The sequence below is a fragment of the Pleurodeles waltl genome, chromosome 8 (genome assembly GCF_031143425.1).
Source record: "Pleurodeles waltl isolate 20211129_DDA chromosome 8, aPleWal1.hap1.20221129, whole genome shotgun sequence".
NCBI lineage: Eukaryota > Metazoa > Chordata > Amphibia > Caudata > Salamandridae > Pleurodeles > Pleurodeles waltl.
The window spans coordinates 60,700,860-60,772,948 of NC_090447.1; the positions used below are offsets into that span (position 1 = coordinate 60,700,860).

General features: G+C 44.1%; 1 pseudogene; it reads right to left on the reverse strand.

Moving 5' to 3' along the window:
* Window positions 1-14,162: 14,162 nt before the first annotated feature.
* Window positions 14,163-38,764, reverse strand: LOC138249429 (olfactory receptor 51G2-like; annotated as a pseudogene).
* Window positions 38,765-72,089: the final 33,325 nt, after the last annotated feature.

The window sequence follows — 72,089 nt, forward strand, 5'->3', positions numbered from 1 at the left end:
TGGGCACTGCAGGGGCCCCCCAGGGGCCCCGCGACCCCCCCTACCGCCATCCGGTTCCCGGCGGGCGGACCGCCGGGAACTGGATGGCGGTAGGGGGGGTCGGAATCCCCTCGGCGGCGCAGCTAGCTGCGCCGCCTTGGAGGATTCCAAAGGGCGGCGGTACACTGGCGGGAGACCGCCAGTGTTGCCGGTCCGACCGCGGCTTTACCGCCGCGGTCGGAATGCCCTTGGGAGCACCGCCGGCCTGTCGGCGGTGCTCCCGCGGTCATTCGCCCTGGCGGTTTTTACCGCCAGGGTTAGAATGACCACCATGATGGTTACATGGCAGTTGACAATCTCCACAGTTGACATATACTACACTTTGGGGCAGATTTACTATGAATTTACATTGTGGTTGTGATATTTGGTACCAGAGCCTCGATGCAAAATCAATTTAGAGATTCATTAAGCCATGCAAAGCCACTTTGTTTTTCTTTGCGTGGTTCAGTAAAAACAAAGTAATACAAGGCAGCGCATAGCAATGCCTTGTATTACTTTGTGCCAGGGAGGAGTTCTATGGGTGAAACATGGTCGTTTCTATTCATTCACCCACGGATTTTGACACAATCCCAGATTTACTAGGGTAAATAAATATGGGATTGCACCAAAATGCTACAAATCTCTGACCCAGGCATAAGGACGAGAAATATCTTAATTTCTCCTTGTAACTTCCTCCTAGTAGACATGCTGTAAGAGAGTCAGCATGACAATAGGCAACATACAGCACAAGGAGACAGCAGAAATGCTCAATATCTTTAGCAATATGGAGCATTTTTTTTTTTTTTTCACACAATGCTCTGCAGCAACTTTGCTTGCTGTCCTGCATGAAATGTAGGAAAACATTCCCCCAAATCTATCAAAAACATATCGTTCAGCTAAAACTACAGAGCTTGGTTGACCAAATTTTGGGGCACTATATCTGGGTCTTAAGATGTTCGACAGGGGTAGTAAGAGCTATCAAATAAAAGGAGAAGGCCCCACCCACAGGCACCAGTGAGCAGAGAGCTACGAAACAATCATGGTTGTCCATGTGCCTTTATACACCTCGCTACTGCCTGCGCACTGCAGCACTACAGAGAATTTATTGTCAATAATGCTCACATTTGAAATGACAGATCATTTTGTGATATGCCCTTCGACATCAATGACTACCATTCTCATGATTCCTCCTTTTCTGGGAAAGGATTAAGGTTCATAACCTGATGACAACCACCATAGAAATGACAGCACCATCTGGAATACTGCGCAGATGCTGAGGATACCAACATGATGAAGAGTAGATAATTTATTGAGGTAATTCGGTAGAACTTCCCTGACAACTTTAAATTATCACATGTGAGGCAGCATTGAATTTAGATTCTGATAACCCTGAGTATCACTATTAGAATATTTCCGTTAGCATTTATGTCTGCTCATCATCTGTAAACAGCACCCACCTCATTCAGAACCATCTTGTTTTAGCATCTTCATCACATCATAACATGTGAACACAGAGGGTCGCTAAACCACTGCATACAGACTATTCTGGTTGCTTTTACTAGGAGTGGGCAGAACTCATAGAGGTTCACTCTGGAATTACAGAAAAGCTCCACTAGATTCTGTAGAATTCTGCCAACGGGTGAAAATATGAGGCCATGAGTGTATAGGAGGTGGCAAAATCAAGGTTCCCACCTTCATCAACATCCACTCAGGTTACCACACGTACTCATTAGATGTACGGCACTCCAAAAAACATAAGAGCTCTCCTGTTTTGCAAGGTTATGATCCACGCTGATGACTGCTGTTACTCGCATGAAGAGATACCACATGATAAAGCATTCTATCGTAGGGTGGGTGAGGGTTACCATCCTAAAAAGGAAGTATTGCTTTGCATAATCTTATACTGCAATACCCCTATTTATCCACTCCACTATTTCATATATCCACAATGTGCTCATGTTTATGGTACACAACGGACACAACAGAGCATGTACCCTACAGGTCAACTGGATAAAACCATCTATCTCAAAGGCAGATGCGGTTTCACCCTAACAGTCAATACTCCAACACTGGCATTATAATTGACCATCTATCATACCTCAAAGCAATCATTAAGTGAACTCAATTGTTGACACAGTTATCGTAAATATAGCTAAATTGCAGGATCCTTGTAGCACACCTCTACATCCCACACTATCCCTTGTGACATCTCAGCTGTAGTGTGTGATTTAAGAAAAGACACTGATGCAGTTTGAATTGGCCCAACAATATCTAAGTGAATGGCCATCTAATATCAGGTGTTGCAGTTAATCAGTGCAAAGAATCAACATTATGGCCCTCATTACGACTTCGGCGGTCTTTTGCACAGACTGTGAAAGCCGCAGGAGCCGAAGGCTGCCAGTGCTGGCGATCTTACAACCGCCATATCATGAGTACTGAGGGATTTTCGGCACAATTTGGGTGGAACTCCACCAGTAGTCGTGCTGGCGGTTGGCCCCCCCCACCAAAAGTACTCCACCAGCCGTATTGCGAGCAGCAATATGGCCTGGTGGTGTCCTGATGGCGGGGCGCTGATGGAGGGGCGCTGATGGCGGGGCGCTGATGGCGGGGCGCTGCCGGCGGTGGAATCGCCTTTCCCTTACGGATGACCTCCTCACCGGACAAGGTGAGTCAATTGTCCGACAGGGGAGGTTGGTGGGAGGGTGGTAGGTGTTGTGTGTGTGTGTGTACATGTGTGTGCATGGGTGTATGTATGTTTGTAAGCGTGTTTGAATGGGTCTTTGTGTATGCATGTGTGTGTGCATGGGTGTTTGTATGCATGCTTGTAAGCGTGTTTGAATGAGTGTATGATTGCTTGTAAGTGATTGCATGTATGGATGCTTGTAAGTGAATGTGTGTATGGATACTTGTAAGTGAATGCGTGTATGTAACTGTTGGTGAATGAGTGTAAGCGGGATGCATGAATGAGTGTATGCGGGGTGCGTGTGGGTGTCTGTGTGCAGATGCGTGTATGCGGGGAGGAGGGTGGGTGGTAGAGAGTTCTATACTGGTAGTAGAGGGGAAAGGGGAGGGGGTGCTGTTCTTGTAGGGGTGGGGGTTCTGGTATGGAGGTGGGTGGGAGTTCTGCTATGGAAGGGGGGGTGGGGAGCTCTAGTATGGAAAGGAGGGTGTGGGTATTGGGCTTGCAGGGGGGGGTGGGTGAGTCGTCTGCCGGTGACAAGAAATTTCTTTCCTGTAACCGGTAGCCTTTCTGCCAGGGTAACACTGCCAAGGAAACCCTGGTGGAAAGCCGACTCCTAATACCGATGGCACACTTCATTGGACGGCTGAGTCAGAGATGCTAATCTGTGGCCCGGGGTGTCCAACCAGGTGGTAGGAACAGGTAAGTGGCAGTTTGGTACAGGACAAACCGCCAGACTCATAATCTGGCGGTCTTCACCGGCGGCCCATTGACAGCCTTATTGTGCTCCCTCATAGTATGTTTGAGGACTCTGAATATGTCATATAACCTCTTTTTTGACATGGGACTAAGAAATCTACTTTTGAGAAATATGATAACTGTTAGATATGGTGCCCCCCCAAACCATATGACCAAAACTCGGTTAATACTAGCAAGAAAGATCCATAAACAAATGTGCGTGGACAATCAGAACTTGTTCAATAAATCATTCTGACCAAAGCAAAGGTTTATATCACTACAATGTATAATAGGGCTTTTTTATGATGCCTTCTCTGTCAGACTTCAATCTCAGAAGAGTTTTGATAACAATACTCCCATATTGGTGCTTTTAGCAGGGCCAGATGCTCAGTGACATTTACCAGTACTTTGGTCTCATGGGGAATTCATTTTGGTTGACACAATTAGTTTCCTCAAGCGGTCTAAGTGTAGGCCTCAATGAAAATGTACTTACACAATTTACTTACACTCGCAAGACTCACAGAAGTTTCAAATTGTGTCTAAAGCTAAATTAATTTAGCATACTGAAATTTCCCATTAGGCGATCTTACATAACGTTTTACAAGAGCACACTCTTCATGTATAAAAGTCTTGCGAGACACCAGACGGAGGCTGTCTCACACAGAAAAGGACTCTCCAAGAGATATTTATAGATCGAAATAACCTCCTGCTAACATTTTGTGAAACATTTTTTACAGAAGGTGTGCACTTGGATTAAAAAAGTGAGGTAAGACACCCACAAAAACACATTTGCCTACATGGGCCAAGTATTTCACAAATTTTGCACAGCCCTTATTTTTGACTGTAGAACTCATCAGCCATCAGTTTGGTGGGTGAGATTAGCCTATACAATTACTGGGTACTAGGAGCTGGGTTGATTTATTCATAACTGTCATCAGTGGTGTAGCATTAGCCCGCGCAGCACACACGATGCAGGGGAGCCCCAAGCTCCAGGGGGCTCCCCCAGCAGCATGCAGTCATGCACCACGCACTGGCCAGCACTGTGCACAGGTGGCGGGCGCCTGCCCTGAGAGCTCCTGACTGGATCTGGGGGGTCTCTCCATGAACGTTGCAGGGAGGCCCCCTCAAGATTCGTTATGCCACTGACTGTCATTTTAGAAATGTCAAAGTGTAATGAGACTCATTCTAGTGCCAAAAAATGCATATATATCATTGATAATATCACCAACACATGCAACTCAACAAATAATGCAGAATACACAATAATGTGTAAATTAGGAGTGGATCCTCTTGCAAGCTAATGCATCTCTACTGACAACAAGATATTCAATCATATGAGAATTAGGCTCTACAAGGGCAGGAAAGGAATCTCCCAGCATACTTCCAGAGAGTAAGTACTACTAAACAGATTTGAGCCTGAACTCAAACTCCATCATAGGGGAGATAGTGAGTCAGGTAAGCATCCCTCTTCCAAAGTGTACAAAGAGCAAGGGGGTGTACCACAATGGTTGGTCTTATGGGTCAAAGCTCTTTAATACCATAGGTCACCACAAGCCCTGCCTAACGGAAGGTACTGTGATGTATAAATGATCTTCAACCTATCACACCTGTTCATCAATTAACCATTCCTCCAAGTAGAAGGGAGAGAAGAAACAACACTCTTTGTGTCATTAGGTAATGCTAGTTTTGCTACCTCATCATGTTTACATTGAGTCAAAGCATTTCCACCAGAGACAAACACTGTAACTGTATATCAGATAAGAAGCAAGTGATCTTTTGTCACTATTGGAAAAACTCTTCACTGTTGCTATTTGTTAATGGAAAAGACCCACTTTTCTAAAACAACGAATTAGTTTCCAAGTCTCCCGATAAGAATGGTACCTCGCTTGTGTGGGTAGGCCTAGTGCTCGTGACAGGAAATGCCCCAAACACAACGTGGACACATCACATTTTCCCAAAGAAAACAGAGTGCCTAGCTGTGGATTTTGACCTTTAGCTCAGCCGGTACCTAGGGAAACCTACCAAAGCTGTGTATTTTTGAAAATAGACACCTTGGAGAATCCAAGATGCTACCTCACTTGTGTGGGTAGGCCTAGTGCCCACGAAAGGAAATGCCTCAAAACACTATGGGCCTGATTCTGAACAGGCTGGCGGTGCTCCTCAGGACATTCTGACCGCGGCGGTTCAGCCGCGGTCAGAAGAGGAAAACCGCCGGTCTCCCGCCGGTTTTCCGCCGTCCTGCAGAATCCTCCATGGCGGCGCAGCTTGCTGCGCCGCCATGGGGATTCTGACACCCCATACCGCCATCCTGTTCCTGGCGGGTCACCCGCCAGGAACAGGATGGCGGTATGGGGTGTCGTGGGGCCCCCGTAAGAGGGCCCCACAAAGAATTTCAGTGTCTGCTTTGCAGACACTGAAATTCGCGAAGGGTACAACTGCACCCGTCGCACCTTCCCACTCCGCCGGCTCCATTCGGAGCCGGCTTCCTCGTGGGAAGGGTGTTTCCCACTGGGCTGGCGGGCGGCCTTTTGGCGGTCGCCCGCCAGCCCAGTGGGAAACCCAGAATAACCGCAGCGGTCTTCTGACCGCGGTGCGGTATTCTGGAGGGGGGAACTCTGACGGGCGGCCTCCGCCGCCCGCCAGAGTTAGAATGTCCCCCTATGTGTACACATCAAAATTACCTGTTTTTACTGGGGGGGGGGCAACTGCGTTTTTGGTCCAGGGCTCAGCAGCCATATAGGGAAATCTTCCAAACCCAAACATAGACATCCGAGGGAGTTTAGGGAGCTGTGACTTGTATGGATCCCCCAGTGTTTTTTTACCCATAATCCTCAGCAAACCTCAAATTTAGGTAAAAAAAACATTTTTTTTCCACATTTCTGAATGGGATCACAACATTCACCCAACGTCCCCCTCAGCCTCCTGATAAAAATTATACCTCACTTGTGTAGGTGGGCCAAGTGCCTGTGACAGGGAAGAGGCAAAAACATGTCGAAATTGAGAGGGAACCAAAATGGGTCCAAAAGAGCAGTTTGAAAAAATAAATATTTAGGCTGACAAGTGGGGCAGAATTTTTATCAGTATAGATGTGACAATGCTGGGTGGTAGGAATTCTGTGGATTCCTGCAGAGTCCAGAAGGTTCCATCACAAATGTGTGGGAAAAATGTGCGATTTCGAGCAAAGTTGGAGGTTTGCAGGGCATTGTGGGTAAGAAAATGGTGCGGGGTGCATGTGGAGCACACCACCCTGGACTCACCCAGAAGTTTAGTTTTCAGATGTGTCTAGGTCTCGTAGATTTTTCTACATGGCAGCATCCCAATGTCCAAAAAGTGCAGCCCTCACCATTCCAAGTGGGATGATTTAGAAGAGTTAGACAATCTCTCATGGCCCAAATGTAAAACCAAAACCAAAATAATCAAATGTCCTCTTGCTTGCTGTGGGATAAGATGTTTTAGTGTGCGGGGGAGAGCTGGAAGACTGTTACCCACTTCAGCTGGGGTGGGGGCATAACAATGCCCTTACTGGTTAATAGCCGCTAGCCCACTATTTTTTTTATTTATTTATTTTTAATTCCATGGCATCTAGGAGGCTTTCTGCCCCCTGGGCAGTGCATCAGGGGTGATTGCCCCATCTGGGCAGAACAACTTTACCACCCTTTATTTGAGATAGGGATATGGCCATACCCCCACCCACTTTTTTTTTAAATAAAGTCTTTCCTGGTCCCTGGTTGTCTTTCTGCCCCCTTTGGGGGCAGATGGGCCATCCACAAATAGGCCTATCTGTCCCCAAGGGGGGCAGATATGGCCAACAGTAATGTGACCCCATTGGAAGCGACCCTTGCCCAAGGGGCTAACCCCCCAAACAAAACACACACATACACACACACCAATTCATGGTGCCTAAGTAGTTTCTGCCCCCCCCCGGGCAGATTGGCCTAATAGAAATAAGGGGGCAGAAATGGCCTAAACAAATTTGCCCCCCGGGGGAGCTCCCCTTGCCTAAGGGGCCACTCCCCTTGACTGAAATTGGTGCAAAAGAACAATCCCTAGTGCCTAGTGGTTTCTTCCCCCCTTGGAAGCAGATCAGCCTAAAAAAGAATTGTTCCCAGGAGAATGACCCTTGCCTAAGGGGTCGCTCCCCTTGCATGAAATTGACACAAAAAATAAAAATCCTCAGTGTCTAGTGGTTTCTGCCCCTCTTGGGGGCAGATTGGCCTAATAGAAATAGGCTGATCTACCCCCAAGGGGGCAGAAATGGCCTAAATAGATTTTTCCCCTTGTTTAAAAAAATAAAACAAAACAATAACAAAAAGATCCCTGGTGCCTAGAGGTTTCTGCCCCCCCATCCGGTGGGCATATAGGCCTAATTACAATAGGACGATCTGCCCCCCCAAAGGGGCCAGAAATGGCCTAAAACAAATTTGCCCCCCCAGGGGAGCGACCCTTGCCTAAGGGGTCACTCCCCTTGCGTGAAATTGACCACCAAAAAAAATCCCTGGTCTAGTGGTTTCTGCCACCCTTTGGGGGCAGATTGGCCTAATAAAAATAGGCCGATCTGCCTCCAGGGGGGCAGAAATGGCCTAAAGTAAAAAGAAATTGCCCACAGGGGAGCGACCCTTACCTAAGGGGTCACTCCCCACATCTAAAAATATATTTTTTTTAAATCCCCAGTGTCTAGCGATTTTTGCTCCCCCCCCCCCCCACCGTGGGCAGATCGGGCTATTTGGAAAAGGCCTAAAAAAGAATTTGTCCCCCTGGGAATTGGCCCTTTCCCAGGGGAGCGTTGCACTTACGCATACACATATAAAAAAAACCTCCCTGGTGTCTAGTGGGCATTTCTGCCGCCCAGTTGCACGCTGATGTGATCAAATTCCCCTTCCATCCCTGCCCACCGGAAGGGAGTGTGAGCCCCTCAGCGCTTCCCCTGAGGGCCCACACCAGGACATCACATCCTGGGAACCCAATGGGTTAAAAGTGCCAAAAAAATACACTAAGAAATCTATTAGAATGCCCCCTTTTCATAGATTATGCCTGGCCTGGCGCAGGCATAATGTAGTGCAAAGGGTTACAAAGTGGGGCAAATCATGCATTGCGTCACTTTGTAAATTTGGAGCAGCGATTTGACCTTGTTGGGCAAACTTAGCATTAAAAAATGATGCTAAACCAGCCCCTAAATGCCCATTTTCTAAAAGTGGTAATTTAAAATCCAACTATTCCATAAGAGAGTATTTCTCATTTCATTTCCAAAGGCACCCAACGTGAACTGGTTACCTGTTCCCATATGGAAATTACAGCTTATTATATATGATAAAGTAGAACTAATTTAAGATTTTTATTTTACTACCAGGACATGTAAAACTTAAAACTTCATATCCAACCTTTCAAATACACTGCATGAGCCTTTTGGGCTGTCCAGGGCCTAACCTTGGGTTAACACATGAATTAAAAAGGAAGGTTTGGGCCTTTCAAACGGTTTCTTTTACCAGGTTGAAATGACAGCTTAAAACTGCATATATAGGGTGCAAGGTTAGACCTGAGACAAGTGTAAAGGGGAAAAAATACTTACAATGCAGTCATTACCATGCAATGCCTTTACCACACATCCATTTCCATCAGTATGCCTTTACCACTCATTGCCTCTACTAAGCAAATCATTACCATGAGTATGCCTTTGCCACGCAAATATCATTAGCACACATACCTTTGCAACAAAATGGTAAATGTATATACAGGGTTGAGGGTGGGTAAGGGTATCTGGGTGGAAAAGTTATTTTTAGGGCTTAGGGTGGGTAAAGGTATAAGGATAAAAGGGCTATTTTTAGGGAGTATGGTGGGTAAGGACATTTAGGTGGTAAGGGTATTTTCCTGGTTTAGAATGGGTTAGGGTATTTAGGTAGTAAGTGTGTTTTTAAGGTTTAGGAAAGGTATGGGTATTTGGGTGGTCAGAGTGTTTTTAGGGTTTGGGTGGCATAGGTATGTTTAGGGTTTATGGTAGGTGAGGACATTTGGGTGGTAAGAATATCTGTAGGGATTAGAGGTGGGTAAAGTTATTTGAGTGGTAAGCATGTCTTAGGGTGGATAAGGAAAATTGGGTGGTAACTTTGTTTTAGGATATAGGGTGGTAAGGGTATTTGGGTGGTAAGGGTATTTTTAGGGTTTACGGTGAGTTAGGGCATTTGGGTGACAAAGCTCTTTTTAGGGTTTAGGGTGGGTAAGGGCATTTGGGTAGTACAGGTATTTTGACATTTAGTGTCAATATGGGTATTAGGGCATTAAGGGTGTTAGAAACTGGGATTTCTGGTTGGGAGAGGTATACACCCTGTCCAAGCAGGAACAATAATTATTGTTATGATAAGTCAGATATACACCATAAGTTAACCTGTGGTCACCCTCTGGTAGCTTGACACAGAGCAACCAGGCTTAAGTTAAGAGACGATGGGGGTTATTCTAATTTTGGAGGAGGTGTTAATCCGTCCCAAAAGTGACGGAAAAGTGACGGATTTACCACCAGCCGTATTACGAGTCCATTATATCCTATGGAACTCGTAATACGGCTGATGGTATATCCGTCGCTTTACTGTCACTTTTGGGACGGATTAACACTCCTCCAAAGTTAGAATAACCCCCGATATGTGAAGTATTCGTGCTACTCTTCAAACAGTAACACATTCAAAGTGCCACACAAAGGTTAAACAATAGTTTAGAAAAATAGATGTATCAACAAAATAAGACCAAAACAACAAACATCCAATAAGTAGAACCTGAGATATGATTTTCTAGAGACTGAATCACTTATAGTGCTTTAAAGCTTAAAGTGCCTACAGCGGCTATCTTGTTGCAATAGACTCGGGTAAATCCAAAAGTTCAGGCTGACTGCGATGGAGCATGAGTCGGATACAGAGACCAATCTTGGCCCACTGAAAAAGTACCTTGGTTTTTGGAAGCGTTGAAGTCAAAGCCTGGAGGAGACGAAGCATTGTCGTTGATCCTTCAGATCTAGGCAATGCAATGGTTCCAAGCCGCGCAAAGTTGGAGATGCATCAGAAACTGGAGCTGATCCACTGCACATTCGGCAATGTGGAGCATGCGATCCTCATGGTTGAGTGAGATTCACCGGTTCCAATTGGCACAGCAGTGATGATGGCAGGTTATTGTAGTTGCAGCAATTTAAACCAACTTCCAATGGCCCATGACTGGATTGGCACCACTTGGCAAGGCAAGACTTGCAGCAAGCAAAGTGCTGTTGCAGGATGATAAGAAGTCTTTGATGTTCCTGAAACTTAGAACAGGGGGCAATCCATTGTGCCCTTGGAGTGACTCTGGATTCAAGTGAGCTGGGTACAGTCCATCCTCAGCAGGGCAGAGGGTAACGGGGCAGCACAGCAGAAAGCAGTTCTTCCAAAACAGCAGTCTAGAGTGGCAGTCCTTATAGAAGCACAGCAGTCCTTCCACCTGGCAGAGTTCTTCATAGGTCCAGCAGAGTACAGAGCTGGTAGGTTCACAGGTCCAGTACTTATACACAGCTGTGCCTTCGAAGTGAGGGTGACTCCAAAGAAGGGTCCTTGAAGTGCACCGAGGTTTTTTTCTTCCTGCCTGGCTCCAGACTCACTACATTTACTATGCAGCCCCTTGTGTTGAGAGAGGACACTGCTGGTGTAAGTGTGAGGGTGTGCCCAGCTCCCCCTTTCCACCCCGCCCCAGATGGCCCATGAGGATGTTGATGGCTTATCATTCACACGTAAGCTCCCTTTGTGTGTTGCTTACTGGAGGTAATGCAGAAGCCAACTTTGCCATTAAAGAGGATTTCTTATTACAGTTGCATATGTATTAAACATGAGATATCTACTCCTTCTCAATTAGGAATTATAGCTTATTCAATGTAATAAGGAATCCCCAATGTTAACCTATAAGAGGGGTAGGCCTCACAGTACTGAAAAATGAATTTGGGTGTTTTTCACTGTCAGGACATGTAAAAACTTAAAAGTATAGTTCCTGCCTTTTAATTGCATAGCACCCTGTATTCTGGGCTACTTATGGCCTAGTTTAGGGGTGACTTAAATGTAATAAAAGGGTAGCTTAAGGCTCGGCAAGATGTTTTAAATTGCAAGTTGACATGGCAGTGTAAACTGCACATATAGGTTCTGCACTGACAGGCCTGAGACATGTTTAAGGGCTGCTTGAGTGGGTGATACAAGCAGTGCTGTAGTCCCACTAGTAGCATTTGATTTACAGGTCCTGTGCACATGTAGTGCACTTTAATAGGGACTGATGTACCAATCAAACCATGTTTTGGGGAGAGATCACATGCACATTAGCACTAGTCAGCAGTGCTAAAGTGTTCCCAGTCTTAAGGCCAACAAAAAGAAATCAGCAAAATGTGAAATGAACAGGCAAAAATTGGGGGGGAACCACCCTCATGCTGCCAAGTCTAACATAGGGTTTAGGGTGAGTAAGGGTATTTGGATGGTAATGGTTTTTTTAAGGGTTTAGGGGACGTAAGGGTATTTTGGTGGTAAGGGTATTTTCAGAGTTTAAGTTGAGCAAGGGCATTTGGGTGTTAAGGGTATTTTTAAGATAGAGGGGTAGGTAAGCGTATTTGAGTGGTAATGATGCTTTATGGATTAGGGTGGGTAAGGGTATTTGGGTGGTAAGTATGTTTTAGTGTATATGTTAGATAAGGTTATTTGGGTGGTAAGGGTGGTTAACGGTTGAAGGCGGGTAAGGGCATTTTGGTGGTAAGGATATTTTTAAATGCAGGTTTGGGCAAGGGTATTGGGGTTGTAAGATTGTTTTTACGGTTTATGGGTGGGTTCATGGGTTCGGGGTCAATCAGCATAACGGATTTAAATATATATATATGTGTGTGTGTGTATACTGTATATATATATATGTATATATATATATATATATATACACAAATGTGCATGCACACACACACACATATTTTTTTAAATTAAATTCTCACAATTTCTTTGTATAGGCATGCATTGTCACGGCATATGCGTGGTCTGGTCAGTGAGATCTGCTACCTGAAAGCTTGTGTGGAAGCCCAAGGCAACGGTCAATAAATCAGTCTTGAATGCTTCCCATTTAATTTTATGAATCAGTGACTGTATGTTAGTCCATAGTGGTTTGACCATCTTACATGCGAAGAACATTTGCTTTAGTTCCCTCAACTCTCCCCCACATATCCAACAAGCATCTGATGTACTTAAGCCAATCTTAGTCTTGATGGGCACTAAGATGATACTGATACTTTCAGACTGAAAATGTACTTTATTGAGCTCCTTTGAAAAAAATGGTAGAATTTACTGTGCTCCATTGGTGCACATAACATCCTTCATGCTAAATTGCACAGTGCTTTTAGTTCCAGATATCTTTGGGACTCCTTTGATAAATATCTACAGAAAGCAAACCACCATATGTGCTTTCTTGAACAACAGATTCCTAATTATATGGTACGATTATTGTTTATTATAAACTACTGCTCCTGCCAAGGTCAACAACAATAGCTGATGATGGCCCTATCAAATTAGTATTGTGTAGCATCTTCTTTCTCCTTAATTATCTTTCTATCCTGCACATTCTGGGGCTTCTTTTCTCCCTCCCATTTATTTTTCATTTTACCATAATATGATTTGCGGATTCCACTGAATGCTTCTGTCCTATAGTACTGGTCGTCTCGGTGTCACAGACACCTGCATCAAGCCTGCCCTTCCAATATGTACACTGTCCCCTTTACCACAACACCTACTTAATCTAATAAATTTCATCTGGTCGGGTTGTGATCTGCATGTACGTGCTTCCAATGCTAGGTATTATTGTGGTCTTTATAAGCACTCTCTCCATTCCATGTATCGTAACAGAAGTGTAACCTAGATTCTTTAGCAGGGCTTTTTAAAAAATGAAACTTATCTGAAATGAAAGGCATATACGTGGTATAGCCTTGCGTGGTAAAGGCATTGCATGTTAATGGACACGTGGTAACGGCAACTTGTAGCATTTATTTTACAGGGCCTGGACACAGGTAGTGCACATTTACTAGTGGTTTATGACTAAATTAAATATGCCAAGTGGGTAGTAGCTAGTCCTACCATGTTTTAGGGAGAGACCACAATCACGTTAGCACTTGTTAGCAGTGTTAAGTTGTGCAGAATCCTAAGGCTAGCAAAAAAAAGTCAGAAAAACAGAAGGGTTGAAGGCAAAAACTGACGGGTAGTTGTTTGCACACCAACTCACTTGGTTATATGGATGCACTGATCTTCACCCTGACTGCACTGTTTTAGAAGATTTGTTGTAGGACCTGAGGCATGCCCAGTACATCTGCTAAATAACCTGGAATGTGCCTGTGTTTGCAGATGTCTTTAAATGACACCCCTCACCATTCACCAATCTCTTGATCATTCAGTGGTGTTCTACTGCATTCCTTTAAATTCCTGCTGCTTTTATGCATATTCTTGAAAAAGGAACCCCCTTAGCACAGTACACTGACCAGGCACTGTCTGGCACTGTGCAGAAGAGGCGGTCTGCTGTCTGATTCCGGGGGTGGGTGAGAGCTCCTCTATGTACTTTGCAGGGGGTCCACACAAATTTCGCTATGCCACTGCTTCCGTCATTGCTTTTCAGATTCTATTCAGTCCAGTTTAACTAGAGAAGTTGTGAGTTACCTCGCACATCCCTCTCCAAGTCTACGAAGTCACTCACATAGTTCTACCTGAGTGCCAGCTTAGTGGGGTTCTTGCTCTCCCTCCTTTTCCCCACACAACCTTTTACAAATGGCATTACGGATTTGTTTGGTTTTGATGCTGTAAACTATTGGGTTCAGAGCTGGCGGTACCACAAGAAAGACTCCGACCATGAGGATGAGCAGCAGTCTTCACCCCTTCTGCACGTACCTGTGGGCCAAGGTCAAACAGATCACTGGGATATAAAATAGAAGGACCACGCAGAGGGGGCTCGCGCAGTTGTTTAGAGCCTTCAGGTGTCCAGCTTCATGTACTCGACTCAAGACATTCCTTAGGATCATCATGTAGGAAAACAGGATGAAAACCGAGTCCAGTGGCTAGGTGCCCAGTATTACCACCAAGCCATATTTATTGTTGATGGTGGTATCTGCACAAGCAAGCCTGATCACATCCGGGTGGTAGCAGAAGGCGTGGGAGAGAGCAGTGTTGTCACAATAAGAAAGCCTTTTCAGCAAACAGGTCGCAGGTAAAACAATGAGCCCTCCTCGGATTACAGAAACAAGTCCTATTTTTGATTTTAGTGGGTGCAATATTGATGTATATCGCAGAGGGTTACACATGGCAACATAGCGGTCAAAAGCCATGGGCAGTAAAATGGAAGATTCCATGACACATAGTGTATGAATGAAGAACAATTGGATCAGGCAGGCATTAAAATGTATTCTTCTGTAGTCAAAGCAGAACACGCTAAGCACTGTGGGTAATGTAGAGAGAGCCAGACACAGATCTGTGGCTGCAAGCATTGAAAGTAAAAGATGCATAGGCTCTCTGAGCTGGCTATCTGTTTGCATGATGATCAAAATTAGGCCATTTCCCATGATAGAGACCAGATACACTGGGATAAGGAGGAGAGAAATCCAACTGTTTATAAGATGTTTCCCAGGAAAGCCGATCAGGGAGACTGATATTGCTGATGTTGATGGTGGCCATGATGGACTTGTAAGTTACAATAAGGTGGCCTATAATTGAAAAAATAAAGGTATAGTGAGTCAAAGCAATCTGTAACTTCAAATATACAAATATAGCAAAAGTCATGGAAAGTCTTGCTGTGGCTGCTATTTCTATACAGTTGACCAAGCAAATATTCTGGTAACTGGGTCTAACTTCAGAGGGTTGCGAAGTAGGGCCCAACAAGGGCTAGAGGAGGCAAGAACTCCAAACATTTACAGGCATCAAATGCAATATGCATAATTTAATTGTGTTTAGTTAATTATGTTAGTGCTGAAAGCTATTTTTGACAAATTAATATTAAAGTAGGTGGTTTATAGCTTTCAATTTAGGCCTGTTCCATGACAGATGACCCACTTCTGCTGAGTTTGCCGCTTCTATGTTACTCTTAGTCCATGTTGCATTTCCCTTCTGGACAATGCTCTACTCCCTCAACTCTTAACTTCTAAAACGTATAGGCACCAGGGCCCAAAGTGTCTGTAAAGTGCATCTATAAGGATGCAACTGCAGCTTGCACAAACTGCTGCCACTGCTGCAAAATTTCCGGACCTATGGCCTGTGGATACACAGCTATTATACTTTTTATTTAATTTGCATTGCTAAACTAATGCGTTCTGCTGAAAATATGCAAAGAGTGTGAACATTTCGTAAACTGTCATAAAAAAATTCTGGTGTTAAGAATTAGGCATCAGTGCACAGGAATGACGGGTACCGGCACAAATCAAGGTCTGTTGTCACTGCTCCACCTCTTTTTTTCCATGACCCTGCTACATGCTACTGTCATTTTAAAAGATTTTAAAGAATCCATACTCAACTTAACATGTGATTTTGTGGATGTTTTCCAGTTTTAATTCATACCATTCCATATTGGCAAAATATCTGCTGTGCTCTGTACTTTTTTGAGGTAGAGTGAACCTTGGTAGCCAAAGTAAGCCTTAGGGGGTAGATGTACTAGTACATCATTCAATGCAGCACGTGAAAGGGACGCAGCAGGGCAGCACCAGATCTACAAAAATATTGTGCTGCTGCTCTCTTCCCTAGCCAGGTTGCAAAATCAGGCTGCCTAACATCACACACCCACACGTGCATAATAGTGCAAAGGTGTCTGTGTGATATCTAGCATAGGTTGTGTAATGGAAGGGTAATACTCCAGTCCAAAATACAAGGCCAAGACCGGCTTTAAATTTTCCCACTTTGTATGTGTGCTGTACAGTGCAGCATATATGAAGCCAGAGAGGCATAGAGAAATAGAAAAAAAATCTAATTTTAAAAAGATGCCTGAAAGAGGTAATATTATTTAGTGCAAAGTCCTGTCTACTATTTTACTAGATAGGTTTTTGAGTCAGAATCAATGAATGGTTGTATGAAACATGTAGCAATGTCATACACAAATCATAGTTTAGTTCCAAGATGCTTATTACTTGCATACAGAACACCCATGTACCACCCATTGGTTAATCAGTTAAGGTTAAAACAACACAAAACAGCACAAGCACTACTTTGCATTCCTTTTGGGCTACTTTCCAGCACACATGAAGTTTTGCACTGGAAAGTAAATCGCAAATCAAAACTGTGCTCTTTTTTGCATAATTTTGTGTGATACTAATATTGTACTAGTCCTAAATCATTATGACACTGCTTTTGCAATGCTTTGCTACAACACTTGGTGATTCTAGCCACATTTGTAAGACCATGTGTTTTATTCTTGTAATCGTAGAAAGAGGCAGGACCCAAAAGTGGTAGGGACAAAAGATGTCATCACCAACACAAACCGCACACTCTCTCTCCATCTCTCTGTGGTGAAAGTCTTTAAAAATGTTGGGTATTTTACAAAAATATTATGTTTTATCTCACTTCCACATTCCACTCCCTTTCCTCTGCCACTTAAGCCCCCCAGTCATAATATGGCACTCAGCCCGTGACATTAGCGGCGGTCCGATCACCACCGTGAACCTGTCAGTCATCAGACTGCAAGGTTTAGGTGACAGCGTGATTGTTGGGGAACTTGAGGCTCACACCACCCAATCTTACTGACCAAGCTACACCCCAGTTAGAATGTATGCTGGAATAGTTTGGAAAGATCCACTTTTTTGCTCAAAAAGACAATTTATTGTCATTGATTACATATTAATTTATTACAGGGTTTTATTACCTCAGTGACTTTAAGGTTGCCTGTAAAGATAAGATTTACCACAGTAAGCATACAGGGCACAAGGAAATCCTCCCAAGTTTACTTGTAGCACCTCAGACTTTGAGAGCTAGGCTCTTAATCTCCATTATTTGAAGAGGTGTCCATGAAACTGTGGCACATCAGCACAGACATCATTCAAACTGAGATTAAAATCTCATTTTGAGTTAGAATGTATTTACAAATCGTGAGAATGAGACTGTCTTGGAAATGTTTCAAGACAGTAACATGCTAAGGCCAAGACAATAGACCATATGATAGATGAAGTGGTTTAGAGAAACTAGGTGGAGATGTAAGAACTCTCTATCCAGTATATGAAACACATTTTTCCTCAAATAGAAATACAGCAATATATGAGTGTCAAATGTAATGCTGATTCGACTCCTGAGCTGCCACTACCTCTGATTTCATCCATATGTGCACTTTTTAGAATAGTTGGTCCTATTTGAACAACCCTGATACTTTTGGAAACTTATTGAATATATCAGGGCAACCCTTATATACCTTACTGAACCTTGTGGATACCGTAAATCCCATGACACGCATACAGTAATATAAATTATATGAAACAAGAGAATTCCTATTGTTAATTCACAAAACAATTTAAGTTTAAAAATCTGTCAATCTTCTACTAAAGTCTGTGAGGCAATGTCTAAACAAACCTTTCAAGAGATCAGTTCTCTGATATGCCTAGCTCAATGTTTATTTTCCAAGCATTTAAACTTCCAGAATACTCTTTACATTTGGTTGTCTTCAGCAATTCACAGGAGGATGAATTCCACTACTATGAATCATGAATACATCAATGATCCTGCCATCATCAACATAGCATCTTGATTGCTTAGCAAGGATGCCATGTAACATGAGGGAAATTAAACCCAGTAAGCCAGGCCATAATCAAACAAGCACAGGATTTTTTTAACTTTTAGTTCCCCGGCAGAATGTCATTGCACATCACACATTTGCAGTCTTCTGCCAGACAGTGCCTGCCCTCTGCAAACACTGCCAGCCTACCCTCAATTATATCAGATTTGGAGCATGCACCTGGTGAAATGCCACACTGTCTCTGAGCCCCTTTGGTGAACGAACAATTGGGACTACTTGCTCGCAGTAGCAATGTGGGGGCAGCGTGGGAAGGGAGTGAGAGAGAAACATCAAACTGGAGTTCAGTCTTTGTTTTCTTTTGTAAAGCTGGCAGGGAAACAGATAAAATTATTGCTCCAACATGCAGGGAGAAGCATTTCTTGCTGGTCCTGGCATGTAGAGGCAATAATAATTCCAAGGTGGAATTTCAGATCCTCCCATGATCTTTAAGAGTCACAAAATTGTGGCCTCTTCTTGCATAAATAAGCAGGTGAGGATCCAGTCCGGCACAGATGCTTATGCATCATTTCTAGATTAGAGCCCAAACTCTTCTGTGCTGACTGTGATGAGCGGGATCTTTCCAGTGCTCTCCTGATGAGACCAGAACCCAGCCTTTGAATTACTATGAGTATGCAGATGTGCAACATGACCTCAAACCTCCGGCCATTTGGCTCACCTCCCATAGGCTAGTGGTATGCATCAGTTGTACCATCTTTTTTCAACTTGATGGATTGCTTACCAAAAAGCCCCTCAAGCGCTCCTAATGCATCGGAATATGAGCACATCTCCAAAAAACAAAGAAGCACTTACTTCATATAATTAAGAGGAAGTACCTTTGTTTAGTGGAGATCAACTTAATGTTGTCTCGCTGTCTTCTGTATGTAAGGATTCATGTTATCATATATTTGAGTAGGAAAATGCACAAGGAACATTCATATTGCCAAAATTACACCAGACACAGTCAATGGAGGCATTACCTTGTGGCCCTTTACTCAGTGGTAGAGTAGATGTGCACTGTATATTTATCCAACAAGGTAGCACTTACTAATTAGCCAGTAGAACGTACTCCAGTTGGGTAGACATTTTGCGCAAAGCAGATGAGGATCCATTCTGGCACCAATGCTCATTTGACAAAAATTAAACTTCTACTGGAAGTACTTACAAATATAAACATAGCAAGTGCTTGTCACTATACGGGCGATGAGGAATTACCTGATCTTTTCCCCAGAACTGAAAATGGTAGAAAATGCACCCTTTACAACCAAAACAGGAAGTCAGATGTGTTTGGATGAGACACAAGCCTCTCTGAGCATGTGCGAGTGGGAGAGGTGAGAGGCGGGGCCCAAGAACAAGAGGGAAGCAATCTGAAAGGAAAAAGCGAGCACGTGTCTCTCATCAATTTCAAATGACAGTCTGAAGAATACCAGCAGAGTCGAGCCTGAAAGGGATGCTGTTTGCCGAGGGTCCCAACCACGTCGAGGAGGCCATGGAGTGAAGTGCTTAAGAAGATCCTGCTAGGAAGCAGACCGAAATGCAAACACACACCATCAGAGTCTTTAATCCTGTCAGTCTCCTGGAGGAGCGTGGCTTTGTCAGGTTTGTTATTGCCTCCCGAATTGGAAAGGGAGGCAGGCAGAGAATGCTAAAGTCAGCAAACTAACCACGAGAAAAAGGAACAGTGTTTAACCATCTGCAGACTCTATAAAACACAGCCCTTGACATTTTCTTCTTATGTACTTTCATTGTTCTTTGCTTTTGGTTGGTTAATCGTGGTTGAACAACCTTTTATTGGAGAAGTGTGGCACAATAGTTAGAGCGGCAGACCCTGAAGCAGAGATCTGGCTTAAGACCAGCGTTCAAATCCTGCTTTGGCAGGTCTTGGGCTCAATTCCCTTGGACCAGATAATTCTCGCCTCGGTGCCTAATCTAATTAATGGGTCCCACTCTGCAACTCTGGGCAATATCTTGCTTAATCTCCACAACGGCCCCATCAGCGCTTGGATGCCTGGCTTCACCCTGGGGGTGCCCAGGAGTGGGCACCTCACAGGAAAAAGCCAGAAGGGGTTCCATAGCGGTATGAGTACAGCGCCTTGAGACCCTAACGGGTGAGTAGTGCGCTATACAAGTGCAAAATTTACATTTTTTTATCTACAAAGGGATTTGCACCCAACCCAATGACATCCACTTTTTGGGTATATTTCTTTTTTCTGCCAAGATCACATACTCACTATTAATTTCAAGATAGGTGATATAGGTGAACACAATAATATTAAAATTACCATACTGGGCGTTAATAGTGAAACATTACAGTCACTTACCTGACATATCTTTTTTGTTGAGGGTGCTGGTGAACGGGAGACCTGGAAGACCTAGAAGGAAAGAAGAAGAGGAAGAAAGATTTGCAATAAAGGAAACATAAAACAATGTCACCTTTTTGGTAAGAAAATAAAACATTTACACATTTCAATAACAAGTCCAGTATTTAATTTGTACAGTGTGCAACATGTAGTGGAGAAGGTGGGAAGCTGGACATTGATACAAATTGGACACCTTACTTTCACACTTGATACAAAAACAGCACAAACTAGAGTGGGCTATAGGATAGCAGAAGTTGTCAGCTATAGCTGACAACTGTTCTGGGATGCCCTATGAATACAATCCCAAATCTTACTGAATTAGTCCAAGAGGAATTATAAGTGACCACTGGATTAGCTACTCATAGGGGCACTACTACTGTGGGCCCTATGGTGAGGCTACAAAAACTTGCAACTAGGATAGGATTTGGATTAAGTTTTACCGAATTTTGATCAGAATAGTAGGGCTAGTTCATGGCCTCTGGAGCGTTGGCACTTTTATTTAGCCCCTTTGTTAACAGGTGAAGCTCAAGCTACCTATCAAATAGCCAACCCTAGGGGCAAAGCTACATATGAAGAAATAAAAAGCTCATTTAGGACAGAGTAGGATTGGATGAAAAGGCCTACAGATTAAGATTTCGAGAAGAGAGAGGAAAACCTGGAGATACCCCTAAGACTCTCTATTTTAAGTTGAAATCAGCTGCTGAAAATTCTGTAAGGCCTCAGGAACATAGTAAGGAGCAACGTATGCACAAAATCTGCTTAGAGCAGTTCTTAGAGGCATGACCTACTCCTACCTAAAAGTGGTTGCACCAGCATTCTGAACTCACCAGAGATTGAAAAGGGACCAAAATCCCCAATAAAGCAAGGAACTTATCATGGTGAAAATAAATCTTTCAAAACTGTGACTGAAACAAAATGAATCCCACAATCCAAACTTGAAAATAAACCCACTCTAGATCCACAATGTTTTGAATATTGGGAATGGGGCCACATAGCCAGTTTATGGAAGAATAAAAAACCTGCCGAAGAACCAATTGAAATATATTACGTCCGGGCTTCAACTTATTTCACTTAGGAAATCGGCCCATGTTTTTATATAAGTGTCCAAATTATTTAGAAATTGATTTCTCCCCTATTAAATTCACGGTGTAAACAATCTGTAGTATAGGATAGATTAATACTCCCTTCCCAGATAATCCCAAATAAATTTGTCAATATCCATAGGGGTTGTTAAGAGCTATCCAGTAGCTCGCCTTATTATCACCATAACAGCTCGTCAGGCGATAAAAGTAGAGGCAGGGGTTCTTCACTGTTTACTCGAGGCAACTATATTGGGGACTGCTAACCCTTACTTTCTAAATCTATTTAGAGAAATTAAAAAAGGAGACAATAAATAAAAAAGAAGAACAACCTATATCTCCCCAAGATGCATTATTAACTTCAGAGCCCTGAGTGATAGATCATCATTTTTTAGCCACCCAAATGAATGACAGCCTTCTCCAACCCATTTGGTAAAAGGCTAAATAGAATTAGACTTATCTGTATCAACATTTTCAGATTAGAAATGGATTTTTGTATTGCATAGCGGGACCTTCAGAACTACCCCAATTACTAGCTTCCAACAAATTTCAGAATCAAATCATGTTTTATGCCCATACCCAATTGTTGGCTATTGGCAGGACATTCAGGAGCAGAAGAAACAACCTGGGAAATTATTTTTAATTTTTGTTGGCCAGGCATTTGTGTTCATATAAAGAAATACTGTCAAGAATGTGAAATCTGTCAGCAAAAGGACCCTTATCGCCCACCTAAGGCTCCATTACAACCACTGCCGATCATAGATACCCCATTCAAAAGAACTGGTATGGACCTTAATGTTCCCCTTCCAAAACCAAGGTCATCAATACTCGCTTGTATTGGTTGATTATGCAATGAGATACCCTGAGGCATTTTCCATATGTAATCCAGATACTAAAACCATTGCACAACATCTAGTCAGAGTGTGTTCCAGAATAGTATTTTTAAAAGAAATACTCACTGATCAGGTCACTTTGTCTCAAAATTGATATGCCAAGTCTAAAAACAGTTAAACATCCGACATAGTGAAACACCAATGTATCATCCTCAAATGGATGGATTAGTGGAACAATATAATAGTTCTCTTAAACTTAAATTGAAAAAGATGTTGTCTGGTTAAGGGAAGAACTGGGACCAAATGCTTCCTTTAGCCCTTTTTGTTTTAAGGAGTCAAGTACAAATTATTTTAGGTTGTTCCCCTTTTGAGTTATTGTATGGAAGAAAACTTTGAACCCTTTAGAAATAACCTGGGTGGCGTGGGAAAAAGATTCCGAACAGGAAGCAGGTCATCAATTAGAATATACACAACAGTTAGAGACCTATATAGGGAAATTATGGGAGTTAGCCTGTAAGAATTTAGATAAAGATCACAAGAGGCAGGAATAAAACTATGAGAAGAGAAAGAAATGGAGACTATACCAGACCAGTGATTGGCTACTAGTTCTATTACCTACAACGGGATATAAAAAGAAATCCCATCCTGAGGCTCTATAAGCTTTAAGGGCCACAACCTCCCTAAAGCTAAAGAAACAGTAATAGAGGGGCTGTGCGGACCCCCTCTAAGCCCCAGGAACATCCACTTCCCTAGGGCTAAGTTAAAAATGAAGCAGGGGTCCACACGAACCTCCCCCACCCCCTAGGGCCCATCACCTACATGGATCTTTCTCTTTTTTTTTAGAAAAAATAGGAGGGGGGCTGGGTGGCCCCCCTCCCAGGAAGTTCTGAGCCCCAGAGACAACCACTTCTCTGGGGCGGCCTTTACAAATAGAAGGAGGGGTCCACTTCCTGTAGTCATACATGGCCCTGGGGCCCACCACCCCCCCAGGACTGGTTCCTGCTCTGTTCCGGGGAGCCCATCTCTGGGACAGAGCTGTTTGCTTTTGTTTTGCAGGAGCTTTGACAACTGGAAGCAGAGTTTTCAAATCTTTCCCTGCCTGCAGTGATGCGGGCAGGGATAGAGATGAAACTATTGCTCTTGCACACAGGGGGCTTCATTTCCAGCAGCTCCTTGTGTGACATAGCAATGCTGTCTCCTGTGAGAGTGGAGAGCTGACTCGGACCCCAGGGGCCTTGTTGCTCCCTCTGTGATCCCGATCATGCGCACTGGGTGCCAAAAGGCACCCAGTAGACACGGCAAGGCCAGGTGAATGGGGTCACTGGGGAGGGGGTCCACACAGCTTTCCTTCCTGATTGAGTGTGTTTTCTCGGCCATTTAATTTAGAAAAATGATCTGAAATTCTTTGTGGAGGTGAATGCATTGTTGATCTGTTGAAGCACCATCTGTATGTGACTGTGACGAACGTGTTCTTTCTTGTCCTCTCCTGGTGAGAGCAGAGTCCATGGGCCTCCTTTTAGATTGTTATGCATGTGCAAATGTGCAAATCAGCTGGATGATCCACCCAATTGGCCATGCACCATCCACCTTTGTAGTAGGCAAACGTCTTCCAACCTTTGCCAGGAGAATGGACAGCTTACCAAAGGGCCTCTCCAGTGCATTTCCTGATGATTTTGGCGGTACGTTCTTAGATCTGAGGAACATGAGGACACCTCCACAAAACAAAGAAGCACTTACATCATATATATAACAGGAAGGACCCTGGTTTGGTGGAGATTTACATCTTTGTAATCTCATTGGCCTCTCTATAGGAGGATTCATTTTATCACATATTTCTGGATAAAGATGCACCAAGAACAATCATATTGCCACAACGCAGACCAGGTCACTGGTGATATTTTCTTGTGCTCCATTACGCGGCTGTAGTGTAGAATACATACTGGACATTTACCGAAGGATGCAGAAAGAGCTCCACTTGTGTAGATTTTGTGTGCAAAACTGAAGACTCTTGTTGGATAAAAAGGCAGGTGAGTTTCCTTTGAGGCCGAAACACTCATACAGCTACTGACACACCTACACAAACATTCACACAGCCACTCACAGACACTCTCAGACACTCACTCAGACAATCATGCACCCATTCACAGAACCACTCAGACATTCACGCACCCCCTCACTTACCCACGCAGAGAATCATGCACCCACTCAAAAGAATGTGGTGCTCACTCTAAAGCACAATCAGAAACTCTTGCACTTACTCACAGATTTACTCAGTGACTCATGCACCCACTAATGGACACATTAAGAGACTCACGCACATACTTACTTACACACTCATCTGCCCAATCACAAGCCCACTCAGACAATCACATACCTACTCACAGACCCAATAAGATGGTTATGCATCAACTCACAGACCTAATCAAGGAGTTGTGCATTGACTTACACATCAACTCAGAGGCTCATGCACCCACTCATAGACTCACTCAGAGGCCCACATACCCAATGACAGACCCACTGAGGTACTCATGAGCACACCCACAGACCAACTGAGAGTCTTATGCATTAGGGATGGGGGTTATAAGGGGTTGGCCACAAGGGTTACTGGGCATACTGTTATAGTTGATTAGTTGATGTCTTTAACTCTTGATGTCCAAGTGATTGGTTACTATGGATCCTGCTTAACTGGGCCAAGTACTGCTTCTGCACTTGACTCTCAAGGGTAGTTCTGGTCAAATGGTCAATGCTCCCTCAGGTTGGCAGATGTATATATTAGTCACTGAACACAACTCATAACTTAGAGTGTAAACAGTATGAAAAATACATCAATGTCCAGCCACATGCTTGGCTTTGTAAGAAAAAGTAGTATTTTATTTCTAATTCTAAATACGCAAAGAAATACAACATTTAAGAGCAAAAACACAACCTACCTTGAGGCCGTGGCTCGTGTAATTGTCAGGAAGATCCCTGTCCCACCCTTCTTTCTGTAACGTGTGCATGGTTATTCCCCATTCAATGGTGGCCACATCTACAGAATGCTCACTATTAGGCCCTTCCCTGTAGCTATGTTAAAAACTGAAATGATGGCCCTGTACTTCACTCTAGCAGTAGGCTGGGACATGACATGAAGGGGTCAACAATGATTTCAACCTCACTTTTACAGGTGTATCCACGTAAAAGTAGTTTGTCTAGTTGGAAAGAAACACTCCCTGAAACAAGCATGCAGCAAACTGAACAAAAGTGACTTAGAGTACCAAATGGACACACAAAGAGGTCAATTTAGATGTTGCAGAGAGGGACGACACCAACAAAGTGGTCCTCTCACATGATTTAATGCGGGCGGACTATAGGTTTAGATATGGCACTGATGAAAGGCTATTGGAGAAATGGCTATATGTTCATCAGACCCATTAGGATGGGCAGACATACAGCCATTTTTTAACTGTCCGTCACCGCCAGGCAAACCCTGAGGGGGAGGAACAGTAAAAAAAAAAATATGAATTTCTGGTTCAGTTTTTTTTATAAAGATGGGAACACCATAAAGAAGGTTCCTGACAAAGTATTAGAAATGACCATTGCTCCGGAGGAGAACTGGGCCTACCGCTGATATCTGAACTGACCATTAAATTAAATTGTCAGTTGCACAAAGCCAGTAAAGGATGAGGTGTTTACTATATCCTGTAAATATTAGTACTCTGGCAGGTGATATTTACTGGATGTGGAAAGTGCTTCATATTCTGAGCTTTCTATAGACAATGCAGAAAATGTGGAATTGCATTTGCAGTCAGTGTGCTCGGTGTGTTGATGCATTTATTTGACACTTTCCAGAGAAACATTTTAGTACGTCTGAGCTGCCAAGGTTTATAAATGCAAAATTCACAGAATGATAGCTATCCCATGACTCGGAATTCCATTAAACCTCTGTGCAAATGCCTGTTGGGCCAGGAATCGGAATTTACATCTCATACCTTCATTATTCGGAGCTTGAAATATTTTCTGTCCTCCAAACATATGCAACTGCACACTTCAGAACTAAACACAGGAGGAAAGAAGACAATTATGCATATCAAAATTTAACATGCTTAATTTACATAAGAAGATAATAAAATAGGATCCAATTGGGCACATGAATGCAATGACAATAATGCTAAAAGTGAATATTTGTACAATATTCAGTTCTTCTGCTATAGGTTCAGGGGCAGTAGGAGAAAATGTATGCACATAATTTGGTAGGACTCACAAGCTTCAGGGAAATTACAAATTTCATGATAACTAGCATCCATAGTGTTCTCTGAGTAAAGGTTACAGGGTGTTTAAAACTTACTTTGAAGCAACGGAACAGAATGATATGCGCAGATATCCACGAAGTAGTAAACCTAAAACAAACACAGAAGTTGGAAGAGGAACCCCATGGTTTCAGGAACAATGGGCCAGATATATCAAACAATTTTGCATTCGCAAATGGTGCGAATCGCAGAATTTGACCGTTTGCGAATGCAAAAACGTGGTCTGTGATACGTGAAAGGCATTCGCAGACCAAAAATAAGGAATTGTATTGTATTGTATTGTATTGTAATCGTATTTATATAGCGCTTACTACCCCTGACGAGGCGTCGAAGCGCTTTTCGATGAGTAGCACGCTACTCCGGAACCCAACAAGAATTAGTGATGGATTAGTATCTGTAAATATGAGTACAGTTTTAGTATTATTAGGAGTTAATTTGAGCCATGGATATGAGAGTTTGTTAGTTAGATTGACTGGAGTAATGGAGGGGTGGAGGAGGAAAGAAATCCAGAAGTGTTAATTGGGAGTATATCCTTCATTTACTCAACCCAAAGGCTTGGGATGAATAAAGGGGGACGGAGGGGGAAGAGTATGTGGAAGGGTTAGGGAGAGCATAGTAGCAGGATGAGATGAATGCAGGAGAATTTAGTAGGGTTGTGTGGGAGGTCACAGAGGTAGAGTGAGGTTTGGTGAGTTAGATGTGGAGGTGGAGGGAAGAGCTTAGGCAGAGATATTTAGGAGATGAAAGTGGTAGAAGGGATGAGTCAGAGTGAGCATGGAGGATAGTTTGATAGAGACATGATATAAGAGTGATGAGTAGATAAGTGTGATAAGATGAGAGCAGGAATTCATAGATATCTAGTATATAACAACCCAAAAAACCAGGAGCCATGCAATGATCCACGAACATGCCAAGCACAGAAACAACATACACTCATATATATATATACACACACATACATATACATATATATATATATATATATATATATATATATATATACACACACACATACACACACACATGAATACACATATGCACATACAATAAATAATTAGAATCATGGGTAAAAAATACTTAGACAGGTTTAAAGAGTGTGTGTGTATTTTATTGTTATGACAGTAGCAATACATATTTTCCAAAGAAACTATAAATAAATAGAAATATACAAATAATCTGAAAAAATATTTATCCACATAGACATATGCAGTTCATAGTTGTTTGAAAAAGGTGGTTATGAAGGAAAGAGCCAACTCTTGAGTAGTTTTCTGAAGACAAGAAAGTTATCTGTGGCTCTTATAGTTGGGGGTAATGAATTCCATAGTTTGGCTGCTTGGACGGAGAAGGATGTACCACCTATAGTCTATTTCTTGTATGGTGGTGTTCTAAGGGTGGGTGCCAGTCTTGAGCGGAGGGTTCTTTGTTGGATGTATATGTAATTTTCTTTCTGATAAAAAGAGGTCCTGTTCCATGTATAGCTTTGTGGGTGATACAAAGCAGCTTGAAAGTGCATAGTCTGGCAACGGGTAACCAGTGTAGTGCTCTCAAGGCAGGGGAGATGTGGGCTTGCGGCTTTATATGTAGTAGTAGTCTGGCTGCGGAATTCTGGATACGTTGTAGTTTTTTCATAACAGATAGAGATGATCCATGGTAGAGGCTATTGGCATAATCCAGTTTGGATAGTACAAGCGAGATGGTAGCTTGCACCTTGTGTGGAAATACGAGGTGGGGGAAGATGCGTCGTAAAGTCTTTAAGGTGATGAAGCTTGTGCGTGCTAATTTGTCTACTTGGGCCTTCATAGTTAGCTTGGAATCCATGGTGATTCCTAGGTTTTTCACTTCCTTGGATAATTGAGGAGGTGTTCCGAGATCGTCAGGCCAGACGCACAGAGGGTCATAATGTTTCCAGTCACCACATATGAGTATTTCTGTTTTGGAGGTATTTAGTTTGAGATGGCTCTAGGTCATCCACTGATCAACGGCTCTGAGGCAACTGAAGATTTGTGAGTTTTCAATGTTTTTGGGGTCTTCTAATTTAAGTAGTATTTGTGTGTCATCTGCATAGTTGTAGCATGTGAGATGGAAATCATTGATCAGTTCTGGTAAAGATATCATGTAGATGTTGAAAAGCAAAGGTGAGATGATTGACCCTTGGGGGACCCCTGCTTTTGTGAGGTAGGGTTCGGACGAGAAGGGGGGCAAGTGGATGATATTCGCTCTTTTTTGGAGATAGGAAGTAATCCAGTCGAGAGCAATCCCTTGTATGCCGGCTTCGTGGAGTCTGAGTTAGGCTGTCATGGTCAACCGTATCAAAGGCAGCTGAGAGGTCCAAGAAAAGTAGTGCAGCAACTCCATTTCGGTCGACTGTGTTTTTAAGATCGTCCCAGATGGCCATGAGTGCTGATTCAGTGCTTCTTCCTGGGCGGAATACAGTTTGGAAGTTTGAAAGTATAGAATTGTCTTCAGTGAATTGTGACATCTGGGCGAATGCTGCTCTTTCTATCAATTTGCCCAGGAAAGGTCCATTTGTGATTGTTCTGTAGTTGTTGGGGTCTTGCGGTCTAGGTTTGTTTTCTTTAATAATGGTCGTATGTATGCCTCTTTCAGGTCTCCAGGAAAACATAACCCTGCCGCTTAACATGTGGGGAGTGCCTAAACCCCCTCTAGTGACGCTCACAATATTGTCTGGAGACAGCTGCACTGTCAGACCAGACCATAAAGAGCACCCCAAAATGGAGGAAGCTGTGGACTGAGTAAAGGGGAGGATCCATAGTACCACCCCCTTAAGAGCAGGCAGGTTACTGCCTGCTAAGTTAATCACGGAGCAGCTTTACAGCAGCCAGTTTCACTTGAATGCACTTCCGTGGGGTAGCTCATTTTCCTTGTCTGCGCCTTGTTTGTAAACAAGATTATACCACATGATCCTTGCGGACAAGCCCTACTGTATAAGTGGGGAAAAGGTCAACATGTTTAAGAAACTATAGAGCATCACTGTCCCCTCCCTATAACTATTGATCACTCACCCCAAGCCTAATTTTACTATGATCTCCAAAATAACCTTTCCTAAACTTAGCTTCAGTGCCCCCACCCTGAACTTCGGTTTACTGTGATCTCCCAAACTGCCCTACTAAATGCATCTCTCTATTGACTCATCCCAACCCTCATTTTACCATGAACTGCCTAACCTCTTTCTACAGACTCTTCCCCCTCTTTACTCATCCCATACCTTCTGAGTTTCAAATCGCCACTCTGGATTCTTCCCTCTACCCCTCCATTTTTCAATGAACACTCGTCCTCTGCTCAAATTAACTCTTACCTCCATATAATACTAAACTAGTTTCCCTATACTAATTCACCCATAATCTGAGTTTAGGAGTAGTGTGCTACTCACTGTAGGAATCGTGTAGAAAAATAAATTACAGTGCAGTCCAGTGGACCCCCAAAGATGTGCAGAAATAGAGCTCTAGACCAGTGGTTCCCAACCTTTTGGCATCTGTGGACCCCCATTTTATCATTACTGGATTCTGGGGACCCCCACTAAATCATTAATTGAACCTGGGAACCCCCTACTGAGTCATTACTGAGAGCTGAAGACCTAATATTTTATTAAATTTTCTAAGCAGTCACGGACCCCCAGGGGTCCCTGGACCACCGGTTGGTAACCACTGCTCTAGACCAATTTGTTGTAGAGCGGACGAGTAGCTATCAAGAAGTTGTTAGGCACTTATCAACAGAGGTAATCAACGACACATGCTCAAAGAATAAGTGGGACCAATTTAGAATACCAGTTGCTTTTATGTATGCTTTGAACAAAACAGTTATGAAGTTAAGCAATTCTCTAATTAAAGATACTGTGCTTAAGAAAATAGGTGATTTCTCACAGCATTGGGCACCCAACGTATTTCAGCAGAGACTGCTTCTAAAAACTGTCTGCGAGCTCTGGCCTTGTCTTCTGAGACAGGCCGGTAGAGTTGGGGACCAAGTAAGTGGGTGTCAGTCTATGTTGGTGACTGGTCTGGCCCAATCCCTTCCATGCAAGTCAGAGAAATTAAAAGAAGTGTCCCTTTCAGCCTGTCCACACTAGGTTTACATAATTTCCCTGCCAGTACCAACGTCAAAAGTAAGGTATGGAATGTGTGTGTGGGTGGATAACGCCACCATCATTTGGAGGCATGGTCACATTGAAAGGCAGTAGGGACTTTGAAGCTTCCCACCCAGGAATGTCCATCCTTGGAGAAGCCACACCCCTGCCCAGAGCAAGCCTGGGGAACTCATAAAGACTACTGTCTAGCACATGTACTCAAATGGCTTCATTCTTTAAATGCCATGTGTTGGAATCGACAGACATAGCAGGGGTATATCTGCTCCTGCAGGTACGCCCCTACATGCAATATAAAAGTACCCTGTTCCTTAGGGTTGAAGACCTGCCAGAGGGGTGGCTTACATATATTAAGTGTATTGTAAAAGGACATAGCACACACGCTGTGTGCCATGTCATGTTTTCAGTTTGGGTCTGCACCAAGACATCAAGCCTGCAAAAGCAGCATTCAGTGCACTTAGGTGAGAGGGGCCCTGCGATTTTTTGCAAAGCAACATGGTTTTGCGTGTCACATTTTGCATCTCGCAATTTCCGACTTGTAATACCGAATCACAATTAGCAGTTTGCAAATTGCGAGTCGGAATAGCGACTCACAAATACCCATTCCGTATTTGAAGTCGGAAATTGCAAGACGCTAAATGCGACTCGCAAAACCATGTCGCAATTCGATGCATCAAAAATTCACAAATTGCTAATTTTCGCAGAATGGCCTTTTGCACATGCAAATTACCACTGAGTAAAACCAGGTGGTAACCAGGTGCAACCTATATAAAGAGGCCCAGAATGCCTCAGACTCTTTTCCACAATGGCTGCACTCTACGTCATGGCAAGGAGAATGAGGATCTTGGCAGGTTTGAGGAGAGGGAGGAGGAGACAGGAGCGCATTTTCAGAGTGTGCATTACCCATTTTTGACCAGACTGAGGAGGAGATATAAATACAGGTTGAACTCAGCCATGATACTTGACCTGATAGCTGAGCTACAACCCATACTGCAGCACACAGCACATAGGACAAATAGCATACCCACCCATGTGCAGGTATTATGTTCCCTGCACCTACTTGCCTCAAGGAGCTATCAAGGGGTCATTGCAGCAGCTGGAGGAGTATCACAGAGTGCTCTCTCTAGATTTTTTACCAGTAAATCAGATTCCCCCACACCCCACAGGAAATACAGCAGACTAAAATAGATTTCTACCAGATAGCACAGTTCCCCCACGTCTTAGGTGCCATAGATGGGACACATGTTGCAATCTGTCCACCATCGGCCACAGAGTATGTGTATATCAACCGTAATTACCAACATTCAATTAATATACAGGTGATATGCAATGCCTCCTACATCATAACTGATCTCATGGCCAGGTACCCAGGGAGCACCCAGGGAGCACACATGATTCAATCATCATTTGCCACAGTGGGATTCACACAAGACTGCTAGCTGGGGAGTTTGGTAAAGGATATCTACTAAGTATTGTCCCTCTGTACATTGGTGCATTGATGGCGTTGTGACGTTAAATGGCTCACTTACTCATTATACCCTCTGTTCCTTCCAGGAGACAGTGCCTACGCAGTGCGCACCTACATGATGACACCCTACCTAAATCCTACAACACCAGCGCAACGGACATACAATTCAGCACACAGGGCAACCCGCAATGTGGTTGAGCGCACCTTTAGCCTTGAAGAGTCGCTTCCGGTGCATCCACAAAAGTGGAGGGGCACTACAGTACAGCCCAGACACGACCTGTAGAATAGTGACCACATGTGCGATCCTGCACAATATAGCTACCACCAGGGGCATACCTGTGGAAATATCTGATCCAGACTCTGATGAGGATGATGATACCATACCCCCCCTACAGCCAGCAGAGAGGACCAGCAGTGCAGCAGAGGGCAGGCAAAGGCGTGCAGACATCACGCACAACCATTTCAGATGTAAGTAATAACAACACAACTTCACTGACGTGTACTGGTAGTTAGTACCTTTAATACCTTAACGTCAGGTAACATAAGTGTCACTAGCACAAAAATTAAACACGTGTCATTAAATAAGCATTAACAGTGTCTCACTATTTATTCATAGTTCACTGTAAAACAAAAAAAAGCAGACAGTCCCCTGTGGCCATTACAGTCACTTTTTACAGCCATGCAAGCCACTCGAGTACACAGTGGCCTCACCGGCACCTCTGGTATCTGCCTTAGTGGCAGTGCTGTGCCTGGCACTGCGACGCCTAGGATCTGTAGTGGGCACTGCTACGCTGCTGAGGCTAGATGAGTCCTCAGTCTCCTCTAGTCCAAATTCACTGGGTGTAGCAGAGCGGTTACCCAGCATAGTATCCAGCACATTCGTTATCTGGACCAGTCCCTGGGCTACATCCCTACTGCTCTGTGCTGCCTCCACCTGTGCGGCCACAGCACGCCGCGGTATGAGGGCCGTAGATGTTGCAAGGTGATTGACTGATCTACAGAATCCACTAAACATGCCCATGAATTGCCTCTCATGCCTGCAGTGGCTGACTCTGTCATGCCTTAGCACTGTGCAGAGTTCCCTCACTGCATTGGTCAGCTACCTGGTGTTCTCGGAATCTGTGATCTGTCCCTCACGCAGCTTTGAAATATTTGAATTAATGCACTCCATGTTAGCATTATGTGCCTGCATCTGCCTATGCATTGCCGTAATCTTCTTATTTTGCAGGTGCTGCAGTTTCAGCATAGAAGATTCCGGGCCACGAAGACTGATGGGCCCTCTCCTGCTTCCACATGCTGTGTGCCTGCATACTGAGGCCTCCTGCGGGGTGTTGAGTGACGCTGGGGCTGGGACTCCTGCATTATGGTGGATCTGCCGTCTGGGGATGGAGTGTGGCCGTCATCCCGCATGTCATCTGAGTCCTAGCCCAATTCAGGGAGCGGTACAGCCTTTGCCCTGCATCTGATAGGCGCAATATTCACTGGCTCACTGGTGTTGGAGTCTGATGGAGGCTGGGTTTCAGCATCCCCCACAACGGCACATGCTGATGCTCCTGGGCCTGGGCCATCTGCAAAGACAATGTGCAGCATGTCATTTATGTATGTATCACCAAAGGTTCAACAATGGTCATAAATATAAAGTTACATCATATCACTATGTGCTGGGTGTCGCTCTATTTAATTACATTAAAAGTGTTACTTTCAGCTCTGGGTTGTGGACTACTACTCCCATAAGGCATTGTTGTGCTGATTCTAAGATGTGGCATGGACTACTTATCACAATGCTTTGCACTAATTGCTAATTCCTAAGGGGCATTTGTACATACACATATGGGGTTACATTTCAATATTGCACTTACCTTTACTGGTGCTTGGTGTGCCGGATGTGTCTATCTCAGTGACCCCACTGACAGCTTCTGGGAGGAGTGTCGACTCCACCAGGTCTTCCATGGGGGTGGAGGGTGTCTCGGTGGATGGTCCACCTCCTTTGCTCCTTGCCTCCTGTAGTATTCTGGCCACCCTCTCCTTGGCATGGGAACGGAGGTCGTACCACCTCCTTTTGATCTCCTCTACTGAGCGGTGCACAACCCCCACAGTGCAGATTTTTGTTTGTATGCGCGCCCAGAGTTTTCACGTCTCACTCTCAAGGACCTGGAGTGAGCTCTTCCTGAACAGCCGGTCATGGCTCCTCACCAGCTCCTCAGTGAGCACCTCCAGTTCCTGCTCAGTGAACTTCAGTTTTCTTTTCCTCTCTCCCGTCTCCTTTCAATTTGTAGAGTTGTCCATGCTGATGTGCAGTCCTGCCTTGTTCACAGACTTGCTCCCTGTGGCTGGGCTGTGTCTCTCTCACTGCTCCTTTGAATGTGCCACCTGCAAACTGCCTGGGATGACTCTCTTCCTGCTTGTGATGTGATCAGGCTCTGCCAGGTGTGCGTTCTCTCAATTTGCGATTTTCAATTAACGAATCGCAATTTTGGGGTGATTCGGTATTTGGGCCTCGCAAATTGCAATAGCGATTTTTAAGAAATCGCTAATTCCGAATCGCAATTATGTTACATTGCACATTGTGACTCAGAAATAGCGATTTCTTAAAAATTGCTATTTGTGATTCGCAAAGGGGTTTGTTCACACATCTCGCCCAATGTGTTCTATCTGTAGCAACCTTGACCGATCAAGATGGCCCTTGATTAGCCCCCAGGAAAGTATATATAACGATAGACCAGTGAGAGAAGAGATATAGGGAGCTCAGGAACACATGAGCTAGACATGAGATTATTTTTCTACCACCTTACCTCTATCCCACTCCCCTTTTCCCCACATCATAACTCACTTGCAGCAGATCACAGGCTTGCGGTTTAGAATTAGAAGAAGGTCACAGGAAGCGTAACACCTGGGGAGGAAGCTTCTACTAAGGTTTACTAAACTCTCCACTGTGGCATGGCATCCTTATGGATAAACATGTTGGGGTACCACATGTAGAAGAATGAAAATCACAACGGCGCCTACTTTCCCTAATAAATCCCCTCCACATTCCCACACATAAAAAAGTGATAGTTCCTATGAAAATTCACTAATTGTTTATTTACTTTTTGTAATAATGAAACCAGCATACAGGCTTTGAGGTAATGTCTATGCCAGGAAACTTGAACTCAATAACCTAACAAAGAATGTTTCACAGTAATGACAAGATGAAATATCAGTTGCAATTAACAATGTTTGAGGCAGGCTTGCATTAGTAACCATTTGAGGCTGAGTTTAATATAACAAGAATATCAAACAGCTCCAACAGAATGATCAAATCATCCAGAGTGATACCAATGACTACAGCAACCAGGCTTCAAGAGAATGACTGCATCAGGCAGGATTCTTAGGTGTTGAGATATAGAATAAATTCCACACAAGATCGGTTAGTAAAAGTGGGCTAGGTTTGAGGTTAGCAATTTTGGGCATCATGTAAACCCCCAGTCTTACATACATACATGCTCATAAAATCGAGACCCCTCTCATACACTACAATCACAGATTCCTTAGGCATATCTTTCAACACATATGTGCCCAACACAATCAAACTGACAGATTATCCACGAAGATAATACACAATCATCCTTCACATATCATCTATATACATCTCCCCACACTTAACCACTCCCACATTTTGATGTTCTGTGCAAACACCGAGACCCTCATTACAACCTTGGCGGTCTGTGATAAAGTGGCAGTAACACCGCCAACAGGCTGGGGGTAATTACAGCCAAATTATGACCATGGCGGTGATATCTCCGATAGACAGCCAATGTACCACACCGAAACAACAGGCACCACAGCGGTATCCACCTACAGCCAGGCGCAAGACAAAGTACCGCCCACCATATTTTGACTCACCAAACTGTCACCTTTTCCAGGGCAGTACCAATGGCATCAAAAGCCTGGCAGAAACACATCACAGAAGTGAAGGGACTCACCATTGGAGATACATGGAAGAACCATGCCGCCATGAACCAGAACTGCAAGACTTTCCAATGATCTTCTACGTTATGCTCCACCTGGAACACCAAAGCCGGTAAAGACGACGACGGTGAGTACAGACGCCTAGCACACAAGGGAGGGTGGGAGAAAAACGAGAGTGAGACACACACGAACAACACACACCCAGCATACACACGCCATACACACAACCATATGCATTACAAAAACAATTTGACCACAAAAATCTGCAGAATAAAGCAAAGGCAACAAGTATTTACGAAAATGATTGTAATCAGTCCAACAATAAAATTAAAAATCATATTTACACATTAAACATATCTGTACACATGTATAAAAAAGGGACACTCCCCAGTTAATAGTTTATTGGGCCCACATGGCCACAGGGCACAGTCCAAGTCCCCACTTGAATCCTGCACCAATCCAGAGAGAACAGTGCATGGGCATCAGTTGGCAAATGGGGGGCACCTCAGCCGGATGCGGGAACAAGCCCACTGGTTCTGGAGGGTGCAACATGCCCATTGCTGTTTGTCCTGGAGAGTGCAAGGCCACAGTCTCTCGAGTGGGTGACTTGCCCACTGGTTCTGGACGGGGCAACATGCCCATTGCTCGTTGTCCTGGGGAGTGCAAGGCCACAGTCACTCAGGTGGGTGACTTGCCCACTGATTCTGTAGGGGTCAACATGTCCAGTGCTCTTTGTCCTGGGGAGTGCAAGACCACAGTCTCTCGAGTGGGTAACATTCCCACTATATCTGCAGGGGGCAACATGCCCATTGCTCTTTGTCCTGGGGAGTGCAATTCCAAAGTCTCTTGGGTGGGTATCTTGCCCACAGGTTCTGGTGGGGGCAGGCCGCACAGCAGCCCTTGGAGGCTGGACTATATGGCATCCGCCGGCGGTGACGGCTGCACTGTGGTGGTGTTTGTGGGAGGCTCAGGCTCAGCCCCTGCACCCTTCAATGGCTGCACTGTTGTGGTTGCTGTGGGAGGCTCCTGCTCAGCCCCTGCATCCTCCGATGGCTGCACTGTTGTGGTGGTTGTGGGAGGCTCATGGTCAGCCCCTGTGTTGTAAGTGAGTAGCGATTAGATTAAGCATTAGCAGATGACATCTTGTATTTAGCAACTATTGTGAACATTTTGCGGAATTCATTTTGTATTCATGGCAGCCATTTTATCTGTCATGTGCTCGCCATGTGCTCTGTCCTACCTTTCTGTTACCTACTCTTGAAAATCTGTCTAGTGACAAGTTATATTTAGCATCTCCCACTTTCGCACATGCCCAGTAAGATCTTCTGCTGTTAGTAATCAGTAACAGACAGTAATGTGTCAACTAGTCCTTGAAAACTGTTAGCCCCTCCTACCTGTCAACTGTGCATTTCCATATGACCTTATATGTATGTAAGTCTTGCTTCTATAATTGTACCACCTTCTTTTAGCCCCTGGTATAAAAGGACCATGCTCTCTTAGCTCAGTGTGCTGCTTCAAACATTACCGAAGGGTGCTGTTTGAACTGTAGTACCACCTCATGAGGTTTAATAAACTTTGGTGGTCATTCTGACCCTGGCGGTCTTTGACCGCCAGGGCGGAGGACCGCGGGAGCACCGCCGACAGGCCGGCGGTGCTCCAATGGGGATTCCGACCGCGGCGGTAAAGCCGCGGTCGGACCGGCACCACTGGCGGGGTCCCGCCAGTGTACCGCCGCCCCATTGAATCCTCCGCGGCGGCGCAGCTTGCTGCACCGCCGCGGGGATTCCGACCCCCCCTACCGCCATCCAGATCCCGGCGGTCGGACCGCCGGGATCCGGATGGCGGTAGGGGGGGTCACGGGGCCCCTGGGGGCCCCTGCAGTGCCCATGCCACTGGCATGGGCATTGCAGGGGCCCCCGTAAGAGGGCCCCTACATGTATTTCACTGTCTGCTGCGCAGACAGTGAAATACGCGACGGGTGCAACTGCACCCGTCGCACAGCTTCCACTCCGCCGGCTCGATTCCGAGCCGGCTTCATCGTGGAAGCCTCTTTCCCGCTGGGCTGGCTGGCGGTCTGAAGGCGACCGCCCGCCAGCCCAGCGGGAAAGTCAGAATTACCGCCGCGGTCTTTCGACCGCGGAACGGTAACCTGACGGCGGGACTTTGGCGGGCGGCCTCCGCCGCCCGCCAAGGTCAGAATGAGGGCCTTTGTCTTTTATTTCAGTTTCGTTGCCAACTTCTTCCTATATGATCTGAGGACTTTGTGCAGAGAAGGGCGAATCCCTTGCACTAGTAGGCCTTGCTGAGGCTTACTTTGATAAATTGGCGCCCGAACAGGGACTTATCAGCGACTTGGACGCCTGACGGATTGGTTGCGATGAAGGATTGGGATCTCGCTGCAGACGATCAATGCCTGAGGAGACCCGAGTCTTGGCAACCATGGCGTTTTTCCCTTCTTTCTGATTTGACCATCCAGGTGGCTCCGGTCCTCGACTAAGATCCTTTTTGTTCATTCGTCATGCAGTGACCATTTGGTCGATTTTAGAACTTGGCAGTTGGAACCTGGACGCCCTGTTACAGCACTTGCTGTGGGTTTTGATGCCTTTGTTTTGTAATGAAGTTTGGCACCACTTACTGTGGCTCTTGTGTTTTGGGTGACTAGTCAATTTGTGTCCTTTGAATTGATATATAAATTGCAATTTATATAGGCAGGTAATGAGGAGAATTTTCTCCAATTTAATTTTAATTTGAACAGCACCTTAAGTGCTACTTTGATTATAATATTGCATATTCCGCACTATTTTTGGCATGCCTGTTTTTAGCACACTTCCTAGGATGTGTTGCTTTTGTAATGGTACAAATTTGAGACTGGAAGAATCGCAACCGGCACCCCCAGAGGTGACGCCCAATAGAGATATGTATGTTAAACATGGTCTTTCTTCTATAATGTACAGCACATTATGGAATAAATACACTCCTGCGAATCCTGAGTTAACGTTGGCCTATGCATGGGTCATTTGATTTGCGAAAGATTGAATATGTGGAACAATGTATGTGTAAGCGAAGGTCTAGGCAAGATATGTTTGACTGTGTACGAATGTGGGAGAAAGAAGTGCGTGGACGAGTGAAGCATTCGCAAGCCTTGCTTGAGAAAGAGCAGCGGAAGAATGTATATGTGAAAGGATTGAAAATGAGAAAGAAAGAAATAAATGACTTAAAGGAACTAGAAGAGAAAGAACATAAATTACAGGTAACTGGCCAATACACTGTTAGGCAACCTCTCTATCCTATCCTTAATAAACCACACAATGATTTTTTGTTACTAGATCGCCCTCCAACTCCGTATGTCGTTCCTTCTGCCACTCATGAGTTAGCTGAGGTCTCCGGTTCGGAGCAACAGAAGATACGAGACAGTCGCTCTATGTTGCCTGCTGACCGTGCGTCTGAGCTTAGATCTATTTCTCGTAAAGCAATTCGTAGCGTTGTCTCTGCTTCTGAACTTTTAGACAACATGAAAGGGTGGACGGAAAAAGGAGCAGCTATATTTTACTGAGGCATTTGGCACAGAGGTTATTGAACTATTTCGGAAATATTCTGATGAGTTAGAGCCCGATGATGTAGCAGCTGATCATAAGCAAATGCGTGATGGTCTTTTTGTTTTCTCCCAGGTGGCTGATGCAATCAGGCGTTTGGTGAAATTATGTGTTGTGGCAGTCCGTTTGCAAGAGGAGAAAAGGGCTGTGGACGTAGTTGCATGGAGATCTCAGACCGGCGGGGTGCAAGCTTCCATCTTCGGAACAGATAAGACTATGATAGTTCACGCGAAACCAATGCGGGAGGCTGCGCCTTTGTATGTTTCCACCTAAAGGATTGGGTACAAGTGATGATAAAACTTCTGTTGATGCTAAGGGTTCTTTTATTTATAATTGGATGTATACTCCTTGGAACAGGGCAGATGTAATGGCACTTAAAACAGCATTACCTGACCCGCGGAAAAATCCAGCCGCCTTTTATGAGGAAGTTGAGGGAGCAATTAGTTCTTGTACTATGACTTTGGCTGACATTGATTTATTTTTCGGATTAATATTACCGCCAGATATGTGGGGAACTGTTCGTAAATTTGATGATTGTGTAGTTTTTGGGGCATCATGGAAAGAATTAGAACAGATGGATGGGGATAGGGAACCTGCGAAAAAGCCATATCAGTTGATTCTAGATCTTCCCACAGCCATATTAGTTAAGTTAAAAACGATTATTCCCCCTAAAAAGATAGATTGGACTGTTTTAGCCTCTTGTAAGCAAAAGGCAGATGAATCGGTCTGTGATTTCTTTACACGCCCTGAAGAAGCATTTCATGATTTTAGCGGCCAGTTATTGTCAGATGATACGGGCAGACATTTGTTTGTTGATAAATATGCTGCAAATCTGTTACCAGGAATAGCTAGTCGTCTAAAAGCTAGTGAAAGTTCATGGACTACCTCTATTCTGGTTTCTCCTTTGACTATGGCTCAGTATTATGAATGTCAGGAATTAGAAGCAAATGGTAGCGAGGATAAAAAGATTAAAGAATTAAAGTCAAAGGTTATGTTGGCTCAAGCTTATGGTCCTCCTTTTAGAGGTAGTGATAGAGGTGGACGTGGATGTTATGGTTCTTCTTACACTCATTCAAATTTGTCTGTTGATCAGTGTGTGTATTGTAAGAAATTTGGGAATTGGGCTGCCGATTGTCCAGCACTACATGTTCAGCAGTGTTCACGTGGTCAGGGACAAATAAGAAATCGCTCAGGATATTCAGGGCCTAGTAGAAGCACGGATGATCATGCTAGGGTTGATGCTAATGTACGAGGGCAGGATGGGTTTAACACTTTTGATAGACGGAACCAATACCAGATGTCTAACTATGTGCAGCCTGATTTCCAAGATTCTGCTTATGCATAGGATTTCCTAGGATGGGGTAAGGAATCAGTTGAAGTTCCAGTAGATCAGAGGGGTCCCTATGTTACAGCACATGTTTTGGGTTCTACTGATCAGTTTCTGGTTGATACAGGAGCTACTCGTAGCGCCTTGTCTAAACAATTGATTCCAAGGGCTCCCCTGTCTGGCTTAACCATTACATCAATAGGTTTCGATGGAACACCTTCCCCTAGCCCATAGTCACAACCACTGGCATTCCATGTTGATAAATTTACTGCTCCATGTGCATTTTTGCTTTCTCCAAATACACCAGACAATATTGTGGGTCTTGATATGCTCAAGTATTTCAGGGCTACAATACGATGCTCTCCTGAAGGGGTGCGTGTTATTTTGAATGATAATCATCCTGTGATGGAAAGAGTTTGTCTTGTTAAAGAGGATATTGCATTAGCTTCACTCCCTAGTACTTTGTGGGCTACTTCAGATACTGATGTGGGACAAATGATTATTTCACTGGTACATATTAGTGTCAAGGAGGGAGCTGTATTGCCACGTTTGCCTCAATACAAAATTTCACAGGAGGGCGAAGAAGCACTCACACGAATTGTGCATGATCTTATTGAAGTTGGAGTTGTTGAGGAAGTTCCGTATAGTGTTTGTAACAGTCCGATTCTTCCTATTCTGAAAAAGGATGCTGATACTAGGATTTACTGATTCATTATTGATTTACGAGAAGTCAATAAGATTGTGATACCACAATATCCTGTGGTATCTGACATCACAACACTTCTCACTTTGGTTCCCCAGACAGCAACTATGTTCTCTGTGATAGACATGAAGAATGTCTTCTTTTCGATCCTTATTCATCCTGACAGCTGATATTTGTTTGGTTTTACTTTGAATAAACAATTATATAGATTTTGCAGAGTTCAACAAGGCTATACTGAGAGTACTAGTATTTATAGTCAAGCGTTAAAACGACAACTTGATTCTTTTGTTTTGCCTGAAGGTGTGGCTCTCATACAATATGTTGATGATATTTTGTTGGCAGCTGATACCCCTGAGCAATGTGAAAAGTGCACTTTGTCCTTACTTTCTTTTCTTGCTTCACACCATCATAAAGTGTCACAAAAGAAATTGCAATATTGTAGACCAAAGGTAACCTATTTAGGTCACCTTTTGTCTAAGGAGGGCCGTGCACTTACATCAGATCGTATTCAATTAATTTTAGACACACCAGTACCCTCTATTTAGAAAGATGTTTGTGCATTCCTTGGTCTTACTTCTTTTTGTAGGCAATGGATATTAGGGTTTTCACACATTGTCAAACCTTTGCTAGCACTTTGACTAAAGATACTCCAATGCCCCTCCCATGGACAGATGAATGTGAGACTGCTTTCCGGCTGCTACGACAAGCCCTTTGTTCAGCACCAGTGTTAGGTACTCCAGATTACACTAAGCGTTTTGCACTTTACGTACATGTGAAAGATGGATGTGCATTGTTAGTTTTAGTACAGACACATGGCGATAAGCAGCGTCCCTGTGCATATTTTTCAGCAGTACTTGATCCTGTCACTGGAACGTTGCCTGGGTGTTTTTGTTCAGTTGCTGCAACAGCTGTGTCAATACGTCAGAGTGAAGGGATAGTTTTGTCACATAAGCTGTTGGTGTTAGTACCCCATGCGGTTGATGCTCTTTTAAATCAAACAAAGACGCAACATTTGACTAGCGCTCCACTGACAGGATATGAATTGACATTGCTGGCTCCTCACATTACACTGAAGAGATGTGCAACACTAAATCCAGCCACTTTGTTGCCATATCTGGTGACAGCCTCAGTTACAAGAAACACGTGATTGTATATTCCTTACCGAAGAACAGACAAAGGGTCATATTGATTTACAAGATACGCCCCTTCCAGATGTAGACAGGGAATTGTGGGTTGATGGGTCTTGTTTGATGTTGCCAGACGGTACGACCTCAGCTGCATATGCAATCACCACAATACACACGGTAGTGGAGACAGCTCGTATACCACAGAAGTCAGCTCAAGCAGCTGAACTAATAGCTTTGACACAAGCATGTGAGCTTAGTACTGACTTATGTGTGAACATTTATACAGACAGCCGCTATGCTTTTGGAGTGGCTCATGATTTTGGTTTGCTTTGGAAGGAGAGAGGCTTTCTCACATCCCACGGGATGCAGATAATGCACGGAGAATTAGTGTATAACCTCTTGACTGCATTGACATATCCAAAGAAACTAGCTATTGTGAAATGTAGTCCAAACAAGAAAGTGACCGATAAGATAGGGGAAGGCAATGCCCTTGCGGACCGTGTAGCATGTGAGACTGCGATGCAGCGAAGTACTACTTCTATGTATGTAGTGAAGTCGCAAGCTGAACGTTGGCATAATGCTAGACAAGACGTATTAGATATACAGAAATCTGCTTCTGTGAAAGAACGTGAGCAATGGTCTAAAGAAGGAGAATTGGATGATGAGGGCTGTTGACGGAATAAGCAGATGGAGAAATGGAAATTGCCTCTAGCTTTTGTATAACCTATGGTTCAGATGGCACATGGGCTGGCACATGTTGGAGCTTCAGCAATAACTAAGTTGCTTACACAAGTTTGGGAGCATCCAGAAATTTCCAGTACAGCTAAGAGAGTAGTACAGTCTTGTTTGATCTGTTTACAATACAATCCTGGAAAAGGGACATGAACTCCTTCGGGAGGGTTTGCTACACCAACTTCACCTTTCGAAGTTCTATAAACGGATTATATTCAGCTTGAACGCTGCAACAATTTAAAGTATGTCTTGGTGGTGGTATGTGCCTTCAGTAAATGGATAGAGGCGTACCCCACAAAGGATAATACCGCCATTACCACAGCGAAGGTGCTTTTGAAAGAATTGTCCCCTAGATTTGGTGTTTGCCGACTTTTATGGAATGATAACGGACCTCATTTTGTTGGGGAAGTTATCAAGTATGTCCTGAAAGGATTAGGGATCAAATAGAAGTTCCATGCGGTTTTCCAGCCACAATCAGCATGGTTGGTGGAAAGGTATAATGCTACTTTGAAGCTGAACTTAGCGAAGATACAGGCTTCCACATCCTTAACTTGGCCGGATGCATTACCGTTGGCATTATTGTCTATTAAGTCAATGCCACACTCTCGAATAGGCCTTCCCCCTATGAAATAGTGTTTGGAAGAACAATGAACATTCGGGGAGTTCATAAGCCAAATTCTGTATATGATGCACCTTGTGTCCTGATGAATGATTATTTGGCACAGTTAACCGACAATTTGGTTTCTATTCATCAACAGGATCGAGAAGTACTTCCTGACAGATCTACAGGTGAAGGCCATGAACTCCGACCTGGTGACCAGGTGATGATTAAGTCCTTTGGAAGATCAAGCAGCTTGGAACCAAGGTGGTGAGGCCCAGAGCAGGTGCTCCTTGCGACAAGGACAGCAGTTCGAGTGACGAACCGAAAGAATTGAGTCCATAGTACTCACTGCAAGAGAGTGCTACCTACCTTGGTGGAACCTGCTGTGCTGACAGATCATCAAGAGATTTTGACTACGGAGAAAGGCCATGCTATATCAGCTGACGAATCTGCAGAGTTCTTCCCGGATCATACGATTTCTGGAGTGTTGCGTTATAATTTGAGACCGAGGAAAGACCCCATAGTGCTGGAGAAAACTGGTTGAGCTACTCCCCTGGGTTAGTGAAACGGAGAGCCAATGAGGCAATGGGGGGGATCAGCCATGCATTAGAGTAGTGACACCCATCTTGACCCATGGTGAAGAAATCAGCGGCTGTCCAGGGATAAGAGCTCCATCCATCATCTTTAATTAATGTCTGAAAGGGTCGATTATCACTGTTGCTAAAATGAATAACAAACTCATCATTAGTACTATGGGGTTTGTTGTTGTTTTGGTGGTTATAGCAATAATCACCTGGTTTGTTGAAAAGAAGGCTCCTGCTCGTAAGTTTTTTGTTGCCACTACTCCAGTACCAGAGGATCACTATTACTTTACACTTCCCTATCAGGAGCAGATGCACCGTCAATCGTACTTCAATAATACTTTCATTCAGATGTTGCATCATACTCATAATGCTACAAATACTACTAACTCTTGGGTATGTGGAATGATACCTGCGCATCAAAAGAAAGGAGGAACACCTTTCATTCCTCTTCCTTTTTCACACAATGGTTCTTGTCAAGCTTGGTATACGCTTTTGTTTGCATCTGGAAAACGTACAGAGGGCGGACTTCTTTTTCGCCTTAATAAAGTATACTACCAAGAAAAAGATCGGTATCCCCAAGCCAAAGGAACTAAATGGGAATGGGAAGAGTCTCAACTGGACAATGTTTCAATACCATATGTCTTCACAAATATAAGAGACTCTGACAAGAAAGAACAATTTGCGATATCTGTTACAAAAACTAAAGCAGATTTATGTATATTTAGCATTGGGCGAATTCCAGTGGGGATAAGCGATTGTACCTTGATTTTAACTATTGAGGGTGTAAATAATAGTAGTTCTACAGCTTCACATAATACATATTTTGTTTGTGGTAACTATGGATATTACCAACTACCTGTTGGGTGGTAAGGTGTGTGTTATGTATCTTTTCCCCCTGTGTTTTTGGCCCCTGCATCATATCACCGAGATTTTAAACTGTTCAATGACATCATTAAAAATAGATATAAAAGGACAATAAGTACAAATGAGGTAGACCAAACGGACACTAGCCTGCAACAATATGTTGATTTTAACCCCTTCGCTGCCAGGCCTTTTCCCCCTCCTGTGCCGAGCCTTTTTTTGGCTATTTGGAGCAGTTCACGCTTAGGCCTTATAACTTTTTGTTCACATAAGCTACCCACGCCAAATTTGCGTCCTTTTTTTCCAACATCCTAGGGATTCTAGAGGTACCCAGACTTTGTGGGTTCCCCAGAAGGAGGCCAAGAAATTAGCCAAAAAACAGTGAAATGTTTGTTTTTTTCAAAAAAAATGGGAACAATGGGCTGCAGAAGAAGGCTTGTGGTTTTGTCCCTGAAAAGGGCATCAACAAAGGGTTTGCGGTGCTAAAATCACCAGCTTCCCAGCTTTTAGGAACAGGCAGACTTGAATCAGAAAACTCAATTTTTCAACACAATTTGGGCATTTTACTGGGACATACCCCATTTTTATGATTTTTTGTGCTTTCAGCCTCCTTCCAGTCAGTGACAGAAATGGGCATGAAACCAATGCTGGATCCCAGAAACCTCAAGATTACTGAAAAGTAGACAAAATTCTGAATTCAGCAAGGGGTAATTTGTGTAGATCCTACAAGGGTTTCCTACAGAAAATAACAACTGAAAAAGAAAAATATTGAAATTGAGGTGAAAAAAACATCAATTTTTCTCTACGTTTTACTCTGTAACTTTTTCCTGCAATGTCAGATTTTCGAAAGCAATATACCGTTACGTCTGCAGGACTCTTCTGGTTGTGGGGATATATAGGGCTTGTAGGTTCATTAAGAACTCTAGGTACCCAGAGCCAATAAATGACCTGCACCCTGCAGTGGGTTTTCATTCTATGCCGGGTATACAGCAATTCATTTGCTGAAATATAAAGAGTAAGAAATAGCTATCAAGAAAACCTTTGTATTTCCAAAATGGGCACAAGATAAGGTGTTGAGAAGCAGTGGTTATTTGCACATCTCTGAATTCCGGGGTGCCCATACTAGCATGTGAATTACAGGGCATTTCTCAAATAGACGTCTTTTTTACACACTGTCTTACATTTGGAAGGGAAAAATGTAGAGAAAGACAAGGGACAATAACACTTGCTTTGCTATTCTATGTTCCCCCAAGTCTCCCGATAAAAATGATACCTCACTTGTGTGGGTAGGCCTAGCACCCGCTGCAGGATATGCCCCAAAACACAACATGGACACATCACAGAAAACTAGAGACCTAGGGGAATCCAAGATGGGGTGACTCATGTGGCTCGGACCAGGTTCTGTTACCCAGAATCCTTTGCAAACCTCAAAATTGGGCTAAAAAACCACATGTTCCTCACATTTCTATGGCAGAAAGTTCTGGAATCTGAGAGGAGCCACAAATTTCCTTCCACCCAGCGTCCCCCCAAGTCTCCCGATAAACATGATACCTCACTTGTGTGGGTAGGCCTAGCGCCCGCGACAGGAAACGCCCCAAAGCGCAACGTGGACACATCCAAATTTTTTAAAGAAAACAGAGGTGTTTTTTGCAAAGTGCCTACCTGTAGATTTTGGCCTGTAGCTCAGCCGGCACCTAGGGAAACCTACCAAACCTGTGCATTTCTGAAAACTAGAGACCTAGGGGAATCAAAGATGGGGTGACTTGTGTGGCTCGGACCAGGTTCTGTTACCCAGAATCCTTTACAAACCTCAAAATTTGGCTAAAAAAACACATGTTCCTCACATTTCTGTGGTAGAAAGTTCTGGAATCTGAGAGGAGCCACGAATTTCCTTCCACCCAGCGTTCCCCCACGTCTCCCGATAAAAATTATACCTCACTTGTGTGGGTAGGCCTAGCGCCCGCGACAGGAAACGCCCCAAAGCACAACATGGACACATCCAATTTTTTTAAAGAAAACAGAGGTAATTTTTGCAAAGTGCCTACCTGTAGATTTTGGTCTGTAGCTCAGCCGCCACCTAGGGAAACCTACCAAACCTGTGCATTTCTGAAAACTAGAGACCTAGGAATCCAAGATGGGGTGACTTGTGTGGCTCGGACCAGGTTCTGTTACCCAGAATCCTTTGCAAACCTCAAAATTTGGATAAAAAAACACATGTTCCTCACATTTCTGTGGCAGAACGTTCTGGAATCTGAGAGGAGGCACAGATTTCCTTCCACCCAGCATTCCCTCACGTCTCCCGATAAAAATGATACCTCACCTGTGTGGGTAGGCCTAGCGCTTGCGACAGGAAATGGCCCAAAACACAACTTGGACACATCACATTTTTTCATAGAAAACAGTGCCTACCTGTGGATTTTGGCCTCTAGCTCAGCCGGCACCTGGGGAAACTAAGCAAACCAGCGCATTTCTGTAAACTAGAGACCTAGGGGAATCCAAGATGGGGTGACTTGTGTGGCTCGGACCAGGTTCTGTTACCCAGAATCATTGGCAAACCTCAAAATTTGGCTAAAGAAACACATGTTCCTCATTTCGGTGACAGAAAGTTCTGGAATCTGAGAGGAGCCACAAATTTCCTTCCACCCAGCGTTCCACTAACACTCTCGATAAAAATGGTACCTCACTTGTGTGGTTAGGCCTAGCGCCCACGAAAGGAAATGGCCCAAAACACAACGTGGACACAACATATTTTTTCACAGAAAACAGAGGTGTTTTTTGCAAAGTGCCTACCTGTGGATTTTGGCCTCTAGCTCAGCCGGCCCCAGGGGGGGGCAGAAATGCCCTAAAATAAATTTGCATCCCCAACCCCCACCCCCCCACCAGGAGCTACCCTTGCCTACGGGGTAGCTCCCCCTGCGTGACATTGGCCCAAAAAACAAATCCCCGGTGCCTAGTGGTTTCTGCCCCCTTGGGGGCAGATTGACCTAAAATCGACCAATTTGCCCCCAAGGAGGGCAGAAATGGTCTAAATACAGTTTGCCCCCCAGGGGAGCGACCCTTGTCTGATGGGTCGCTCCCCATCTCTAAAAAAACAAACAAACCAAAAAAAAAACACAAAAAAAAAAATTGCCCTGGCGCCTAGAGGTTTCTGCCCCCAGGGGGGGCAGAAATGGCCTAAAATAAATTTGCCCCCCCACCCCAGGAGCGACCTTTGCCTACGGGGTCGCTACCCCTGCGTGACATTGGCGCCAAAAAACAAATCCCCGGTGCCTAGTGGTTTCTGCCCCCTTGGGGCAGATTGACCTAAAATCGAACAATCTGCCCCCAAGGGGGGCAGAAATGGTCTAAATACAGTTTGCCCCCCAGGGGAGCGACCGTTGCCTGATGGGTCGCTCCCCATCTCTAAAAAAAAAAACAAAAAAAAAACACAAACAAAAAAATTGCCCTGGCGCCTAGAGGTTTCTGCCCCCCCTGGGGGCAGATCGGCCTGATACCAATAGGCCGATCTGCCCCCAGGGGGGGGAGAGATGGCCTAAAATAATTTTGCCCCCCCCCCCGGGGAGCGACCCTTGCCTACAAGGTCGCTCCCCTTGCGTGACGGCGCAAAAAAAAGATCCCTGATGATTAGTGGTTTCTGCCCCCCTTGGGGGCAGATTGACCTAAAATCGGCCGAACTGCCCCCAAAGCGGGCAGAAATGGCCTAAATACAATTTTCCCCTCCAGGGGAGCGACCCTTGTCCAAGGGGTCACTCCCCATCTGTAAAACAAAAACAAAAAAAATCCCTGGAGCCTAGTGGTTTCTGCCCCCCTTGGGGACAGATCAGCCTAATCAAAATAGGCTGATCTACCCCAGAGGGGGGCAGAAATGGCCTAAAATAATTCCCCCCCCAGGGAGCGACCCTTGCCTAAGGGGTCGCTCCCCTTGCGTGAAATTCACGCAAAAAAAAAACTCCCTGGTGTCTAATGGGGGCAGATTGGCCTCATCAAAATAGGCCAATCTGCCCCCAAGGGGGACAGAAATGGCCTAAATATAATTTGCCCCCTAGGGAAGCGACCCTTGCCTAAGGGGTCGCTCCCCACCTAAAAAAAATAGAAAACATGACAAAAAGAAATAAAAAAAAGAAATGATCCCTGGTGCCTAGAGGTTTCTGCCCCCCCCTGGGGGCAGATCGGCCTAATAATAGGCCAATCTACCCCCAGGGAGGGCAGAAAAGGCCTTCCCAAAAAAATGTCCCCCCTGGGAGCGACCCTTGCCCAAGGGGTCGCTCCCGTTGCGTGAAATTCACGCAAAAAAAAAACTCCCTGGTTTCTAATGGTTTCTGCCCCCTTTGGGGGCAGATTGGCCTCATCAAAATAGGCCAATCTGCCCCCAAGGGGGGCAGAAATGGCCTAAATATATATTGCCCCGTAGGGGAGCGACCCTTGCCTAAGGGGTCGCTCCCCACCTAAAAAAAAAAAGAAAACATCACAAAAAAAAAGGGGGGGCAGAAAAGGCCTTCCCAAAAAAATCCCCCCCCTGGGAGCGACCCTTGCCCAAGGGGTCGCTACCTTTTGACAGTTTCAGAAAAAAAAAAAATCCCTGGTGTCTAGTGGGGTTTCAAAAGCCGGATTGCAAGCAATCCGGCTTTTGAAACCCTGTGAGAGACTTCAAAGGGAAGGAAATACATTTCCTTCCCTTTGAAGCCTCTCGGGGCCTCCCCCATGGAATTGAAAGAGAAATGCAGCTTCCAGCGCGATGGGGGAGACCCTGTGACTAATCGCGCGCTGACGTCACAGGGGGGGTTGGGGGGGTCGGGGTGGGAGGGGAAGGGCTTCTCCTTCCATCCCTGACTTGGGGGGGTGGGGGGGGAGGGCTCTGTGCACAGGACGTAATGGTTACGTCCTGGGCACAGCAGCACTGTGCCTCAGGACGTAACCATTACGTCCTGGGCACAGAAGGGGTAAATTTAGGGTTGTTCTCCTTTGTGGGTGATGCGTTAAACAGTAGGAAAGTGAGACGATTGACTAGGGTTGTGGAAGCTGTTACCAATCAGGCAGCTCTGGCACTTGGGAATATTACAGAGGAGCTCTAAATTGCGAGGATTGTAGCGCTCCAAAATAGTATGGTACTAGATGTGATATTAGCTGATCGAGGTGGTGCATGTCGCATCATCGGTAGTAGTTGCTGCGTTTTCATTCCAGATCACTCACCTTCAGTATATGATGCAATATCTAAATTGCATAAAATTTCTGCAGAAATCCACACAGAGACTGGTAATTGGACTTTTTCTGGATGGTTTTGGGCTCTTGTTTCCGCTTGGGGCTGGAAACTACTGACTATCCTGTGTGTAATGACTGCAATATTTTTCACATGCTGTATCTGTATTCAGTGTGGTCCAACGTTCTGCTCCATGTGTATTACTGCTTGTATGCCTACCAAAAGAAATATTACAGAAATGAAAGCACAACACATGTTAGATAAGGAAATAGCTAAAAGATGAGCATAAATATACAAGATTAATATTTAGATTATCCCAGAAAGACAAATGTCTTCAGCTAATGCTGAAAGGGTCGTCTGTTGTAAGTCAGTAGCGATTAGATTAAGCATTAGCAAAATACATCTTGTATTTAGCAACTATTGTGAACATTTCGCAGAATCCATTTTGTATTCATGGCAGCCATTTTCTCTGCCATGTGCTCTGTCCTACCTTTCTGTTAACTACTCTTGAAAATCTGTCTAGTGACAGGTTATTTTTAGCATCTCCCACTTTCGCACATGCCTAGTAAGATCTGCAGCTGTTAGTAATCAGTCACAGACAGTTATGTGTCAACTAGTCCCTGAAATCTGTTAGCCCCTCCTACCTGCTGACTGTGCATTTCCATATGACCTTATATGTATGTAAGTCTTGCTTCTATAATTGTACCACCTTCTTTTAGCCCCTGCGTGGGTATAAAAGGACCATGCTCTCTTAGTTCAGTGTGCTACTTCAAACATTACCAAAGGGTGCTGTTTGAACTGCAGTACCACCTCATGAGGTTTAATAAACTTTGGTCCATATTTATACTTTTTTAGCACCGCATTTGCGTAATTTTTTAATGCAAAAACGGCGCAAACCTGCAAAATACAATTGTATTTTGCAAGATTGTGCCGTTTTTGCATCAAAAAGCAGCGCAAATGCGGCTCTAAAAAAGTATAAATATGGGCCTTTGTCTTTTATTTCAGTTTCTGTGCCAACTTCTTCCTATATGGTCTGAGGACTTTGTGCAGAGAAGGGCGAACCCCTTGCACTAGTAGGCCTTTCTGAGGCTTACTTCGACACCTGTACCCTCTGAGGGCTTCACTGTGGTGGTGGTTGTGGGAGGCTCCTGCTCAGCCCCTGCACACTCTGATGGCTGCACAGTTGTGGTGGTTGTGGGAGGCTCCTGCTCAGACCCTGCACCCTCTGATAGCTGCACAACCACAGCTGGGGATGGGGGCCCTGTGACAGCTGGTGGTGGTGGCGTGTTTGGCTGGCAGCTTCCGCTGCACCCTCTGATGGCTGCACAACCACAGCTGGGGATGAGGGCCCTGTGACAGCTGGTGGTGGTGGTGGCAGTGTTTGGCTGGCAGCTTCCGCTGGGGTAGAGTGCCTTCTCTCCTCCTGCTCATCTGGTTGGGGATCCCTTACCCTTCCTCGCACTGGTGGATGGGCTCTTCCCCCCTCTGCCTGCTGGTGCAGGCTCCTTTCCCTTCTTTCCAGCTGGTGCAGGCTCCTTCACCTTCTTCGCAGCTGCTGCAGGCTCCTTCCCCTTCAGTATTGTTGGCCTGGAATCCTTTCCACCACGAGTAGGTGGTGCTACCACTGAGCCCATCGAATGTTTGGCTGAGGTGTTTGGCTAAGGTGCATATTTACGAGTATCACTTTTTTATGCTTCAGTGGTGCAAACTGCAGAAACATAGCTATGAGGCCACGCTAATTTACTTTGCGTGGTTTTTCATGGCCTTATAGATATGGAGTCGAGCAACGCAGCACAAGTCCCTGTGTTGCCTTAATCTGCTTCAGGGGGGCATTCCATGGGAGTTGCAGAGGATTTTCCCATGCAACACCCATGGGTTTTGATGCATTTCCAGATTTACAAGGACGTGTAATCCTGGGATTGGGTCAAAACCTTAATTACCTACAAATATCTTTATTTTTCCTCGTTTTTTTCCCTTTCATCTGGAATAATCTTTTCTAAACCACAACCTTACCCAGACTTCTGTCCTATCTTTTGCATAATTGGAGCAGTGTTCTATATTCAATATGTTTTGTTATCCTTTTATTGTGACTTTCTGCATCGATCCAATCTGTGATCCTCTTCCACGCTAGGCCAAAAATGGAACAGCAGCAGTTGGTGACTATTTAGATGGGTGTGACTGGTATTTTTCTAACCCGAAGGTTGCAACACCTTTCCTATGATAAAGGTACCTTCTGACTCATTCTGGATGGTATTTTGCAAATCCTGGGTATCATGATGGTTTCCACTGGCTGAGGAGGGAGCAGTGTATCATTTATGCACCCGCAGTACCTGCGATTAATTAATTTAACACCATATTTCTCAAAGTTCGTTTATCATTTTAGACAGCACGGCTCAGAAAGAGACATATTTTGCTGAGTGTTTTTGATCTGTACTTTCTGAAACTACATCTTCCCCTCAAAGAAATATCAGGTTAAATGAATTCACTTTACACATTGCAGGTGCACAAAACTTGTGCTCAGCTCTGTGCTGAGGTAGCCACGCCCATCATGACAGGGGCTCATGTGTTAAACACCTTTCACAGAATATACTCTTTGGATTGTGCTAAGGAAGTCTATTGCTCCTGCATTGCTGTATTTCATTTGGAATTGTCTCTGACAAACATTGAAGTTTACACAGAATTCCTTTTTTATATTTTGCATAACTTGTGAAACCATTTACCATTACACGCGGTTTTACTGACCATTCACAAGTTAACTCACTCCATATCTGAACAAAGCGATACTTGTCTAATTTAACAGTGATGAATACTGGACCTGCCAGCAGTTGCTTTTCTGTATACCAGGACTTTGGCCAGTATTTACTAACCCAAAATGTGTAACATTTGCCAGGAATGACAAATGCTTATGTCTCTCTCGCTGGTTGAGTGGATGGGATGTTAGTATTCCAACACATAAAAACATCTGCAGAATCCACACATTGGAGTGGGCAATAATTGAGTGCCAATAGTGGATTGATCGATCACTCAAGTTGCTCTGTGCTTACAAGGAAAGTAGGCCGAATTTCATTTTTTTGCACAATGGTGAGCACACACTGCAATATCAATTAAAACATTGATAGGTTACTGTAATGAGAGAAAAGAGCTCAATAAGAAAATGATATGCTGGTAACAATAATGGCTTGTATGCAATAAACCTAGTGCCTTAATCATGTTTTTTGAGGGTTTGTGTTGTAGCCACAATTGTCACTATTTTCAACCGTAACTTTCACCATATCTAAGCATCCAGTCAATAAAGTAATGTATTAAGGTTAAGGCCTGTTTCTTACAATATTCATAAACGAGTGTGTATCTTAATAATCTTTTGGAAAAACAAAGATCTATGTACATGTCAGTCTCCTTGAGGAAGGGCTTCCTGTTGCTTCCTAGGGTACACAAATGTGGTCAGTCCATGAAAGATGCACTGGTCAGGGTCAATCCTGTTGTCTCTTCAAGGTACCCTGTGGATTGATCTTACTGTGTGGCAACTTTTTTGGTGATTTAGATGCAGCTCTGACATTTCTGAAACGTTCTTCACCAATTTTCAATGTGCTTTTGCAGGCTGGAACTGTAGCAGGAATTAGCTACCTGTGGTTCGAATTAAGTCAGGTGTGTACATCCATCACTTCATTGGGGTCTAAGTGGCTTACCCCAGAAGTGTGGTTATTGCGTGAGGTACTTTTCTTACTGTTCCATAGTGGCGTAATGTGCATCTCCCGATGTGACCCAACAAGACTAAAGTTTGCCCAGAGTTTCTTGTTTTTCTGCTCAGACGCAGGACTATTCATATTGGTGCAAGATCAAGGCTTATTTGCATTCGGCTGGTTTCATCTGAAATGGCACACAGGAACTACAAACGATGGTAAGGCATGTGTCCAGTCTTATTATCAGTGTTTGACGATGGATGGGTAGAGGGAAGGCATAATGGATATTTGATGACAAGGATGCGCTCTGGTGCCCAGCGGTTTGATAATCTTAGCAAAGTAGTCTCTCTAAGGAAGAAGTGGCACAAGAAAGCTCAGATCTGGAAGAATGAAGATTATCAGTATGTAATAAGGTCAGTACCCACGCATACAACTTTACATTTGGCTCAGTGTGAGTTGATGATTCTCTACCAACTGCAGTAAGTGATGCGCTAAAAGCATTAAAGCAATGCTTGGATCTACAGACCCCTAGAGGGCACACATGCTAATTGATTTAATATTGTGTTGATATTGAACAACCTGCGTCCTAAGGCCACTTTCCTGATATGTTTTACCTTATATTTTTAATACACCTAAGTTATCTTAAGACCATATTCTATAGCAATTTGGAATGGGCAAAGTTGTGTACATACACTATGTTTGGGCAGGTTGTGTGAACACTGTGAGCTATGTATGACCTCAACTTACAAATGTGAAACAAGATATCCTTTGAATGTATTTGTCTTTTGCCTGTATTTGTCTTTTGCCTGTTTGATTCTTGGGATATATTCGCTGGTAAAATGAGCATCCCTCAAGCAAGATAGTCAATCAACAAATTTGGTAGTTGTCTGCATCTGCTTTACATTCTAAAAAAATAAAGGGCCTAATTTAGATGTTGGAGGCAATGGTCCCGCCATTGGTTTTCTGACTGAAAACCTGTCCGCCGTCATAACCGCTCTACCATCATATTTGAATGTTGGCAGTCCTATAGACTGTTACCCGCCCTAGTTCCACTGGCTTCGACAAGGATTGCAATCTGCCATGATGGCACCATAGGAAAATGTGGCTGAAGGAGGGACTCCAGCCACAATTGCTTATGAGCAGATTTGGATGTACCACCAAGCAAAAAGTGACGGTCTGACCTCTACTTCTTACTTGCTAGATTGGGGGAAAAAGGGGTGAAAACTCACCTTTCTCCTGATTCCACTTCAGATTCTGGCTGAACACGACTGGACAGGACTCTACATTGCTGTTGCCACAGGACCCCAGGGAAAACAGAACCCCCTGTCACTGGACATGAAGGTATGCAATCCCCTTTGGCTATGTACTTTGGGTCACTGCACATGTGCACGGGACTACTGTAGATATATACATGTCACAGAATTGTTTTTTAAATTACTGAGACATGCATATGTTGGGGACACTGGTGGTTCACACACAGATGGGGACACACTGCTACACAACACATAATGCACACATACACAACTGTCATTATGGCATCAGTAGTCATTGCCAAATGAATGCTACAATCACAATGACGGTACATTCACATGTGTCAACTGTGCCAACTTGTGCACTTTGCAAGGGGACCTGTCATGTTGTGCTTCGAGTTGTGTGCAGGAGTCAGTACATGTATGTGTGTGCAATGGGATTGGCTGGCTGAGGTGGAGAGAGCTGGAGTGGGTGATGTTGGTGTGTCTGTATTTGTACCACTTGCTTATGGTATGGATGCTGTTGTGTATGTTGTGTTGTGTGTTGTGGTGTTGTGGGCAGAATTCAGGTGCATGTTGTTGTGTGGCAGTGGCTGTGTGTAGTTGTTCTTGTGTGTGCATGTGTTTGTGTAGATGAGCATGTTGTGCATGAGTGCAGTGTCATTAGTGTGTGTATGTTGTGTGTAGTAAGTGTATGTGTGTTTGCAGCATGTAGGTGTTGTGTTGTAGTGGAATGGCAATGGATCATGGTGTGTATGTGATGTGTTGTGTCATGTGTGATGCAGGGGGACACATGTGAAGGGTAGAGAGAGTGTGTGTCTGTTACCCGTATTTCACTGCCACTACCATTGTCCAATGCCCATGGGACCCAGTGATATCCTCTCTCTATCAGCAAAGTGCCAGCATGACACCGCCTCCCCAACTGTAAAATCTAAATATGGCTGACGAGGAGTCACTTGCATGATGGCTAGGATGGGTGCTCTGCTATGGCGGTCTTCCACTCAGTCACAAAACATCTAATTACAGCGGGCAGAACACCATCGTATTGATGGTCTTCTCAGGGCAGATGCGTTTTGGACAAGTCTCTTTTGACAATAGAAACTTGACATGAAAAAAGTCAGCTAAGTGATTTTTTTAATACATTTTACACATTCAGTAATAACCAGCATTCATTTGCTTAGTGAGCGGTGAGGATAAACTAATGTCAAACTTGATTGTTTTGTGTTAAAATTCCTTATTACATATACTTAAGCTGATCAGGAATAGAAAAGGTATCATAAAACATAACAAATACAAACACAAAAAACACACACAAAACAAGATGTGGTGCAGCCCCTGCCAAGATCCAGGATTTATCCAGCCCCCTACTGGTTTGAAACAATTCACAGTTGACCACATTTTACCATATAAAAAAGCTAACTTTATATCCATAAAAGAAACTTATGATGGCACTCTCTTGAGATGTACATATTTGATGCTAAACAAAAAAGTTGGATTCCCTGGTAAATATTGCCAATGCCTTTTCTAAATCCCACCTGGATGATAGACACTGTGGCTTTATATTCAGCCTGACCCTGGATGTGGTTTAGTAAAATTCAGTCATACATTTTACCTTCTCCATTTAACATGAACATGGCTCTATATTTGAGGTATGTGCTAGACTACCCTACCCTTGTTATGTATCAGGAAAATTACAGTTGCCCGTGTTGAGCTAGGGGGCAGTGCCACTAGCAGACACATCATTGATAATGTTTGTGGGAACACTGCCTATATTTTGTACTCAACACAGCAGAGCTCCCTAAAAGGGCCAGGGGTTTGTTTAAGTGTTGATTCATAATGTTTTTTTTATTTTCGAAAAGCAAATCAATCCTGTTTTCTCTTCTCTTACAAACGTGGGTTTCTTGAGTTCCTAAATAATCCCTTTTGCTATAATTGAGTAATTTAAAATGAAAAACCTAACCAAGGACACTATACACAATAAAAGAAAATGACTTGCTCGTTTGCTCAAGAGTGCAAGGATTCATGCTTTCTCTAACTTAGGACAACTTAAGTCTCATTCCCCACCTTGTTGTGATGTTGCTGTCTAACAAATGAACTGAATTAATGTTTATTCTGTATTATTATAATGACTCATAGAATTCACTAGTTGAGAAAATGATTTCCCATAGTTGCATGAGTAGAGTGTACATTCCGAAGAAGAGAGCATCGTTTCCAGACAGAATGACATATTATGTAACATTATATGCACTGAGAACAGATTCTCGGAACTCCATAACTCCATCTGTTGCTCTTTGCTTAACTTATATTGGTTATTGTTGGAAAATGGGTTATTGGTAAGGGCAGGTAGGTACCTACACCTAGCAACAAGCCACTAACCTCCACTTAGGTCCAGTTAGGTCTCAGTAAATTAACCCTAGCTCAACCCTTGGTAGCTTGGCAACGAGCGTCAAGGCTTAACTTAGGAGACAGTGTGTAAAGCATTCAAATATCACAAAACAGTAATTAAATAAAACACAGGAAACAGTTTAAAAATCCAAAACCAATTTATGAAAATAGTTTATATTTTTATCTTTAAAATGACACAAAAACAAATAAAATCGGATAAAGGGAACCGGATATATGAATTTTTAAAGAATTATTATTTTTCTAGCGCTTGGAAACAAAAAGCGTCAATCGGGTCATCTGGTTGCACCTCGACCGGGGCAAAGTCAAAGTTTCAGGCCGACCGCGATGGAGCCCTGCTCGGCTACAGGTCGCGGGAGGCCTCGGTTAAAAAGTTACCTTCTGACTTAGTCTTTATTTTGAAGATTTTCTTCAGCGGGACAAACCTGCCAGTCCTATCCGACCTCCTGGAGCCCTTCTCCGGATACGCGATGCTGGAAACCTCGGTGGAGATTTTTACCTTCGGACTTAGTCGTTTTTTCGAGGTGAAAATCCTTCGACCGGGGTAAACCTGGATCTTGATTCGACGTCCATGGAGCCCTTCTCGGATACGATGGCTTGGAGGTCCCGGTCAACTTTTTACCTTCGGACTTAGTCTCTTTTTCGGAGATTTTTCTTTACCGGGACGAACCACCAAGTCAGGCCGGGTCGCGGTTGAGGCAAGCCGGCTAGAATTTCTGCGGCGGGTCGGTCCCTCTATGGAGATTTTTTACAAAAATTCTCAAATCTTCTCCAAACTTCTGGGGCTTCACCCAGATGCCCTTTTAAGGTTCTTTTGGGGTCCACAGCTCACCCCAAGGGTCCAGAAGTTCTGAGATGGTCCTTGGGGGGTGCGGACTACAACTCCCAGAATGCACCTGGCGCAAACTCCTTTTTGGCCACTGGGCAGTGGTCAGCTGGTCGCTTTCTTCAGGAGTTGGTGCAGGGGACTCTGGTTAGCAATTTTTCACCTGTAGCAAACAGGGAGTCCCTCCTTGAAACAGTTGAAGCCAGGCAAAGTCCTTCTTGTGGTGAAGCCCAAGTGTGCAGCTGGTGCAGTCCTTCTGAGTGCAGGTTCCAGGTGCAGGCCAGGGGTCCAGCAGGGCAGTCCTTCTTCTCCTTTAGTTCTTTTCTTGTTGAAATCTGGTGGGGATCTGAGGTGTGGGTGCAGGTCTGCCAGTTTTATCCTTGCTCCTGGGTGAAAAGCAGGGGGGTCCTGGTTCTCCAATCAGGTACAGGGTCGTCCCCCTGTGATGACCACTTCCTGGGAAGTGTGGCAAAAATCCATCCCAGAAGGCAACATTCTCTAAAAATCCAACATGGCTGAATCTGATTTTTGGAGGTTACATCTGGCTGAGCCCACCCACTGGTGTGGCTAAAAATCATAAACACACCCCTCTCCTGCCCTCTCCTAATCTAATCAAGGGGGCACCTAGTTGTCTAGGGTTGCAGGATGTGGGGGTGTTGCTGGCTGCTCCAAATGTCCTTCTCTGCCTTTGAAGACCAGTTTGGCAGCCCTCCCCCTTCCTGCCTCACCATCTGCTGAGGGGAGATTCTCTCCCACAAGCACATTCCTTTGTGTGAAGCCAGGCCACTTCACACCTCATCAAGGCAGCTTGGCTGAGCTGCTGCAGGCTGGCCAATCAGAGCACAGCAGCAAAAACAATGCAGGGCTGAAATTGGCAACTTTTTAAGTAAAGTCTAAAACTTTTTACCTGAACAAGTTATGTTAAATCCAACAACTGGAAGTTGTGGGATTTATTACAACAATTAATTTGATACCAAATTCTTGGTATGCAACATTTAAGGAGACTTCAAAATTTAAAATAAAGTCTCCCCATTACAGCCTATGAAGGCCATTTACTTCAATGAGGGAAAAACAAATTTGGCTGTTTTTACCTCACCAGGGTTTATAAATCTATTTTTATAAAGTCCCTGCTTATAGTTACATGGCACCCAGCTCTAGGGGCACATAGGGGACACCTTAGGGGTGACTTATATGTAAAAATAAGGTAGTTTAAGACTTTGGAACTACTTTTAATTGCAAAGTCGAATTTGCATATAACTTTAATTTAAAAGCAGCCAGCAAAGCAGGCCTGCCTTTAAAATGACACTGGGCACCTCAGCAGTGCACCTAGGTGTGCACCACCTATGCTTTGGTCCCTAAACCTACATGCCCTACCATATACTAGGGACTTATAGGTAGGTTAACTTAGCCAATTATAATTAGCCTAATTTGCATATCCATTTTACTCAGAGCACAGGCCCTGGGACTGGTTAGCAGTACCCAGGGCACCATCAAAGTCAGGAAAACACCAGCAAAAAGTGGAAAATGGGGGCAAAAAGTTAGGGGGCCTCTGCAATCAGCCCTGTTTTCTCACACAAGCCCCCCTCCCCCCAGCCCACACGCCCAGGAGACTCAGCCCAACCCTGGGAGAGTCTTCCTGGCTTGTTAGGCGAGGAAGACAGTGAAGAAAACTGGCTGTCCCTTTGCAGGGCCTACTCTGCCTTACATCCTCCTGTCAGGGTCACTCCCTCTGGGTAGTGAAGCCATCCCAACAGTGAAAAGACCCATCTCAAACTGAAACTTCCCTCTAGGGGGGTCTTCCTCCTCTCTCTCTGCCAACTTGGGTAGTGAGGTGCCCACCTCCCCTACTCCTAACTTTGCTAGGGCAACACCTACCTTACCCAAAGAGGTCACCCAACACTTGAGCAACCCCACCATGACCAACAGGGTCAGGGGGCCTACTTTGCTAATGGCCCTGGGGTCTGCCTCTCAGGCCAAGTACAGTGCTGCCAGGAAGGCTAGCACCCAGCAGAGGCTACTGACAACTGTCAGTACCCAGAACCACACCCTAAGCTCTCCACTGACAGGTGGCTGAGCTGCTTTAGGGCCATTGTGGGGTCCTGGCACCTCCCTTGCTGTCTAGAGTGGGGGGCTACCACCTCATGTGGCAGACACCCTCCTTCCACTCTGCCTTCTGTCAGTGCAGGGGCAACACCCTGCATCTGGACAGCTGCCTGACTACTCAGGACTTCCTTGGGGTCAGGGGAGGCCTCACCAGTGCCAACTCTGGGCTCCCCCCCTACTGGGGCAGAAGGCCTTTGGCTCCCTGGAACTCTCTTTAAGAGTGGCCTACCCTTCTTTTTCTTCTTTCCTTTTCTTGGGGACCCCTGTCTCCTAACTGTAGGGACTGACTCCCCAGGACTTTGGGTTGGGGGGGCGCCCTGGGCGACCTCCCCATCTGGGACCAGACCCACCTCTGGGAGGTCATTGCCCAGGATACAATCTAGGGGGAGGTCAGCACTGACTACCACCCTAAACCAGTCAAGGATACCCTCCCTCTCTGGGGGCACTATGGCTACAGGTTTGGTGGTGACCTCCCCTGTGGCTATCCTGACTTTCCTTGTCTCTCCTGGGACATACATATCTGGGGTCACTAACCGGTCACTCACTATAGTGTGACTGGCACAGGTGTCTCTCAGGCCAGTGGTAGGGATCCCATTCACCTGAATGGGGTGGAAGTGCCTACTTCCACCCTCAGGGATCACCAGCTTACCATCTGCTCCTGTCTCCCAGCTCAGTGCTAGGAGGACTTCATCATCTGAGGAGTCCTCCTCCATGGCTACACTGGACAGCCCAGTGCTAACCACCTTCTTTGGACAGGCTGCATCTCCTCTGAAGTGACCTGTCTGCTGACAGTCAAAGCAAGCCCTACTGTCCAAGAGCTTTTTTAACCCTGGGTCTCCCTGTCTCTGCTTGTCAGAGTGGGAGTGGGATTTACTCTCCTCCTTCTTAGGGTTCTGGGGTACAGAGGGAGTCTCTGTGCTGGGCTTACCACCTCCCTCCTTAGGTTTTTGGGGACCTGCCCCCCCCCTTCTTGGAGTCTCCACCCTGGGACTTGACAACCACCCTGGTTCTCAACCACTCATCAGCTGCCTCCCCTAGCTCTCTAGGGTTGGTCTGCTTAGAGTCCACTAGATGCTGGCGTAACCTTTCTTGGGTACAATTGGTCAAGATGTGCTCTCTCATGATCAGATTGTATAACCCCTCATAAGTATTTACTTTGTTACCAATAATCCAGCCGTCTAGTGCCTTAAGTGAGGTGTCTACAAAGTCAACCCAAGACTGGGTACTGACATTCTGGGTGTCCCTGAACTTCATTCTATACTGCTCTGGGGTCAGACCAAACTTCTTGGTTAAGCACCTCTTCATACTAGGGTACGAATCTGCCTCCTCCCCCCTTAAGGTCAGAAGCCTATCCCTCCCTGAGTTGGGGACCAACTCCCACAAAAGGGAACCCCAGTATTGAGGCCTAACCCTTCTCATTTGGAGTGCCCTCTCAAAGGCCTCCAACCACTTGTCTATATCATCCCCCTCTACATAAGCAGGAACCACCCCCTTGGGTAATCTGGGGCAAACTCCCCCACCCATGGACACCTCAACTTCTCTGTCGCTGCCACCATCTCTTTTCTCTTTCTTTGCCCACTTTTTCTTTTCTAGGGCCAGCTTGTCTGCTTCCAAAGCTATGTACGCTAGCTGGGCCTCCAGCTCTCTTTCCCTGATGGATGGGTTCTCTCCTCCTGAAGGGACCCCCTTCCCACCACTAGCTTTGGATCTGCCCCTAGTGACTGTATGTACTGAGGACCGGTCTTCCTCATCTTCACTTAGGCTCAGATGCCCTCCCTCCCCTGAGTGGTTAGAGCTAGCATCCTCCCCTGTTTCTCCCTCCTCTGGAGCTTCCCCTGGGTCTACCTCTTGGGCCTCAGCCCATGCTGTCAGGGATTTGATCAGGACTTGCTTCCTGAGGTCATTGGTTGCAGGCAACCCTCTTTCAGTACACAACCCCCTAAGCTGGACTACTGTCAGTGTGGATAGGCTAGCCAGATCAAGCTCCATGGTTCCCTAGGTTTGTGTCAACAAAAACTTTTTGAAAAAATTGGAAACAATAATTAAGAAAAATTACAAAAATTCAATAATAGAAATTAATCCAAATTATTTTATTTATTTTTTTTAAATTAAAAAAACAAATTTTTTTGCACTAGGACAATTTAAAGGATTTTTAATTTGTTTTACTTAAAACTGTAACGTGATACTGAACACAAGTACAGGATCCCGCCGCTGCCACCAAAAATGTTGGAAAATGGGTTATTGGTAAGGGCAGGTAGGTACCTTCACCTAGCAACAAGCCACTAACCTCCACTTAGGTCCAGTTAGGTCTCAGTAAATTAACCCCAGCTCAACCCTTGGTAGCTTGGCAACGAGCGTCAAGGCTTAACTTAGGAGACAGTGTGTAAAGCATTCAAATATCACAAAACAGTAATTAAATAAAACACAGGAAACAGTTTAAAAATCCAAAACCAATTTATAAAAATAGTTAATATTTTTATCTTTAAAATGACACAAAAACGAATAAAATCGGATAAAGGGAACCGGAGATATGAATTTTTAAAGAATTATTATTTTTCTAGCGCTTAGAAACAAAAAGCGCCAATCTGGTCATCTGGTTGCACCTCGACCGGGGCAAAGTCAAAGTTTCAGGCCAACCGCGATGGAGCCCTGCTTGGCTACAGGTCGCGGGAGGCCTCGGTTAAAAAGTTACCTTCTGACTTAGTCTTTATTTTGAAGATTTTCTTCAGCGGGACGAACCTGCCAGTCCTATCCGACCTCCTGGAGCCCTTCTCCGGATACGCGATGTTGGAATCCTCGGTGGAGATTTTTACCTTCGTACTTAGTCGTTTTTTCGAGGTGAAAATCCTTCGACCGGGGTAAACCTGGATCTTGATCCGATGTCCATGGAGCCCTTCTCGGATACGATGGCTGGGAGGTCCCAGTCAACTTTTTACCTTCGGACTTAGGGCCTGATTTTAACCTTGGCGGACGGCGGAGGCCGTCCGCCAAGGTTCCGCCGCCAAATGACCGCACCGCGGTCACAAGACCGCGGCGGCCATTCTAACATCTCCTCTGGGCCGGCGGGCGCTCTCCAAAAGAGCGCCCGCCGGCCCAGAGGAAATGCCCCTGCAACGAGGACGCCGGCTCAGAATTGAGCCGGCGTAGTTGCAGGGGTGCGACGGGTGCAGTTTGCACCCGTCGCATTTCAGTGTCTGCATGGCAGACACTGAAATACTTTGCGGGGCCCTCTTACGGGGGCCCCGCGGCACCCCCTACCGCCATCCTGTTCATGGCGGGTTTCCCGCCATGAACAGGATGGCGGTAGGGGCTGTCAGAATCCTCATGGCTGCGGAGCGCGCTCCGCCGCCATGAAGGATTCCCCCGAGCAGCGGTAAGTCGGCTAGGACTGGTTAGCAGTACCCAGGGCACCATCAGAGTCAGGAAAACACCAGCAAAAAGTGGAAAATGGGGGCAAAAAGTTAGGGGGCCTCTGCAATCAGCCCTGTTTTCTCACAGTTATGAACATGTGAACTATGGACTAATGTAGTAAATGTGTGAAGCCTTTTTCTAAAGCTGTATAAAAGAGAGTGATTCCTCTATGCTAGAGGAAATCCTTACCCCATTCTTTGTAGGCAAATGTATGCTGGATTTCCAGGAGACCTTTACTAAGTTCTTGCTGTATTATTTAAGATGTGTATGCTTATTTAATTGACCTTACATTTCTGTAAACTAATTGAGTAAATCTGACATGGAGATCCTTGCCTGATGTTTTTTATTAGAAATGATTTATTCCTGCTTATTTCCCTCTCCCTACCTAATTTACTATGAAAGAGGGGTCTAGTGGGAGCATCAAACACCAGCTGGGACTATTCTCCTCCTGATTTAATACCCATGCTCGAGAAGGAAGTTTTATGTATGGGTTTGAGGATTGACATTCTCCCCAAAACATTCCCCGTATTTTTTTCTCATGAGCAGCTATTTGTAAATTATCTCATACTCTATACTGCACTTAAAATTATTTATTGGCTACGGGTTTGTATAGTTTTTCCTGAGCTTGACAACAACCGTTTCAACTTTTGAAGTATTTTTGTGAGTTTGTAGAGCACCAAAGAATTTGCACCTTTTGAGCTCATATTGTGCAATGCAGTATTCAAAGTGGCCTCCTTGGTAGTGGAAGAAACCTTGTCAACAATTGTTTCATTTATTTTGACTATCTTACTCGCATTGCCACTACAAGTGTACTGCAAGGTGTTAATTATAGCACTCATTATGTATGGGACAGAATTAATATAGCTTTCCACTCTCAATTTAAGAAGCATTTCTCTGCTGGTAGGAATGGTTTCTACTACTTCTACCAGCACATTATCTGTGACACGACTAGATTCAAATGCTATAGAAACAAGAGGATGATATGAACTAATTGTGGCTGTTTTATGTAAGAAATTAGCTTATTGGTTGAGAGGGGTGATATCTCCACTCAGGCAACAGCCTCAATCTTTGTCAGTTTGAACCACAAAAGTAACTAAGTTAATCTGTGCTTAACACTCTGGTAGCTTGGCATAAAAGCTGCCGGGCTTAAATGCAGCATTCACACAGTAATAAAGTCAAAACACAGCACAAATAAAATCCTGCACTGATTTAGAACAAATAAAGAAACATTTAATGATTTATTTGATGCCAAAACAACAGAAATCCAATGAGTAGAACCGGAGGTATACAATTTTAGTGATTTCAGGCCAGTAGAGCACCTAAAACCACAAAGCACCACTCACTTTAACTGGTCATGCAAGACTGAAGAATGTTACAAGTTCAGGTTGACCATCATGGAGCGTGGGCAGGATGTAAGGGCCATTCAAAAAGATACATTCAGAGTCCAGCATGAAGAGTCCCGTTTGTAGTGGGGGAGGCTGTGAGGAGCAGGGAGATTTTTGCAGATGGCCATCGTTTGGAGTGCGAGGACCAAGCCGGGTGTCACAGACAGTCATCGCTGTAGTGTGACGATCCTGTTGGGTGTCGCTGCTGGAGATTTGCATTGATGGTCACTCAGACTGTTGATTCTGTAGCTTGAAGTGCATAGCTTGTGTTGCATGTCATTGCTGGAAGTCTTGTTGTAGTGCAAAGAGTAGGGTTCAACAGGGGTTGGCAGGGACAGCAAGATCCTGGCACAAACTATCCTGATGTTGTCGCAAAGAGATCAAATTATCAGGTGGTTAACTCCTTCTTTGTGAAGAAGAACTCAGTTGGTGCCACACCAAGGAGCCAGGGCTTGGAGGAGACTTCTTGGGGTTCAGGAACTTACTCCAAGAGAAGCCAGAAGGGCTCAGGCAGATCCAACTGCTAGTCAAGGCAGGTCCATTTGCAGCAGGCCAGCTGGGTAGAGATGTTTCTGGAGCTTATTGTGCCCATGTAGCTGAGAACAGGAGGTCAGTCAGCTGTCTCTTAGAGTCACTTCAAACAGGGATGAATGGTGCAGGTCAGTCTTTCTTGTCAGCAAGCAAGGCAAGCTTCAAGCAGCAGGGCAGTTGGGTTTCCTTCTTCATTAGTATCCACAGGTCAGGCAGTGTACTGAAGATTGGTATTCTTGTTTGAAGTCCTTTGTGTGTGAGCTAAGCCAGTGCGTTTGAAGTGCAAGTATGATAGGTGACAGCTCTGCCAGAGATGGCCCATCCTGCCAACACCCAGACCCTCTGTTATGATGCTGTCTGGAAGGAAAAGGACAAACTGCCAAATACACCAAGTCGTGTGACAAAGGAAAAAGATGCAGGCACAAATGATTAGGGCAAGAAAATGCCCACCTTCTAAAAGAGGCATTTTCAGAACTGTGACTTAAAATCAAACTTTACCAGTAAAGAGGATTTAAAATTCCAATTACACAGACAATAAACATGACTTCCCTACATGCTTCCTATCAAATTATATAATTTAATATATGTAATAAGGGAATCCACAGTTATCTTAAAGGAGAGGTAGATCTTGCAATAATGCAAAATGAATTTGCAGATTTTTCACAGCCAGGACATATTAAACTTAAAAGCACATGCCCCACATTTTTAAACACTACACATCCGGACCTATGGCTGTTTAGGTCATACCCAAAAGTAAACTTATATGTGAGAAAAAGGAAGGTTTAGGCCTGTCAAAAGGTTTATTTTGCCAGGTCAAGAAGACAGTCTAAATGTGCATACACAGGCAAGAGACATGTTTAAAAAGGCTTCTTAAGTGGGTGGCACAATATGTGCTGCAGGTGGCTAGTAGCATGCAAGTTAAAGGCCCTGGTACATGAGGTACCACCTTTCTATGTGCTTATGAATAGATTAAGTGTGACAATTGGGAGTAAATCAATTTTAAAGGAGAGAGCACAAGCATGTTAGCACTGGTTAGCAGTGGTAAACTGTTCAGAGTCCTAAAGCCCAAAAAAAAATAATCAGCAAAACAGGATGGGGGAGACAAAAAGGTTTGGGGGACAACCATCAAAGGATGGCAGGTTTAACACTATCCAAGACTCTTAATAGGACTATCCCTGTATTCAAAAACAAGCAATTAGATGGCAGCCAGTGTACCTCTTAGATCCATACCTTTTATCTAGATTGCAGTAATAAGATCTCAGGAGTTCTCGCCCAGGCACAAATTTGACAAGTCCTTAGACCTTCAGTTGTCCCAATGATGGAGATCAGTATTGCAGATCATAAACTGTAAAACAAGTTGTACACAATATTGGTAAATATGCTAAACTGGGGAAACAGCCATTACAATGAAGGCATTACAATGAAATACCTTCATACACATCATTTACCATGCATTGCTATTACAACACAATGCTTTTACCATTTCATTTTGAGAGGACTGATAGATTTCCGGCATTTGGCCAAGTGGGTGGTAAGACAAAAAGGAGGCCCCAAAATAGGCTTCAAATACAATTTGGTTTTCAAAGACTCCTGTGTTTTACATAGTACAAAAACCTTCAGCTGGGTTTTTATGAAATTTGACATTATGACATAACAGGGAGCACAGATGATTCAAAGTGATACTGCAGGTAAGAAGAATAAGTAAATGTTACATTATATAGCTGTAGTGATATCTTGCAGCACATTAGTACTAAAAGTAACAAGCAAGCCCAAAAAATACACTAGAATGCATATATAAAGTTTCAGATTTAGTACATGAACAACTGAAAGACTCATCTATGGTCACATGATAATGGAAACCTATAAAGGAATACATACAAATAGAATGCGTCTTAATCTACATATGTTTTATTTGCATGCTCTTTAGCTCACCAAATAAAGAAGGGCCAACAAACCAAACAAAAAACATCCTTCTTGTGCAACAAATGAAAAATAGCCCTACTAGAGAGTCACACAAACACAAACCACTACTTGGAGGGCATGATAATTGGCTAGTAGGAAAAATAATAATTTCAATTTTTTTAGCAATAGCAATGATTGTCCTTACTTCACTTTGGCCTTTGTATGTAGCACAATCCTTCTAAAAGTAGCAAGAAAGCTCACAGAAGAAGCTAGACCACATATGTAAAGTTTCAGATTTACTATAGGAACTACTGAAAGACCAATTTATGGTCACATGCTAATAGAAACCTATAAACAAATACCAAAATGACATCTTAATCAACATAATTTTTCTTTGCATGCTCTGTGCTCACAAAATATAACTCTGTACAAACAAAAACCATCTTCATTATGTCCCCTGTGCAACAAAATGGAAAAGTGAGGTAGCAGTGAGCTACACAAACTACTATACGGAGGACATGATAATAGGCCATTAGGGAAAAAATAATCTTAATTTTTATAACAACAATGATTGGCTTTCATTCACTTTGCTTCATATGTAGCACACTCCTACTGAAGCCCCAAACTGCATATCTAAAGTTTCAGAATGAACAACTAAAAGACACATTTGTTGTCTCATGATTATGTAAACCAATGAACAAATACATAATAAATACAAGAGATAAATGAAATAAATCACATTAAATCTGATTCCCACTGTGTAGTTATAGTTAGTATTCCCAAGATAGGAATTCCTTGGATATTACCTCCTTAATAATTTTCCACCCGTTTGAAAACCATCACAAAACATTCCAGACCTAAGCATTTTCTACATTTTGAGATGATGTAAAATGTTGTAGTGAATCATTAAAGGGGGTTCAAAGATGAAAGGGAATCCCAAAATGCATTTTTCTAGCAATACATTGTTCATAGACTATTGTATTTGATGTGTGTGGTAATCTCCATTGTGCATATAAAAGGAGATGCTGGTGTGTGAGTGTTGAGAGGTGTTTACGTGTGGTTGTCATTGTGTTATGTATTCTAATGCCATAGCACTGTTTGAATAAGATTGGTGGACAGTGGTTGGGTGAGGCTTCTTCTCTAACTGAAATAAAAGTATTTCAGATTTAACTTACTTCATTTCAAGAGCCGATCATGTTATTACACTGGCGACGAGCTGTGTGAAGAACCAGAATGATGATTTGACGCCTCAACAACGTGCTGAGCCATCAATGCTGTGCTTACAGTGAAATGGTGTGTGGATCGCGTTCCCAGTGGCAGGTTTGCCACCTGATTTAACTGTCTATTTCCCAATCATTTAATCTGTTTCAGCACACGTTGTGCGAGTGCCGGTTTGGTAATTGGCACTGCTTATGATGACGCAGGAGGAGGCAGGAGGAGGCACAGCAATAGTTTTAATGTTTCCTTGTTTTTCTCTTTATTCATACGGACTGCAAAAAAAAAAAAAAACGGATTTTTGAATAGTTTTACTTATTTTCTTTTTCCATCATTATTATTTTTAATGCTTTTGTTGTATCAAAATACAAAGGAATTTCTATGAATATTGAAGGAGAGAACAAGGAAAAGACGGAAAAGATTTATTAAAGGAGAGGACTTTTCTAAAAAAAAAAAGTGTATAGGTTGTTACTATACACTTTTGACGTTCGTCATGCAGAATGTTACAGCACCTCCTTTCTTTTTCTTGGTGAACCTCCAATAAAATGGGTGAAATGGAAAAAGGTATTTGAGAGATATTCGAGGGTCTGTGGCACCTCATTGAGTGCAGAGAGAAGGACAGCTTTTTTGCTTCATTGTCTTGGGGCGGAAGGTCAGGAAGTGTTTGATCATCTCCCAGATATACCTGATACCGAGGCCCTGAACTTGAATAAATATGAGATATGTTTGAGGAAATTGGACTTGCATTATTTACCTAAAGTAAGCACCATTTTGGAAAGGTACTATTTTGGAAAGAGAGTTCAACGTGAAGGTGAATCAATTGAAAGCTATATCACTGATTTACGATGCCTATCTTCATCTTGTAAGTTTGGCACCCACAGTGATGACAGATTAAGAGATCAATTTATGCTTGGTTGCAGCATTGAAAAAGTTTGGGATGAACTCTGGTTGAAAGATGAGCCATCACTGGATGAGGTTCTTACTGTTGCCAAAAGGATTGAACATTCTCTAAAATGTGTAGAGGTAATGAAAAATTCTTCTGATAAAATGGGAAAAGAACCTGCTCAGGAAGTGTTGGCTACTCAGCAGGATAAGAAGAAAGATCAAAAACGTTTTGTTTGGCTGGACTAAAAGGGAACAGGGAAGAAATGCTTCAGGTGTGACAGAGAACGACATTTTGCTAACGACAAGTGTTGTCCTGCCCTGAAAGATATATGTTCATTTTGTAAGAAGCGAGGTCACTTTGCGGCTGCCTGCAGAGTAAGGAAAAACAAACAAGTGGTGAATGAGGTTGCCGTTTGTAGCAGTGTTCGGGAGGAAGGCACTGAACTGGGTTGTGGACAAATCGTTTTGCAAGTAGAGACTGGGAAAGGTCCCTCTGATTTTATTGAGGTTGAAGGAGAAAAAACAAAGGTTTTGTTTGATTCTGGTGCAAAGATTACTATTATCGCAAACAGGTTTTACCAGGATCAGTTGAAACGGAAGGTCAATTTAATGAAGCCTGGCATTAAGCCCTGTGCCTACGGGGGGAACCTATTGAACTTCATGGCTATTTCATAGGCCTCATTGAATATGAGAGATGCCACACCACGGGAAAAGTTTATGTATCTAAAAAAGGGGATAGCATAATAAGTTGGATGCATCAGAAGGACTTGGGTGTAATGTTAGATCCCAATAGATCCCCACCAATAATATTGAGAGAGAGGTCTGATTTTAAATTGGTGAAAGATGAGGAGAATAGTATGTTCCTGCGGGATAGATTAAGGGCAGATTTTTCTGCTGTTTTTAGCTTTGAGGTAGGATGTTTGAAAGGCTATAAACATGGAATTAAACTATCCCAGCTTGCTACCTCCTGTGTGTAGTAAGGTACGGAATATCCCATTAGCGGTTAGACAAGAAGCAAAAGCTGAGTTGGAGAACCTTGAAAGACAAGGAGTTATTGAGAAAGTGGAGGGTACACAATGGTTGGCTCCAATCGTTGTTGCTAGGAAAGCCAATGGGAGTGTAAGATTGTGTGTTGACCTCAGGCAACTTAGCAAATGTGTTATTGTTGACAAATGTCCCCTACCTATCATCTCAGAGATGTCGATGGCTCTGGGTGAGAGTTTTTTCCACTATTGATCTTGCCTCCACCTATTACCAGATTCAACTGGAGGATTCATCAAAAGATCTCACTGCTTTCGTCACTCCGTTTGGTACCTTTAGATATAACAGGCTACATTTTGGTTTAATTTCAGAAGCCTCAGTGTTTCAGTGTGTAATAGAAAGTCTTCTTGGTCATATAGGTGGTGTGGGGTTATATCAGGATGACATACTTGTACATGGTAAGGATGAGGTAGAACATGAGGAAAGAGTAAGGATGGGCCTTGAAAAGTTACAGGAGTACAACCTCACGGTTAAAATTGAT